The sequence below is a fragment of the Phaseolus vulgaris genome, chromosome 4 (assembly GCF_051622355.1).
Source record: "Phaseolus vulgaris cultivar YP4 chromosome 4, ASM5162235v1, whole genome shotgun sequence".
NCBI lineage: Eukaryota > Viridiplantae > Streptophyta > Magnoliopsida > Fabales > Fabaceae > Phaseolus > Phaseolus vulgaris.
The window spans coordinates 44473316-44545404 of NC_143501.1; the positions used below are offsets into that span (position 1 = coordinate 44473316).

Sequence of the window (72089 nt, forward strand, 5' to 3'; positions counted from 1 at the left end):
TTTGATTATATTGTATAGATGAACAAATATAGATAAAAGTGCAAGAAAAAAAATAGAGATTTATTTTTAACTTTCCTTTGTAAATATATGTACTTTGTGTATGTTTAATGTATTTTGGTACATCTTATACCTTCCAGATGCCCTCTAAAGTACAATGGATAGTTTTTTTTTAATAGTTTTTTTACCATGCTAGAACTCTCTCTCTTCATACACACATAATTAACAAAATTGGAATTATAGATTTAATAAAGAGTAATTTTAGTTAATTTTTAGTTTTATTATTATTTTATACATTATCGTATTAAAATACAAAAATGAATTAAGGGGTGACGACTGACGTTTTAGTTTGTTGTTTTTGCAGGTTGAAGGAGGAATCTACTAGTCATTATTGCCTGCCTCGTTTGGGGTCAATGTTTCGCGTGATTAGGAGTGTCGTCGGCCGCTTCCATTTATCCTTTTGCTCACTTCTTGCAATTTTGTAATGTTATAAAGCCGTTTAATGCTAGGAAGTGTGTGGATCTCGATGGTTAGAGAGATTTGGTGTCATAAGAACAAGTTATTTTTAAAGGAGGTGTGGTGGATCATTCTGAAATCTTCACTTTGGCTCGATTGAAGGTTTGGTCATGGGTAACTTCTAAAATATCCTTTGCTTGCTTTTCCTTTTCTGACTAGTATCTTGCTATTTTATCGTGTTTGAAATCGATTTAATTGGCATGATCCAGTTTAAGGTGATAGGTATCTCTATTTTGATGGTTGTTGGTTTTTGTGGACTGTTGGGTTGGTAGTTGAGTTGGTGGTTAAGGTCTGTTGTTCTATTTTGCCTCTTATTATGGTTGCAGATTGTAATGGGTTTGTTTTAAGATTGTACGAGATTTATAGTGGTAGATTATTTTTTAGTCTCTCGTAAATTGGTTTTTATTATATAAGTATGTATAAGGATTGAACCACCTTAAATGATTCCTGTTATTCAATCTTTATTGCTATAAAAAAATTGTGTAATTTATTTAAAGTATAAAAAAAATACTCATGAATTTCTTACCAGTTTCTCAAAACCTATAAAATTCATCATAAATAATATCGAGTTATAAAATTTTATATTAGACTTACTATATATAGACTCGAACACTGGAAGTCAAAACTCGTCATTCTACCGTGATGTTTGGTAAATTTTTAAGGACACAAAGCAAAATATTTATAATTACATTCAAAATGGAAATAAAGACTTTTATTATATAACGAACAAAAAACAACCGTATCATATAGTCATTAGAACCAATCATATTATACTGTTTTTTAAATCAGGAGATTATTTAAATAAATTAAAGCAGAAAATGATATTTTAATTCAAAAATCTGTTTTTTTATTAAACTAGATAATTTTTGTTCACTAAAATATTCATATTTATTTATTTATTTTCCTTTATCGAACACATCTGTAGAAAAAAAAAAGAATAGTTATTGCGTCTGGCATATTTATTTATTATTAACCTCGTGCCTCTGGTAACATATTCACGTGATGTAATCAGCCATAATAATTCCCCAAAAAGTGTTGGAAAAACTTGCTACTACTTCAATGAAATCACACTTTCTACTTCCCTTCAAATCAACAAAACACAAAATAAAAAATTCACTTTTTTCAAATATAAAATTTGAATTCCACGAAATATAATTTAAAATAATAACGTTGATTCGGATTCACCCACCAGAAAAAATTGTCCCATTTTTTTGTTATAAAAGTGGTTTCATGGAATTTTCTTCTCAAAAAACATGTTTTTTCATGATGAACTTTGAAGTCAAATATTTTCTTAAAAGAGTAAGTTTTGTGACTGGTGTGATCCACTTTCTGGTAGCATATGTTATCTTTGACTAGAGACAAACCAAAATTGGGTTTCTTTTTGTGTTGATGGAATTTGATCTGATGATTATTAGGGTTACCCTTTGGTTCTTGAATTCAGCAGAGGGAAAGTGTGATTAGGTTGTAAGAAAACAAAAGGGGAAGAACAATGGAGTGGTCCAAGAAAGAGAAAGAAGTGAATATATTTGGATAGAATATAGAAAGAAGTACATAAAAGAAAACAAAAAAGTGCCAATTCTGGAGCATTCACTTTATAATTGAACATGGAAAAGGACTGCACATTATATAGCCTCAGCTTTATACATTGCAAACCCTATTTATTGCTCAACTTCTTTTAAAGCTGCATTAGCTGAACCTCTTGTTGCTATTTTTCAAACATTTTTTTAAATTGTATTGATCTATACTATTCATTTTGAATCTTAAATGGAATAGGTACAGGTGGAAAAATAAAATATCTCAATGTAATGATAGAAACTGATCAAACCGAAACACGATATCAAGGAGTCACTATGCATGTTCGTTATTAACTGACTATCCAGCCCCCACGCAGCTAAAAATCCATAAGTCAACATTATAAATAGAACTCTGTAGAAAGAATAAGGTATGTTTTTCACCTCCTACAAGAAAACACTGAAATCATAACATTGACTTGAACGTCGGAGTGTAATCGCAGGCCAGACACCGACCGACAGAATACCTACAACAAAGGAAGGAAGCTTAAAGAAACTCAACGACAACTCACACATCAACAATTGGGTATCCAATGGACAGGTATTACTTGGACTCCTCCACCCCGTCCAGGTACATAATAAAAGTAAAAAAATTAAATAATATATAAAATAATATTGTTTAAATACTTTTATTAAAGCTTGTACTAGTGAGTAATAAGTAGCTCCAACAAAAGACTTAACAATGTGCTTAAGGAATATCATATAATAAATATTCATAAACTCTGATTAATAGATAATTGAACTTTATTAAATTTAAATTAATCATCATATAACTAAATGTTTAAAACAATCATTATAAATCTTAATGATAAAAATACTCGAAATCTAATCACAAATTTATAATCGTAATTCAAATTTAAATTATTTTGATATATAGAAAATCTATGAGAGAAGCATGTTCTATTATAATTACTAAGTTCTTTTTAGTTAATTTACTTCTAAATTTTCTTGAGCAATAGCTTGTTGTGTCTGTGAATGTGTGAAGACTCTATAATTGTGTCAGAATCGTAGCACGTGCCACCAACTTTCTCAATCCTTTTATAATGTAATGAAACTTTTTAATTATTAAACATCTTTATGACTCATAATAAAATCATTAACTTTTACACAATAGTACCTAGAACTTGTTCAAATTGTGTGGAAAAATAACTAATATTTCTCTTGAAACTACGATTGATAAAAGAAATAAAAAAATCTTAAAGAGAAAAAGGAGAAAACCTTTTTAACATTCTCATCATTGAAGTATAATTAAACCTTTTTACTGTGTTAATTATAACGAAATCATTTTGGATTTGTTTTTGCCTATTTTGCTATTCTCACCCATCACATGATGATATTTTTTTTTTATATACCTATTTGTAGTAACAGAAAAATGCTAATTTTCCTCTCCTTCCATTTTTTTAAATGTTTATGTATTTTTGCCCTTTTCCTTTATTTTTTAAGGGTACCCTTCCAGAAAAAAAAAAAAAACATATTGAGCTCAATGATGTATTGCTATTAGACTGCTTAAAGAGGAAAAAGAACTAAATGGAAGAAATAACAAAAAGTACGAATATGTCTCTATACTCGTTTACTTTTGTTGAAGAAATGACGTTGACTAAAAATATCATAATATATAATTAGAATACAATCATCATCTTCTTATAAAATTAAATTATATATAACTTTATTTGCTAATATGATATAAAAAATAAAGATTATTATGAAAAGATTTATTATAATTGTTGTGCTATTTGCTATTATTTTTTCTATTTTAAAAAAAGTGTATTCACATAACTAATAATATAACAAAATTAAAATATATAAACAGATTCAAATCTAACGTTCTAATATTTTTTTTTAAGATTTAATTAAACATAAACTCATTTAATAACAACTTTTATTTTCATTTATTATTATTTTTAGGAACAATTAATATGATAACAACAATTTTTTTTAAACGAATGTTTGCATCTCTCCTAATACTTTTTCAGTTAATTTTAAAGTTGACAAGAATTTGACATTTAAATGTCTTCTAATCTCAATTAACTAAATGAAACAAGCATCAAGAACAATCTAATATTTCTAGCATTTTCTATAATTTTTTTTATTAGTATTGTTTTTTTGTTGAGTTTTGTACTTACAATATAGTCAATCAAAAAGATTTAAGCTAATCTTAATGTAAATTAAGACTATTTTGGACCCTTAAAAATGTTATAGTAATGGAGGTATATTAGAAAAATTCAAACTCATCTTAACATAATTATGTGCATGACATTTCTATAACTAATTAAACAATGATAGTTACTTAAAACTAATTACTTTACTTAAACAATAATTAAATCAAGATTAAGAATAAATAAACAACTATCCCAACATATTTATTATTACTACATTAAATATTATCACATATACACTAGTGGTGTAATTTCTTTGCATGCACATCCCCTCAACATATTTGAGTTTATAAATTTTTCTTCACCCATAATAATAATAAAAACTTATATCCATTTATTGATTAATATATTGTTATTTTATTTATAAGGTATAAAACAATTCTTTAACACTAATTTAAATTTTTATATAAATTATTTTCACAAAGTTTTAATTTAATTGCATACTAATCTATTATAAAAAATGTTGTATAATATTAGACACGAGTAAGTAACTTATTATTCAGCATTATAGTTAAATTCACAAACCCCAACTCAATACTTTGGTTTATCAACCACATTATCAGTCATATTTTCTATTTTTTTTTCATACAAAATTGTAGAAGATAAGTTTCTTATAAATTCTTATATAAATCTTGTAAACTCTCTTGAATTATGAAAATACATAGTATAGTATGTGAATGGTAAATTTTATTAATTTGAAAAGAGAATCCATTGAACAAATTAGAACTCATATATTTAATGAGATAAAAAAAGTACTAAATAAAAATATTAATTATAGATTTTTCTTTCAAAAATAAGACAAATTATCATTTTTATTTTTAAAAATATAAACTAGTGAGAAATTAGTCTACAAACAAAAAATTATTTTTATAAATTTTATAATTCAATATCAAATTGACCATGACTAAATAATATAAAACTTATCACCAATAGTATATCTTATTAATAAAATATCTGTAAAATTTAAAGGACAAAGAGTAGTTTTGCTGATTCATTGAAAAACAAAAATGGAGATGCAATGCAACAGATGAATAGTGAAGTTTGAGAAGGTGAAAGAGAAGGTGAAAGAGAAGCGCGTGGAACACTCTTGTCTTATGATTTAGCAGAAGTACTACATTGGCATTGGCATTGCTATTGTTTTGTGTGTAGAGTCCCATAGACTAGAATGACGGCTACCATTTATGTTTCTTCCTTCTCTCTCTCTTCATAAAACCCATTTATGTCTTTCCCTTAGCTTCACGCCAAACGCCTGCACTCTACTCTACTACTCTCTCCTCTTCTGTGACTTCTTCACTCAAAACCCAAACATGCCCTTATCCCATTCTTCACCATAGTTGCTCACTTCTATCTCTTCCATCTTCATCCTTGTCTCCCTTCGTTTCCAATGAAAGGTGTGTTGCCTTTTCTTGGCAAGCTCAGAAAGCACTTTCTGTTGCTTCTTGTGGCAATGGAGCTCCTGCTGCTTCCTCTCTCTCCTTTTGCTTCTCCTCTCAGTGATGAAGGTGTGTGTGCACTCTCACTTGAGACACCCCTTTTGTTCATTTGTTTCCTTTGCATGGCCCAGAGAGAAAACAAAGAGTTTCTCTTCCTTTGGTGCATGTGGGTGTGTACGAGGATCATGTTTGGTTTATGTTGGAGGGTTAAAAATGTAAGCTTGGTCGTTTTCATGGGGTTTCCTTGAGGGATGAAATGATTCTAGAGTGACAAATGAGTTCACCTGTTTTGGGTGGAGTTTGGTAGAAATTTTTATTTTTATTAATGATAGTTTCATTTGTCTTTTTAATGTAGACATTGTAGAAGAAGTATACGACAAAAATGATAACGAAATAAATAAAGGAGCAACAGTTTTAAACTCTGAAGTTTTTTTTTCTTTCAAATAGTGTCATTTCTTGTGATTTGGTGCTGAACTATTCATGTTTACTGTGTGCTTGGCGGCTTCTGTTTTATTGGTGTCTGGTGATTTTTTTGGCGACTTAGCAGAACTTTGTTTTTGAGGCTTATATTTTGGTGTAATGTGTGGATTTTGTTTCGTTTGAGAAGAACTAAACTCAGTGCTTTGTGAGTTGATCTACTAAGCTCCAAGTGTTCTTTGAATTGAATGTAACAAATGCATGCCTTTTGAGTAAAAGGCAAGTTTTTTTATCCCATTAGTTTGGGGTAAAAAATATAAAAAATTAATATAGGATAAAGTAATAGCTAAACAAGAATGATCAAGTGTTCAATTATGCATTTAATTTTTCATTGTTGTATTTTAGGTCTTGTTCTGATACTTTTATGTTTGTATTAATATTAAATATTAATGTCTACCCTTGCATATATCTTCTTATGTAGCTTCAACGGTAACTTAAACTAAAAAAAAAAACTCGAGTCCTCTTAGTTAATAACCCAAACCTGAATCTGTAAAGGATAATCTTTTAATTTACTAGTCCCTTTTATCTCTTTCACTCTCTTTTTTTCATTTGCTAGATAAAGGTAAACTACTTGTATTCGTTAACATTTTTACTGTAGTGTTTATATCTTAATTTGTCTTATTTTCATTTGTTTAAATTTTCATTTGTTCAAAAGCAGGTTTTGAACCTATTTTCTTAATTTATCCTTATGTTTAATTAATATTTCTAAGCTATATTATAATTACAATCTATAAATGAGAAGATTTGACAAGATATTATGTTGGAAATTACATAAGAATGGATGGTAAGATGGTTTGTATTGATTGTGGAAAATAACTTTTGAAGATCAACATGGGGCAACAAAAAGGTGTACCTTTTGATTTTGATGTGTGTTTTTGAGATACATGTATATGAAGATAGTTGCATGTAGAGTCATATAGTGTGTCAATTCTTTTAGTGTTCAAATAATATAACTAATTCATTTTATTCATCCATGAGGTTTTGATTTGCTTGACTTTTCATGCACGTGAAAATGTATATAGGACAAGCATTGATGAAGATTAAGGCTTCATTCAGCAATGTAGCAGATGTTCTGCATGATTGGGATGATTTGCATAATGACGACTTCTGTTCCTGGAGAGGAGTCTTGTGTGACAATGTCAGCCTTACTGTTCTTTCTCTGTTAGTCTTCTATCTCTGAACTTTTCAATTGCATTAATCTCTCTGATTAGCCACATTTTCGAAGATTGAACAACTTACAATGCTTCTTCTTGTTTCTATAGAAACTTGTCAAACTTGAACCTTGGTGGGGAGATACCACCGGCCATTGGTGACTTAGGAAACTTGCAATCCATGTAAATATTATATATTTTGGTTAATTTGATGACACTTTTTTTTCTCTTAGTTTTTTTTTTACATTTAACCTGAATCATGCACTTCTGGCATTGACAGAGACCTGCAGGGGAATAAACTAACTGGTCAAATTCCGGATGAAATTGGGAACTGTGCTGCACTTATTCATCTGTATGAACCATGTTATGGTCTTGATTCTGTTTACTTATTTGTATGTTGTTTTTTCACATTGTTGAAATTTCCCATGATGCAAATGCTGATCACATTATTTTCTTCATTTTATTTGGAAGGGATTTGTCTGATAATCAGCTATATGGTGATATACCTTTCTCCATATCAAAACTAAAGCAGCTTGTGTTCCTGTAAGATTGAAATTAGAATTTGTATTCAATGTTTTACTTTGGTTTTCATTCTACTACAAGTCCTGAGTTGAGCTGGTGAAAGCAGGAACTTAAAGAGTAATCAGTTGACTGGTCCTATCCCTTCAATTTTAACCCAAATTCCTAACTTGAAGACTCTGTAAGTTCTCACTTTGTCATCTTTGCCATATAGAAAATAAATATATGATCCAATGTGAGGCATGTGATAGTTAACAAGTCTTTATGTTACGAAGTTATAACTGTGACTGGAGCTTTTCCCAAAGTTCTAAGAATTGTATGGTTATGTTTTCAGCGATCTTGCACGAAATAGACTCACTGGTGAGATTCCAAGGCTACTCTACTGGAATGAAGTCTTGCAGTACCTGTGAGTTCTTCTTTAATCTCTTTTTATTGTATCGTTATTTACATTTTCAGCTATTACATGTTTCTTTTTACATCTTAATATACTCTGCAACTGTATTTTATAAAAAATGGTTGAAAGCTTACATGGTTTTGTATCCTTCGTATTATATAATCATGTGATAGCGGGTTGCGAGGGAACATGTTGAGTGGAACTCTGTCGCCTGATATCTGTCAATTAACTGGTTTGTGGTATTTGTGAGTATTTGATTTGATCCCTTTCAATGAGGTTTCTCTTTTTTTTTTCTTTTCTTAACATTCTTTTAATCTCTGGTTTATTAAGTTTGTTATTTTGTTCTGTTTTACCTGACTTCTCAGTGATGTGAGAGGCAATAATTTGACTGGCACCATCCCTGACAGCATTGGAAACTGTACAAATTTTGAAATATTGTATGTTACTTCACTGGTGCTTTTAAGTGAGGCATTATAGTTGGTTTTGTCCAAATTGTAACTTATCCTTTTGAATGAATTTCAGGGATCTGTCATATAACCAGATTTCTGGGGAGATTCCCTATAATATTGGATTTCTTCAAGTAGCTACTTTGTGAGTATATGGCGGTGAACCTGTTACTAATGTTTTGTTGGGATAGCAGATTATCTTCTTAATATCTTATATCACTTCCTGGTAGATTTGTTTTTGTCATTTTGTATCCTTGAATTGTATAGAATGCATGAATCGTGACTTTTCTTTCCAGGTCACTTCAAGGAAATAAATTAACTGGTAAGATTCCGGAAGTCATTGGTTTAATGCAAGCCCTTGCCATTTTGTAAGTATACTAGAACACTGTTTCTGAAAATAATTTTGGTTCACTGAATCGTGTATAATCTGTACTTTCTCATTGCGGCAGGGATTTGAGTGAGAATGAGCTGATAGGACCCATCCCTCCCATACTAGGCAATCTGTCTTTTACTGGCAAGCTGTAAGTATAATCCCACACAAAGTAATAACTTCTATTAGTAATGACTTGTCTAAGTTTCTGTCTTCAATCACTTAGGTACCTTCATGGAAACATGATTACTGGACCAATACCTCCAGAACTTGGCAATATGTCAAGACTAAGCTACCTGTGAGTTGATCTCCAATTGATTGACTTCATTATGTCCTGCTTTGTTCATGAAGTTAAAAGAACATTTTTTTTTACAGGCAATTGAATGACAATCAACTAGTTGGCCAAATTCCCGATGAACTTGGGAAGCTTGAACACTTGTTTGAATTGTGAGTTTGGATCGTTCTGTCCCATTACCATTGCATTTCTCAGTTTGATGGTGTGTTAATTTGCATCAATTAATGTCATCTAGGAATCTTGCCAATAATCATCTTGAAGGATCTATTCCACTTAACATTAGCTCCTGTACGGCCTTGAATAAGTTGTAAGAATTCTGAACTCTAGTTTGAAATTTTGTGGATTGAACATTCTTTATTTTTCATTACCTTAGCTTGGAATATGTCCAATCATTTGTTTACTTTTGCAGTAATGTGCATGGAAATCATTTAAATGGTTCAATTCCTTTGAGCTTTAGCAGCCTTGAAAGCTTGACTTACTTGTATGTTTCATCTTACTGTGTTTAGACTTCTTTCATTCTTTTGTAGTAGATCCCTTCCCAATTTATTAATATAATGAGAGTTTTTTTGAATTGCCAGAAATCTTTCTGCGAACAACTTCAAAGGGATTATACCTGTTGAGTTAGGTCATATAATAAATCTTGATACGTTGTAAGTTCCATGAAACTATATCCAACCTAACAAAATTGCTATATATGCTGAACTTTTTGTTTTGTTTTAGGGATCTATCTAGCAATAATTTTTCAGGGCATGTTCCAGGGTCTGTTGGTTATCTTGAGCATCTTCTAACCTTGTAAGACAAATGCTGCTACTAAACAATTTGATCTACCTCATGCTTTGTGTTTCACTTGTGACATTTTCACATTGTATTTAGGAACTTAAGCCATAACAGTCTTCAGGGTCCCTTGCCTGCTGAATTTGGAAATCTTAGAAGCATACAAATTATGTGAGTTTTGTTGCACTTTTTAAAGGTTAAAATTCACTTGAGTCCTATTATATTATTTGTTGCTATGGTTTTAAGGATCCATAATAATTTGTTTTTGTCCTCCAGTGACATCTCATTCAACCATCTCTTGGGTAGTATCCCTCCAGAAATTGGCCAGCTGCAGAATCTTGTGTCTCTGTATGTTAAGCAATGATGTATTACCTAGTTGATTTTTTTAAACTACTCATTCAGAATAATATTTTATTCATTTCTCTGGAATTCTGATAGGATTTTAAACAACAATGATTTGCGTGGGAAGATTCCAGATCAGCTTACAAATTGCTTAAGTCTGAACTTCCTGTGTGTATTCCTAGCAGCTAGCCATTGCCTCCTTTTTTATTATTTTCTTCAGATTTGTGTGAGTGGTTGCTCTAAATGTTTTATTTTATTTGTTAGGAATGTCTCATATAATAACTTATCCGGGGTCATTCCTCTAATGAAGAACTTCTCACGGTTTTCAGATGACAGGTATTGAGGGAAACTGTCGGATTTTCTTGGTTTCTTAATCCATTTATCAATGACTTTTAATGTGATATGTTGCAGCTTCATTGGAAATCCATTATTATGCGGAAATTGGTTAGGATCCATATGTGATCCTTACATACCAAAATCCAGAGGTGTGTGGCATCCATCTGAGATGACTTGATAGTTACAATTATATCTATGATGATTATATTTATACATAAGCATTGGTTTGTGAGGGGTAAAATGTTATTGAATACAATTTTAATAATGGACTTTATTTTGTACTTCTTTGTTCAGTGGTTTTCTCAAGGGCTGCAGTTGTTTGTCTCATAGTTGGTACCATCATATTATTGGCGATGGTAACTGTTGCTCTCTACAGATCAAGCCAATCCATGCAATTGATTAAAGGATCCAGCGGAACTGAGCAAGGTATGTTCAACATAAGAACTTCTTAGGTATTCTGTTTAGTATTGTTATGTGAGCCAAATTCTCATTTGTTTTTCTCTTCTTCCTTCTCTTCAGGACCACCCAAGCTTGTAATTCTTCATATGGGCCTGGCCATCCACACTTTTGATGATATTATGAGAGTTACCGAGAATCTCAATGAGAAGTATATTGTAGGATATGGTGCCTCAGGTACCGTGTACAAGTGTGTTTTGAAGAATTCCCGGCCAATTGCAATTAAACGACTATACAACCAGCATCAACACAACTCAAGGGAGTTTGAGACAGAACTTGAAACTATTGGCAGCATCAGACACAGGAATCTTGTCACTTTGCATGGTTATGCTCTAACTCCTAATGGAAATCTTCTTTTCTATGACTACATGGAGAATGGCTCTCTGTGGGATCTTCTTCATGGTATATTTACTTACACTCGAATCTTATTTTTAAGGTAAATCGGTATGAAGGTAGCTTAAGATTGTTTTTATGGCTTAACTTTCTTTTCTAACAGGTCCCTTGAAAAAGGTTAAACTTGATTGGGAAGCACGCTTGAGGATTGCTGTGGGAGCTTCTGAAGGACTTGCTTACCTCCATCATGACTGCAATCCTAGAATTATTCACAGGGATATTAAGTCCTCAAATATCCTGATAGATGAGAACTTTGAAGCTCGCCTGTCTGATTTTGGCATTGCCAAATGTTTATCAACTACAAGAACTCATGCATCAACGTCTGTGCTTGGGACAATAGGCTATATTGACCCTGAGTATGCCCGGAGTTCTAGGTTGAATGAAAAATCCGACGTGTATAGCTTTGGTATTGTTCTACTTGAGCTACTAACTGGGAAGAAAGCAGTGGACGATGATTCCAACTTGCATCACTTGGTAAGTATTTTCTGCATTTTTTTTCTGACGATTAAGTCTTTAATCAAGCAGAATAGTGTCTGTAATCTATGTAGCCGACCTCTTCTACTTAGACAAGGCTTTGTTGCATTCAAATTTTAGTTAACCAGATGTCATAATTGTCATGTGTATACACCTAGAATCTGACTAATGACTAATACGTGGTTTGTTAGGTATGTTTAGTGCATTTAGTATGATTACAAATGAACAATAAATGTCAAGTGTAGATTAGTGTAACTCTTGTTTCAGCAACTTAGTGTTGCTTAAATATAAAGTAATGATGGCTTAATTTTCAGAAGCTCAACGCGAAGCAGGTAAAAAAAAATGATTATTTCTTCCAAAGCTAAACCAAACACTTTTGTGTATGCCAAAAGTCCTCATACATGATTTGAGATATGAAAATCTTTTTCTGTTGAAGCTAGCAATAATGTGTGGAACATGGCTTGCAGATATTATCTAAGGCAGATAACAACACTATAATGGAGACTGTGGATCCTGAGGTGTCTATTACCTGCATGGATCTGACCCATGTTAAGAAGACCTTTCAGCTTGCTCTTCTTTGCACAAAAGGAAACCCTTCGGAGAGGCCAACTATGCATCAGGTTGCCAGGGTTTTGGCATCACTACTCCCTGCACCTCCCAGCAACATCTTTGTCCCTCCTTCAAAGACCATTGATTATGCACAAATTGTGATTCAAAAGGGAAACAACCTTCATCCCCCGCAAATGGAAAGGTTACAATCTCAGAAGTACTCTAATGATCAATGGTTTGTTCGCTTTGAGAATGTTGTATCAAATAACAGCCTATAGGCACTTTATACTACGTGTCCACAATTCATGTCAAAGCCAAAGGTTGGGGTGAAGAGGGTGATGAAAGAATTCCAATCATTTTGGGAATTATTTGATAATTTTCCCTGAAACCATTGGATTGTTATACTTTTTGAGACTAACATTAACAGTAAAGAGAATAGGGCTTATAGTAGATAGTTTCCACTGTATTTTGTACGAGTATTACTCTTTAGGGGTAGTAATCACCGGATGGTTCCTTTCCTACAGTTTATGTGAATTGGAATCACATCAACCGAAGCATGCCAAGGAGTAGTATAAATATATTCCTATGTATGTGCAAGATAACTTCAGACTGATAAGGTAAATGCAGATCTTTTCTGAGTGTTTCAAGATTAAACTTTTCTTGTCTTAGATTGGGGTAATTGACTCTTTCAAAAACTGGAAACCAAATATTATACTAAACATATCCACCCTCAACATGATTCCATGCATCAAGTTTCGTGAAAGTAAAAGAAATGAGGTAAACAACAAAGTAGGAAACACTTTTTGTAAGTTTAAATTACTGTGTATGAATTAAAAAGTGTTTACTAAAAGAATATGAAAAAAATCTATAAATTAATTAATGACAAATAAATGTTATTTTACAGGAAAAAGTAGTTTTTAAAGGTGTTTAAGAAGAAGTTTATTGAATCAGACTTATATAGACTTATATCATGCACGTCAACTTTTACGTTATTTACCACTGGGCAACTTTGAACCCTCCAAGTAGAGGTACATTTTAGATGTGTTAACTTTAAACTGTTAATTGAAAAAAATTAAAATTCATGTGTAACCAAACAAGTTCAATGTTTTGATATTATTCCAAATTTTATTTTAATTTTGGACAAATGTTAAACATAACAGTTTGGAGTGGCATAATATTAGAATTTCTGTATAAGTAACAAATGATTATTGAGAGTTAGTAGGTAATTAAAAAGAGTGAGCCAAAGGGCCTATTGGTGGAAGCTTGTTGTCAAAGAAAATGGATCTGAAAAAATCTCAAATGCTTTGAACTTACAACCAGTGGAAACAAGCAACAATTTACAAGTGTTATTTTACTATTTTTATGCCTCAACAGTACCACATTTCATTTGTTTCTTTGAAGATTCTTCAAAGTCCAATGGTATGTTGTACAATACATACATACATACGTGCATTAGGTTTTATCTTGTAACTTCCTCCCTAAGCAATCTGTTTTAGCCAGAATCCTTTGTTTCCACAGATTAGCAAAGAAGGACCCTTTGGGTTGGCTTCCAGTGTATCTTACAGCTGAACTTCTAGTAATCATTCAGAGTAGCATTTGTGGAATTTTAAGCAAATGTTCTAGACTAACCAGCACCAATCTGAAACACCACTCTATTTCTATTAGAATCATATTTCCTGAGTCAAAAAGAAGAGTGGTGTAACTTTAGGACTTCGAACTTTCCAGAATGAGGCCATCATTATAAACACAAACCACCTCAAAAAAGTAAATTATATTTAGAATTGATTCTACTTGCCAGCATACAGGTCTGCTTTGAGATGAGGGACCCCATTTCATTCACACGTTGATACTGCTTCCCACATGATCTCTGCATTCCTTCTTTCACCACTTTCATTTTCTAGATGTTAAATTTTGAGTCAAACAATAGGTCAAATCTTATTACATCATGCATATTACTAACTATTCTAACCAAAATCAATTTTTAGTCTGGATAAGTCTGTGAAAAAGTGAGCTTAAAATAATTAATTTCGTTTGGATGTAACAAAATATGAAGTTGAAAGAAAATCTGTTCAAACTGCATTTTCTCAAATTCATAAAAACAGCTTACTCTTTTTCAGGGGGAAAAAAGAGCTTTTTACAAATTTTTTGAGCTCTTAATCGTCTAACTTATTTTATAAACATTGTTTTTTCACCAAATCAGGTGAAAATGTTCTGAAAAAGTGTTTTTCCAAACATGTTCTCAGTGTATAGATTTTTATCTTGTCAAGAGTGAAACATGAAGCTTTGAAAGAATCTACATTAACAACATACCTCATTCTCTTGAAAGGATCCAGGTCTATTCTCCTTCGAGCCCTTCAATAGAATAATAGGAATATCCATGCTTTAGTAGGGATGCTATACTCAAACAATCTTAGTTTGTCTCATAAGAATGCTAAGAGAGATAAACCTTAGACATTGACTGCTTCTTTGATGATGATTTTGTAGTTTGTTTCACTTCAGAGGCCAAGGTGAGCTGCAAATCGATTAGGCCCCAAGATTAAAACTAATAATTGTGTATATTTGCAAACATGAAGCATTATAAGCATTAAATTATGCAGAAAATGTGAACCTTAGAACAGATTAGTTGATAAATTAGGACACATAATAAGAAAATGAACCACTTTTAGTACCTTGCTAAATAATTCCGTGGGTGGTTTATTTATAGATTCCTTGTCATTTGCCTCCTGTGGATGAAAAATGGAATTACAATACAAAAACATGGTAAACTAAGAAAAGAAACACATGAGCAAAATTTATTACCAATGGATGTACTTTGATATTTCGGAAGACACCTCTTTCACTTTTACTTGAGAGCTGCTTGAGCAAGCACAACAAACATCAGTTAATACTCTTCCATGTTTCAAATATAAAGAAAATTTAAAATATATAAATAAATCTTAATTCAAATATATATTTAAAATAATACTCTTTATTTAATCAAAAATATATTTTCAATTCCATGGATGGAGAATTACATACCTTATTATCATGGCTACCTCGAAGTTTTTTACTGGTTCTACATTTGTCCTTCCCTGAGCCCACAGTATTAGAGTTTGACCTGTTGGGGAAGAGAACATTCCAACAAAATTGCTTATTGTAAGCACTTAAAACATACATGAATAGAATCATTCTTAATGATTCTACTTATATAATTAAAAAAGAAAAACATGTACATATCACTAAAAGATCAAAAATTAGAAATGCTTATTAAGACCTTCTAAATATTTATCAGTATATTTCTCTGTGGTTTTTAAAGAAAATATTTATTAATTTCTTATAATTACCTTTAAAATAATGATTAATAAAGTAACATATAGTGTTAGAGTATCTTCAATACATATTAATATTTTATATGAAACTTTTATTAAAGAAAATTGATATAAAATAATGAAAATCTTAAAATTAAAAATTTGGGTTTTATATAAAACCATGAATCTTAATAATAAAATAATGCATTTTTTAAGTTACTATTGAGTCTTAACAACAACACAACCAAACACAAATTAATTTTTTAAGTTATAAACAAACTGAAGGGCAAATAAAAAATAATAAAAGTTTAAATTTTTACAAGACTTGATTGTGAAGCAAAGTTTATAAATATAACAAATGTTTAAATGTAATATAAATACAATGTAGTCTATTTGAAGTAAAATAAAAACCCTCGTGAATTTATTATAAGAATCAGTAAAAAATATTAATTAAAAAAACTAAAAATCATACTGATTATGTTAGTATTATTGAAAAATAAAGCAAATCACACAAAAAATTAGTTAAAAAATATTTTTCTTAAAGTATTATACGTTCATACCTTCTGAGATCCCTTGTTTCGGTATTTGAGATAGAATTGCTTTTCAGACTACTTCGCACCTAAAATGAAAATCATATAAAACTTCTGTAATGAATTAACATAGTACTGATAACATATTTTCTCATACTTTTTTAATAAATAAAATTTATTTAAAATTATAAGAGGTTCATTGAATAAAATGTAAAGTTCACAACTTTTTTGAATCACGTTTAATTTCAACGAAGAGGATAAAATGTGTTAAAAAATATCTTCTCAGGGAGGAGAGTATGACTGCTTGAAAATACAAAACTAAGTTATTTTACTTCAATTAAACAGAAGCAGAAGCAAACAATTCTTAATACACAACAACAACATCAACAACTGAAGCAAATTTAAGTAACTAACATTATTAGATGTGTTCTGCATTGCCCTCTGTAAAAGTCAAAAAACATAATATGTACTAACTCACTAATTCCACTTTTGATGCACAAGAAAAGATACAAAGAGACAAAAAGTTAATTACTTGACATTGAGTTGGTCGTGATGTTTTGGTCTTAGACAAGATTTGTGCAGGACCCTCCAATATCTGCCATATCCAAAAAGTTAATTATACTATGAAAAGTATGCATTTACATGCTGTATGATTGAGTGGTAATTAATTTCTTCCCAAAGTACAAAGTGATAAAAAGCACTTACTTTTTTATGAAAGGGTTTTGCTTTAAGCTCCTGAGAACTTGATTGTGTAGGTCCACCTGATTCAGCACTGGTTTTAGACCTATTAAAATGCACAACATAACAATTTATCATGTTGGGTATATGGTTTATTACTAAAATTTAACAAAACCATGATGTTCACTATAACTTGAGAAGTAGTTGATATATATACTTGTGTCTATGTGCCCTGAGGGCTGTCACCAAGTTAGGTTCTTTAGCAGTGGTAGCATTTGATTTAGATGCTGAATTGGCAGCAGGGTGATCAACCTGCATCATAATTTAAAAACAGTTATTATTATTCATGTAATAATTTTTATTTCTCTCCACTGGTACATTATTTCTCTTTGTTGTATAAATTTTATAAGAAGAAATTATATGAATACCATTTCTAATTCAAAATTAGGCAAAGACATGACCAACTATTTTCTTGTATGAAAAAAGAGAAATTCTCAAACAACAAAATTGAAGTTCCATAGAAAACAACTGATGGATCATATTCCATAAAAAGATGGTTGATTACCTTCTTAGTCTTATGAGTAAAGAGAATGTGATGCTTCAAACGAGCAGCCTGTCATGAATAACACAAAATCAAAGAACTGAATCAATATTAACTGTCATCTCAAAAAAATGCAAAAGCATATATTTGCTAAATATCAGTTTTTCATGGAAATTAATCTAATCCAGATTAAGGTATTGTGAGAATCGAGAGACAAAGAGATGCATTAATTGTAAGGAGTGCAAAATTTTATTAAGCTAAAGTTAAGATTCAAAAACTAAAGAAAGCAAGTTAACAAAATATAGCATACCTTGCGCAAGTAACCAGCTTCGAGCTTTTGCCTTTTGGTTAATTGGCAATCTGTTGAAGAAGAATTCTGTCTCTGAAACCTGTTGAGATTAGATGACAGAAGACATGAGCAACAGAGGAAAGTAATAAGAAATGGATAAAACAATTTTTCACAAGGGAAAAGACATAGGAAAAAAAATGTCTTGTTATATTATCATATTGATATGATAAAAATGCAGAAGGAAAACATCAATATAGCTTGTAAGATCTTACGCAGCGACAGAGTGAACGATCAATCTTCAATTTTTTTATGAAAAGAAAAAATCGATGAGAGAATCCATCACAATGTGAATGTTCAATCCATTTTTTTATTGTGTCATTCAGTCATAAATTGTCATATATAATAAGATTATCAATTAGAAGAAGTTAAACTCAACAGAAATTGTGAAATACTTAATTGGACACAAAATATGACATTGTTCATCATCAGCATGAAAATCAGGAGGTGAGAAATAACTGATACCTGAAGGACTCAGGGCTCCGAACTTCTGAAAGGTTCTTCTGCTGCTTTGCCAAATGACTTGCTGTTGGTTTCATGAAAGAGAAATCTTTACCTCTAGATGAACTTGACTTGCTGAGAGGCTTTGTCTTACCATTTGAGGAATCTAGTAAAAAAAATAAACATAATCTCAGCTTTCAAAGGTAAACAAGTAAATCATTAAAAGTTAAAAAGAATAGCCAAAAGAGCTCGATTTACATAGAAAACAACAGCCCATATTCAAAAATATAGAGAGCCATCTGGCAATTTCTTCTCAAATTTCATACATGCACTAAATTTGGAAAATTGAACAATCGCATGCTACCACGAAAAGGTAGCAACAAGTTCTAATACCTGAAAAGATGTTAAAGACCGTAAAACAAATTCATACATTTGAAATGCAAAATCTTAAAATAATCATTTTGAGCAACATTGGATCCCTGAATCACAAGGCACAAAGCAGCAAGCATCAAAACATTGTGCCATCAATTTAACAGCAGTGTAGACCGTACGAAAACCTTACCTGTGCAATTATCCTCATCAACATCTGAATCTTGTTCTTTCTCCGTGCTAGGACTACAGTTTCCCCACCTCGTCTTCAAGAGAAACGCTACACACAACACATCCAAAGCAAAAAAAAAAAACACAATCAAACCCCTTTTTTCATTCTGAGAAACATTCAATGTTAATGCAACGATCAATCACATGTCGCCATGCATAATAAGTTACAACATGAATGATTAAGATGACAATTAAACTTATCCAATGATTCAGCAACATCATACAGAAGAAAAAACCAAACTCAACCCATTTCTCCAAACACGACAAAACATAACAGCGTCGTTTGATTTTCATGAAAGCCTTACGTGAAGGTGGGTAACTCGGGGCGAATTCAAACCATTGCTCTGCTTCGGAAGCGTCCCAATCCGTCTCTTGGCGCGTGAAAAAAAAGAACTGTGGCGCGTCGAACTCGTAATCAATGTCAATCTCGTGACCCTCGCAAAGAGGCGCGTATTCAACCTCGATCTTCTCGAACTCTTCATCCATGGCACCTTTCTCTCACTCTTTCTCTCTCGGTTTTCTCTCTCCAGTGCCTAATGACCCGTGATCAATGCACGAACTTTATGCTCATACCCAATTCAGATTCTGAAGCAAGTTTTGAAATTTCAAGGATTCCCTGACATGGGTCTCCGTCGTCTGACTCAGAACACGCGAGGGCCAACGGAAGTTACGAAACAGTGATCTCCAAATGAAGGAGAAATGAAACTGAAAAATGAGATTTTCGGCCTGGAATCCCGTCACCTCCTCTCTCTCTCGTCTCTGGGAAAATTCGTGGGTTGGTCGATTTTCCCGGAAACGAGAGAGAAAGTTAGGAATTGAGTGAGTTAATTATAGTTTAGAAGTTTTGTTCGGTTGTTAGTGTTGTTCCATTGATTGAGTGCGGTGTGAGAGCGCAATGATTGAAGGGGAAATGAGGAAGAAGAGAATGGCGAAGATTTGGTTGGTGAGAGAAAGAAAGAGAAGAACAGAAGAAAGAAAGAAAAATAGTTGAAGAAATGGTGTTGGCTTCGTTGGTTTTGTTTTGCTTTTATATATGGCGCCTAAGGTACGTAGAACAAATGTTGCCAATTTTTGAATTTTACACATCATCGTGAAGAAGATGATCAATTATATTCTTTTTTATACATATTTCAATATTAAAAATATATAATATTTGACTTTATAAAAAAAGTATAATTAATGTGAAATCTTGCAGCTTCAATCTTTTATTTATTGTTTTGATTCTTGGAAATTCATTCCCATTAACTGGTTTTAATTCATGTTATTCGTTATGAGAAAAGTTCGACAGCCTAAATTGTAATTCAGTTTCTGTCATCATATTCTGAAAATAACAAGTTGTTTATGAAAGTATAAAAATACAAAAAAAGTTCATAAATATAAGTTTTTGTAATTGATCATAAATGTAAAACTATTCTATAATTCAATGCATAATCATCAAATTATTTCTGATATTAATTTAATTTTTTTTTAACTTACGCGGAATAAATCCTAAGATTCCTTTTTCATGAATTTACCTTTTAAAATAGAATATTTTTATTGATTTAGATTTTCTGAAAAATAGTAAATTAAGGAAATACATTCAGATATAAATAAAATAAAATATTATGTTTAAATAAGTGAACAGACTGAATTCCCTGTATATTTTGCAGGACATGCTGTTATTATATATATATATATATATATATATATATATATATATATGTGGATCAGGCTTATCTAAATATTCATTGATTTAGTTGTACATTGTACTATTGTTAGGTCACAGAACAAATTGTACCTACATGTTGACTTTTGTTACATTTCTTGGTATGGTCAAAATTCAATATCTTTTAACTTCCTATCAATTTTTTTCAACAGATATCATTATAAATTATCTGCTACATTTGATTTCTTTTGAAAACTTTAAACATGGTAATTATCAAACTCAAATTATATAAATTTCTTCAAGCATCACAGTGAAAATGGTGGATTGCATTTTTGACAAATTATCAATTTATATTAAAAAAATTATTAAATAGAAAAAAAATTTAGAAAAAAAATAATTAATTGTTATATTAACTAAATTAGAAATATTTTAAAAACTAAAAAAAATTATTTCTAAATTAGTTTATATTATTGTTGAATAGTTTGGTATCTAATTAGCTACAATGTTTTAACTACCAAAAACTAATTAAATATCAATTTATAAATTATTTAACAATAATATAAACTAATTTAAAAAAAATAGTATTTAAAATGACCTTTAATTTAGTTAATATAACAATTAATTATTTTTTGTTTTTAAAATTGATTTGTTTTAGTGTTAGTCTGAAAATGAAAAGCCAAATAAAGAGCTTAATAAAAAAAATGACTTATGATGTAATCTTAAATTGATTATTAAAATTATAATTTAATGATAAAATATTATGTGATCTTAATTAACGACAAGTGATTAATATTTGAATGAATTGAGAGAATGTGATGATACTAGTGGATTTGATGATGAACTTTTAAAGAAGACAGCATATGTGGACAATAATGGAAACATGAAAAGGTTGTTTGTGTTTAAAGAGAAAAGAAACATGGATTTTCAATCTGAAAACTTGAAAAACATTGTGCATTAAAAAATGTATTATGTTTTTCACAGACACAAGTTTGGTTTCTCTTTCATGATGAAGTGAAATTGAAGTAAATGTCCCAGTGCATGTTTTGGCTGATAGCAAAAGGGAAGTTGCATTTGTTTGAGTGAATTATGAATTGGGTTTTTGAAATTTAAAAAAGACATGCAGAGAAGAAGGAGGAAGAAAATAGGGTTCATAATGCAGAATTCTAAACCACTTGTTTGTCTCTTACCATGTCACACTGTGGGAGCTTTCTTCTTAATGTCTACAAATGGATTCACGTTCCCATTTTGTCCCAAGTGTTATATTTTGTTTGTTCCTTGGTAAAGGACAAATCTGTCATTTTCTCCACAACTGAAACGCTCCTTCCAATTCAAATTGGAGGAATCATGGAAGTCTTCTAGGGTTGTCAATTCATGCCCCTCCATTTATTAGGGTTTAATTTAAACCCTAAACCAAAACATGATCAAAATATAGGTTGGGTGGTTGGTCTGTTTCATTTAAGAAATGAAGATTAATTTTATTGGTTCCTTTATATAAGGCTGATATGAGGATATTGGGATCAGTTAATAAGAATTTAAAAAAAAATTATAAATATAAATGTATTTTTATGAAATTTTATTAATTATAAAAAGAATTTCTTGTTGAATAATTGAATTATTTTGGCTAACCTTTTCAAAAATCCATGCATATATTAAATCCTTCAAAATTATAAGAAACAAAACTCCAACAACACATTAACATACTTGCATATAATTTAATCAAAATCACATGAATAGTTATTACATTGCAATTTGCACTTGTTATATTATAGTTTGGAGAATCCCACAACTGTATCACTACTGATAAAGTTTTGTTTGGGCCTCTTCCTCTTTGCACCCTTTTTCTCTTTTTCAGTCCATATGTTTAGCCTCCACATTTATTGCTTTTTCTTTTTATATATATATATATATAATTGTAATTACCAAAAGACACGTAATAATATTTTATTCAATTTCTTTTTCACGTCTACAATCTCTTTGTTTTTTTCCTTTCTCTTAGGGTTCTTCTCCACTTTCTTGTTTTCTCTGTTTTCCCAAATCACAATCATAGTGTTTAAAGCGCTCGCCTCTCTTTGTTGTTAAAGGTGTCCTCATCATTCACTTGGAGTTGTTCTTCATCACCACTACAATCGTATTATGGTATCAGAGCTCTTTGTTTGAATAAGTCAGTTGCGCAACTCTGATATTCTTGTTTGTCTCTTTTAATCTTTTTGTTAGTTTTTGTTTTGTTGAATCCTCATTGTTGTTTTCTTTTTCACAATTATGGTAGACGAAAGAAACACATCCTCTTCCACTTCCACTCAAACATATCAACCGAATCAATTGGCTAGCTATCTATACATACATCCTGGTGAAAATCCAGCCACTCCATTGGTTTCGCTGCTTCTTGAACCATCAAATTATCATTCATGGAGTTTATCAATTCCGACAGCGTTGAGCACGAATAACAAAATTGAATTCGTTCTTGGTACACATCCCTGTCCAGCTAAATATCACTCTAGTTAGCCTGCCTAGTACAAATTATTTTACTAAACTTAGGATCATTTGGGATGAATTAGACAATTTTAAGCCTAATCCTATTTGTGTTCACCAAGATACTTGCTTTGATGCCCCTGTTATTTTCCAAAGAAAATGTGAGGACCAAGTTATGCAGTTCCTTAAAGGTTTGAATGATCAATATAAAAGTATTTGATCCCATGTTCTGCTTATGGACCCTATGCCTTCTAGGTCAAAAAATTTCTCCCTTTTGGTTCAACAAGAAATGCAATTAGCTAGCAGTTATTCTGTCATGAATGTCAATAGTGTTAACTCTAGTCATGTGAGTTCTTCTCTTTGTACCTTATGTGGTAAATATGGTCACTCTGAAAGTGCTTGTTTTAAGAAAAATGGTTTTCCTAATCAAGAGAGTAGATCTTTAAAAAATAATGGCAATAGAAAATTGTGCACCTATTATAACAGAAACGACCATACCATTGATTCTTGCTACGAGAAACACGGTTATCCACCTGGTTATAAGTTTTATAACAGTGGTCAAAACAACCAAGCCAATAATGTAATTACTTCTGATGAATTTTTTTTCAAGTCTTGTTCAAAAGAGCAGGAAAACAAGGATGACCATTTTACAGCACAACAATATCATATTTTATTTGATATGTTTAAACAAAACAACAACAATGGTATTGTTGCTAATCTTGCCCAAATAAACCAAGTGGAATCCTTTTCAGCAGATTTAGCTCACAAATCCATTGATCAATCTTCAAAAGGTAATATCTTCTTTAATTCTTCACATAAAATTGCAAATTTTTTGGATTCTTGATTTTGGAGCAACTGATCATGTATGCATTGTTTTATCTGCTTTCACTACATATAAAAATATTAAAGCTATTCTCATTAGTCTCTCCAATGGTAATCATGTCTATGTTGAATGTTCTAGAACTATTATTTTTAACAATAAATTTTATCTCAAAGATGTCTTATATGTTTCTCACTTTTCTTTCACTGTAATCTCTGTTTCCAAATTTTCATTACACCTTAACTGCAATTTGATTTTCTCCTCTACCTACAGGACAATCTAACTCAAAAGAAGATTGTCAAAGCTGGCTTGTACATTTTTAATTCTACAATTTTTCGTACTTCTGCCACACATAATATTGTTTCTTTTGTGAATTACACTGTTAAGGACTTTAATTTGTGGCATTATAAACTGGGACATATTTTTTTATGAAAGATTACATGTGTTGAGAACTCAATATTCATATATTTCTGTTGGAAAACTGCATTTATGTGATATTTGTAATTGTGCCATACAAAAGAAACTTCCTTTTTCTTTAAGCACTTTAAAAGTTGTGTTTGATCTTGTGCATATGAACATTTGGGTTCCTTATTCTATTACTTCAATGCAAGGTTTTAGATATTGTTTAACCATTGTTGATGATTTCTCTCGTTATACTTTGACTTATCTCTTACATGCAAAATCTGAAGTTAGACAACACATTGTTAATTTTATTGCTTATATTGAAAACCAATTTCATACTACTGCTAAAATAATACGTACGAATAATGGACTAAAATTTGCTATGAAATATATTTTCTCTTCAAAAGGCATTATACATCAAACAACATGTGTTGAAACACCTGAACAAAATGACATAGTTGAACGAAACATCAACATCTACTAAATGTAACTTGTGCTTTAATTTTTTAAGCTCAGTGGCCTCTTCTTTGTTGGGATTTTGTTGTTCAACATGTCACTTTTCTTATTAATTGTACTCCTACTCCACTGCTGCAAAATATTGCTCCATATGAAAAATTGTATGGTATACCTTGTGATTTATCCATTTTACGTGTTTTTGGATGCCTTTGCTATTCTAGTACCCTTACTACACATAGAAAAAAATGAGATGATAGATCTATTCAAGGCATTTTTTCTTGGTTTTCCTCCTCATACAAAAGGATATACTTTCCTAAATCTAAAGTATCTTCGTATTGAGATGTCAAGACATGTAACTTTTTATGAAAGTCATTTTCCATACATATTGAAAAATGATACATGTGAAGCTCCCAACAATTTGTCTTTAATCGTGCCTACAAATTATGATATAAACTGTGATATTTCTTTTGACAATGCTCCCACTACACATGAGGATTCCACCCCTGTTCATGATGTTCCAACTACACCACCTAGACAGTCCAGTAGGCAACTTCGACCACCAACATATTTGGAGGATGTTCATACTCAGTTCCTCAATGCAAGCACTATAAGTACTAAATATCCTATACAATTTTTTCTTTCCTGTAGTGCATTATCACCTGTTTTTAAAAGAAAATTATGTCTTTAAACACAGGGAGCCTCAAACTTATAATGAGACATACAAACATGCTTGTTAGACACAAGCAATGAAAGAAGAGCTTGATGCCTTTAATGCCAATCACACATGGCAACTTACTCCTCTTCCACCAAGAAAGACATCCATCAGTTGTAAATGGCTCTATAAAATTAAACATAAATCTGATGGCACTCTTGACCGTTACAAGACACGTCTAGTGGCCAAGGAGTACACTCAACTCGAGGGCCTTGACTTCCTTGACACTTTTGCTCCTGTAGCAAAACTTACAATCGTAAGGCTTCTACTCGCAGTGGCTACTGTCAATAACTGAAGTTTAAAACAATTAGATGTTAGTAACACCTTTTTACATGGCGATCCCATGAAGAAGTTTACATGCAACCACCACTTGGTCTATCTCTTCCTACACCCCAACATCTCTGCAAACTTCAAAGGTCTCTTTATGGACTTCGCCAAATTGGCAGACAATGGTATGCTAAATTATCTTTTTTTCTTCTTTCTCATCATTATATATTATCTTCTGTTGATCACTCCTTTTTTTTCTTAAACGTGTTAACAATAAACTAATTGTTATCCTTATTTATGTTGATGATCTTGTACTCACTGGCAACACGTCGAGGAGATTAACAACATCACTGCTTTACTGGATCAACACTTCAAGATAAAGAATCTTGGTGATAGAGATTAACAACATCACTGCTTTACTGGATCAACACTTCAAGATAAAGAATCTTGGTGATCTTACAAACTTTCGAGGCCTTGAAGTTGTCCACAACAGTAGTGGTCTACATATTAGTCAACGCAAATATGTCTTGGATCTTCTCTATGAAATAGGGATGTTAGATTTTGCTTCAATGCCAACCCCCATGACACATTCCTCTCGACTAATATCTTTTGAAGGCATTCCTCTAACCAAGACAAAATCTTCCACCTATCGCAAATTGATCAGCAGATTTATCTATCTCACAAAGACAATACCTGATATAGCTTTTAGTGTCAACAACCTCAGTCAATTCCTTTCTTCTCCCACTAAAGCTCATCAACAGGATGTCTTTCACATCTTAAGGTATCTCAAAAGCAATTCTAGCATTTTCTTCAACCACAACAGCTCCATAAAACTCTGGGTATAATGACTCTGATTGGGCAACCTACCCAGAAACTAGAAAATCAATAACTGGCTTTTCAATCTTCTTGGGAGAGTCTTTGTGTTTCATGAACGCACCAAGCACATTGAGATCGAATGCCACATTGTCAGAGAAAAGATCATTGTTGGACTTCTTAAGTTACTTCCTGTACCATCTTCACTACAAATTGTCGACATCTTCACAAAGCCTCTTGCTCCAGTTACTTTTCACTCAACTTAAGTCCAAGCTGGTAATGAAAAACATGTACTCCCAGCTTGAGGAGGGGTGATAAACTTTTGTTTGGGCCTGTTGCTCTTTGCACATTCTTTCTCTTTTTCGACCCTTATGTTTGGCCCACACATTTACTGCTTTTCCTTTATATTTGATCCCCATAATTACCAAAAGACACACATAATAATATTCTATTTAGTTCTTCTTTTTCACGTCTACAATCTCTATTTTTCTCTTTCTCTTAGGGTTCTTCTACACTTTCTTGTTTTCTCTGTTTTCCCAAATCACAATCATAATGTTGAAAGTGCTCGCCTCTCTTTGTTGTTATAGGTGCCCTCATCATTCACTCAAAGTTGTTCTGCATCACCACTACAATCGTATTAACTACATCAAACATAGTAAATTCAACTTCATCTCTCGTTTGTATTTATGGGTAAGCGGTACTGAAATAAATGTGTTATTTTGAGGGATTAACGTTGGAGATCTCATATGGACTAGAGATAATGAGTTTTCATAGTATATAAGCGGGTGCAAACTTCATCTTATAAGCCGGTTTTATAAGATTAAGTTAAACTTAAAGTCCACTTCTTAATATGATATCAGATATTAGAGTAATTTAGAGTATATCCTAGCAAGAGTTTGTTGGACTAATCAGATTACCTATTATTTGACCATCCATAATATATAGTATCACGCACGAGTTGATACGTGTCGACAATATTGAAAATTTCATATCAACTACCGATAAAAGATTTTTATAATATATAAGTGGGTGTAAATATAAGAATTATAGGATGAATAGGTAGTTTATGAATAAAGTGTTATATTTGTTGAAAACAAAATGTAATAGACACGTGCAATACAGCGAAACACGTGTTTGTTCTTAAAAAGTTTTACATTTTTAGATTCTTCGGTAAAAATAAAAAAATTTATTGATTTGATGAGTTTTTAGTCACAAATTCTAAATAAAAATTAATCAATATAGAGTATTCTTAAGTCAATAAATGATGAATAATCAATATAAGTATTCTTAATTAAATAAATAATGATTAATCAATATAAAGTATTCTTAAGTCAATAAATAATGATTAATGTTACAGCATTTATTTAGGAGATTGAATTCTTGAAAGAATTTTTTTTCCATTCACTCAAACTAAAAATCGAATCACTAAATACATTTCTTGAGAACAAGTAGGAGGTGTGTTATCCAAGGTTGTGAGTGTGAGAGTTTGTAATAATAATAAATTTAAATATATTTTTAATCCGTACATATATGCAGTCTATGTTTAATTATACAAATATGACTTCATTTGCTTTTAGTTCTTATAAAATAGTTGTTACATCTATAATATTTGTTACTTATAAATGTGATGCTTTATATCTGTTTTTAACCCTTATTATTAACTACAGTTACTTTAACACTAAAAAAATCAATATAATTAAGATAATTACATAACTTAAATTAAATTATATATTTATTAATGAATATAAATAAGCTAATTGTGTGTGTATATATATCCTTTTTATTTTTCATTTAATAACTTATTTTAATATATTTTTGTTAAAAATAATTTAAAATTAGAGATTATCATTTATTTCCTATATGGTTTATATTACTAATTATAATATATTAAAATTGTATGTAATAAAAAAATATTTTTTTATCTGTTTGTAGTTTAACATTAATATCAAATAACTAACTAAATATATTTTAAACTCGTGCCATTATTTTTTTTGTTTTATTTTAGTTATTATAAAATTTTGTTCTTATATTTTAAAAATTAACATTTTTAACTGGATTTTAAAATCTTTAATGTTAATCATAATTAATTTATCATCCAAAAATGTAAAATATTACGTAAAACAAATAGATTATTTTTAAGTGCATAAATTATTAAAAAAGATATTATAAACTAAGTAAATATATTTAATATTTTTATTAAAAGATAATCGCGTATAATTTTAATTTTAATATATTAAGAAAAATAATTTTTATATTTTGTTTTTTTAAAAACAATATTTTTTTAAAAATATTTTTTTTTTGTTTTAAAAAATTATTGAAATAAAACTATCACATATAATTATACATTTGTAATTTTTAGGTAAATAATTATTAGCGACAAAATATAAAAAATGTATTATGAAGAAAATTATTTTATATTTATTTTAACCTGTGTAAAGCTAGAAAATTCTTAAGCTTGTTTGGAACTTTGTTTAGTTATAGTCTTTTCTCTTGAAAGTCAGGGTTCTTAAATAAAAATACAAGTTTAGAATGATTTATAGATATGATAAATGTCTAATTTCAGTAATATTTCATATTAAAATATAGACACTTATGAGGAATAATCCCTAATTTATATAATTTATACCTTTTTACATTTTTTATGAGCTTTATTTGAATAAGAGCATTTTATTCTCCAAATTTGGTGTTAATTGAAGATTTTTAGGGATGATTGAAGATTTGGAGTAAAGGAGAATAATTTGAGCTAAAAAGAGAAAGCTGGAAGGTTCCATAATGAAAAAAAAATGCAAAGAAAGATTGGATCTTTTCTATGTTTTATCACTTAGCCTAATAGCGCGACACAGAAAGCAACCTAACCCTAGAAAATTAGGTTAAATAGGGGGCTAGAGGTTCAACCCTAGTGTGTCAGATTGAGAGTAAAACACCATAGAGTGAATTGTAACCCAATTGGGAGAATGGAAGAAGTGCTAGAAGTATGCGTGGTTAATTCTACCATTTGGGATTGAGAGTAATCTGCTTGAACTCTTATGTATTGAGGTGATATCTTATATATTAATATCCAGTTTTTGATTAATTATTGGTATTTGATAAGTGTCTAATTTCAGTAATATTTCATATTAAAATATAGGCACTTATGAGGATTTATTGTTAATTTACATATAAAATAATCCCTAATTTATGAATTTATACCTTTTTACATCACATTTTTTATGATCTTTATTTGAATAAGAGTATTTTATTCCAAATTTGGTGTTAATTGCAGATTTATAAGGAAGATTGGAGATTTGGATTAAAGATGAATGATTTGAGCCAAAAAGATAAAGATAGAAGGTCCCAGAATGAATGGAAAAAGATGCAAAGAAATATTGGGCCTTTTTATGTTTTATCATTTAGCCCATTAGCGCGACACAATAAACAACCTAACCCTAGAAAACTAGGATAAATAGAGGGCTAGAGGCTCAACCTTAGTGTGCCAGATTGAGAGGAAAACACCATAGAGTGAATTGTAACCCAATTGGGAGAATGGAAGGTGATAGAAGTATGCGTGACTAATTCTACCCTTTGGGATTGGGAGTAATCTGCTCAAACTCTTATGTATTGAGGTGATATTTTATATATTAATATTCAGTTCTTGATTGATTATTGGTATTGTTGTTTTACTTTTAATTCTCCGTGACAAATTGAGAATCTTAAATCTGACCGGGAGGTATTTTTAGGGTTCGGACCTAAACAACAATACTTAAGATATTTGAGTGCTAGGAATAGACTTGAAATGTTAATTGCTATTAAACGTCTGAGCTTCGTTCTAAGTTGTTCTTATAAGTAAGTATGCGAGGGATCGATAGTTAGGGAACATTCTTAAGGATTTTATATGCGAGGAATTGATATAAACGATTTTTATACGGGCATCAATTTCAATTAAAGAACTTAATATTAACATGCTAATCAAAATACATGAGAGTGAGAGAGATGAAACTTAATTCCAATTTTTCCAATTGAAGCAACTAATTCTTTGTTTGTTTTCTTATTGATCAGTGCCAACATAATCACTTCACACTCTTTTTTATTGTTCTGTTGTTATATTTAGCGAATATTGTACTCGATGATTCACTGTTCTTTGTGGGATCGATATCCGTCCTTAGGGACAATTATTACTTCTGACAAACGCGGTGCACTTGCCGTAAAAAGTCATCAGTATTGTTGTTTTACTTTTAACTTTTTGTGACAAATTGAGAATCCTAAATCTGACCGGGAGGTATTTTTAGGGTTTGGACCTAAACAACAATAATGAACATATTTGAGTGCTAAGAATAGACTTGAAATTATGCGAGGGATCGATAGTTAGGAGACATTCTTAAGGATTTATATGCGAGTAATCAATATAAATTATTTTTATATGTGAGTAATCAATATAAATGATTTTTATACGACATCAATTTCAATCAAAGAACTTAATATTGACATGCTAATCAAAATACATGAGAGTAAGAAAGATGAAACATAATCCTTATTTTTCCAATTGAAGCAACTAATTCTTCTAATTCTTTGTTTGTGTTTCTTATTGATCATCATTGCCAACAAGGACGGATATCGATCCCACAAGCAACAGTGAACTATCGAGTACAATATTCGCTAAATATAACACTAAAACAATAAAAAGAGTTTTGAGTTGATTATGTTGGCACTGATCAATAAGAAAACAAACAAAGAATTAGTTGCTTCAATTGGAAAAATATTGATTAGCATGTTAATATTAAGTTCTTTGATTGAAATTGATGCCAGTAGAAAATTCATTTATATCGATCCCTCGTATATAGAATCCTTAAGAATGTTTCCTAAACATCGATCCCTCGCATATTTATAAAAACAAATTAGAGTTACACTCAGACGTTAATGGCAATTAACATTTCAAATCTATCCCTAACACTCAACTCAAATATGTGTAATATGTATGTTAAGTATTGTTGTTTAGGTCCGAACTCTACAAATACCTCTAGGTCAGATTTAAGATTCTCAATTTGTCACGGAAAGTTAAAAGTAAAACAACAATACCAATAATCAATCAAGAACTACTGAATATTAATATATAAGATATCACCTCAATACATAAGAGTTCGAGCAGATTACTCTCAATTCCAAAGGGTAGAATTAGCCACGCATACTTCTAGCACCTTCCATTCTCCCAATTGGGTTACAATTCACTCTATGGTGTTTTTCTCTCAATTTGGCACACTAGGGTTGAACCTCTAGCCCCCTATTTATCCTACTTTTCTTTTCTAGGGTTAGGTGACTTGTTGTGTCGCGCTAATGGGCTAAGTGATAAAACATAAAAAATGCCCAATCTTTCTTTGCATCTTTTTCCATTTTGGGACCTTCCAACTTTCTCTTTTTACTTCAATTATTCTCCTTTACTCCAAATCTTCAATCGTCCCTAAAAATTTGCAATTAACACCAAATTTGGGAATAAAATGCTCTTATTCAAATAAAGCTCATAAAAATATAAAAATGTATAAATTCATAAATTAGGAATTATTTTATATGTAAATTAGCAATAAATCCTCATAAGTGCCTATATTTTAATATGAAATATTACTGAAATTAGACACTTATCAAGACCTCATCCCTTTGGTATGAAAGTAAGCAGTTTTATACTACTATACTTGATTATACTACTTAGATTGTTGGTACAGGTACTTTTATTAATTTCTAGAATGATAAATGGTGTTCTACTACTTCTTTAACAAATATTGCAGGGTTATCTGATGGTGTTAAGATTTTTGATACAGTCTCAGTTTTGGATAGATTGTGATTGGAATATTCCCTTGTCTTTACAACACATGCCTAATTTTTTTAATCATATCATGGTTAAGGAGGAACAAGATATTCCTAATTGAATTCTATATGAGTATGGATGTTTCACTCTTAATCAACTAGGACTTTTTTCTTGGATTCAGGAGTTCCCTTTGGTTAGGGTAAAAACATTTGGTCTTCATATATTCCTCATTCCAAAACTCTAGTACTCTGGAAAGCTTTTCGTGGACGACTTCCTATAAATCAACATATTTAGAATAGAGGTTTGCATATATGTTCTATGTGTTTGCTTTGAGGAAAACATGAAGAATCTATTCAACATTTCTTTTTCGAATGTTCTACTACTTTACATATTTGGAGCTGGGTTCAACATATTTTTATTAATTCTCATTTCTCTAATAAGGATGATCTTCTTTCTTTAATTAAGATTGATGGTAGTCTTTTGGTTAAATTGATTAAGCTTGTTGTAATCACTTTTTCTATTTGGATGATATGGCATATGAGGAATTATGCTAGATTTCAAGATAAGATTGATGTTTCTCGGGCTCTTTCGGTCATTAAAGATCTCACGTGTCTAATGGGAAATTTGTCTAAAGTTTCAATGAAAAATGATATGTTGGATTTCAACGTGATTAAGTTTTTTGGTATTAATACTCATAATGGTAAATTTGTTCGTCCTCTTCCTGTTAGATGGGAGTTTCCTTCACCAGACTGGATTAAAATTAACACTGATGGTGCAACTAAGGGTTATCCTAGTCTTGCTACTTGTGGAGGTATTTTTCATGGGAGTGGGAGTATGTGGGACTTTATTGGTGATTTTTCTGCGTTTATTAAAGTTCAGATTGCTTTGGTTGCTGAGTATTATATGTTATGGAGTTATATATGCTATGGAGGAAGCTCAAAAGATGTGTCTTACTAATCTATGACTTGAATGTGATTCTGCTTTGGTTAGTGGCGCATTTACTGCTAGGACTAAAGTTCAATGGATGCTTAGTAATCGGTGGAACACTTGTCTTAATTACTATGGAAAAATAAGATTTTGGGTTACTTATATTTTTCGTGAAGGGAATGCGTGTGCGGATAAGTTGGCTAACTTAGAATTCATTCTTACCGATTCATTTCATTGGTATAATAGGCTTCCATGTAGTCTATTCTTAGAGTTCTTTATAAATAAGTATAGTTTACCTATATATCATTTTTGTTAACATATGAGTTTTGGTGTAATCCCCCATATTTTTTTTGTATTTTATAATTTTTTTTTATGTGATGGAAGATGATTGTTGTTACTTGGGGGTGTCAGCCTAGCTGAGATGTCAAATTGCATAGTGATGTCTAACATGAAAGCTTTAAAACAAAATATTTTGTAAAGAAATTATTAGATTCTACATATATTATAATATAATCTTATTTTAATTAATTAAAATTTTCAATATATGTTTAGTGAGACAAATAAATATTTTGTTTGTGAAGTTAGATATTTATGAGAGTGATTCATAAGAATCCAATAATATAATTACCCCAAAATTTTGTTTAAAATATATTCTGAATGACTGATACTATAAAAAAAAATAAAAAATCACACTTCATAATCATGAAATATCTCTTCTAGAGTTTTTTTTTTCTCACTTTATTCATGTTTAAAAGAGTGAGAAAGTTGACGTTGTTATTCCTATTTTCATGTTTTTATTTTCTATGAGAGCCAATTTGTTATTTTTTTCAATTTAATCTTTTGGAGATCATTGTTTTTCAACTTATTCCTTCCTCTCTCTTCTTTTTCTCTATTTATATATTTATTTTTTAAAATTGTTTATATAGAATTAAACATTTATTGTTATTTGATTAAGTGAATTTATATCTAAATCAATTTTATAAAGCAGTTGGTAAAAGAATTATTCACTTTTATATTATAATATAATCTTAATCATAATTATTCTTACAACTATTTCGAGACCGAATATTTTCTATCGAGTTGTTCCTCTCTTCTCTAGTCCGACCATCTTTCTTGTAAGTCTGAAAGGGTTTTATACCTGCAATGATACTTTGTTACTCAAGTTAGACGAGGTAAACTCAATTGGTTTAGTTTAGAGTTCAAACAACCATTACCTTTCACTATAAGGGTCCCCTCTTATTTATACTGTGAGTCTCATTCTGTTAGAAGGATTAAGGTAGGCCCAATGAACATTTAACTATGCTTTGTAACTCATAATTAGGATTAACATTCTTAACCTGTGATCTAACGTGACTATTGCTTTTCATCGAAAGACCGTTAAGCCGTTTGTGGTAACCGACCACTCAAACTTCCGATTTATGGTAGAACAATAATTAATTGAGATCTCCAATATACTTTTAAGTTGATAAATAAATATATCGTTTATGACATTAGATATTTATAATGATTTATATGAATCCATTAATATAATTACTCAAAAAATTCAATTAAGATATATTTTGAATGATTCACGTACCATAACAAAACAAATATTTATTTTCATTTTATTTCTATACTTTAAATTATTTTTCATGACCAATTTAATCTGACAAAATTATTTTATAAGATAAAAATTATACTTCAATTATATAGTGTGGTATTTTATAATGTGATTTTATTCCTAATAACATAACATCACATAAATTAGGGTTATCATTCATCCATTAGAAAAATATTGGAGATTAAGGTTAATTGCATTTGAATAATTGCTTATTGAAAATCAATTTCAAGGATTTGAAACTAACTTTTGTTTTCAATAACAAAGAGACCAATACTTGAAAATAAGCTACAAATAAATAATGACAATGACCAAATAAATGAACTTCAGCTGTTCAGGGATGAAGTGTGTTTGAGCTGCCAGCCATTAATGATAATAAACTATCATTATATACACACAAAACATGTTCCTATAACTAATTATAATTTAAATTTAAAACACATAATTTTAGAATACAAATACAAATAAAAATAAATACTTTATATACATGAAATATTTGCAATCATATATTTCTTAATAATAATAATAAGAAAAAAAATTTAAATAATCAAAATGATAGGGCAAATGATTACATATAGTATTTATTAAATAGTCACACATAAAATGGTATAACGAAAACATGTGCTTATTAACTTATAAGAAAAGAAAAATCACCTTCTTCTAAGTGACTAACATTTTTTTATTATTTAATCATTATTATTTCTCTTTTTTATTCTTTTAAAAACATTAGTGTATGTGTACTCATATTTTTCACTATTGTAATTACGATAATAAAAAATACTATTAATGTTAAAAAAGTAATTATAAATAAATAATTTATAAAAAAAATTCTCATTTTTAAGAGTGATAGATGATAGATATAGACTTACAATTTATTTATTTAGTTACTAATTAAATAAAAAAATTTAATATTTTAAAATTTATAAAATATTTTAAAAAATTACTATTTAGTAGTCTTCAGTTTCGTCTTCCTCCTTCATACAAAACCACTCTTTGTTTCTTTCCATCGTGTGCCCTAGCCGCGCCGTTCGACCCTTACCGTTCGGCGACGACGTGCTCTAACCGTCCGTGACGAGCTTTTGAAGCAAAGCTCTCATTGGAATCCCAAACATGTCTTCTTCTGTGTCACAAACCGAAGGACAAGCTACAATTCAAAAACCCTCGAAAGGACCAACATTGTGTGAAGAGTGCAAATCGAACCCATGGAAATACACGTGCCCCGGTTGCTCCTTACACTCGTGCAGTCTTCCTTGCGTGAAATCTCACAAAGAGCGAACTGGGTGCAGCGGGAAGAGGAACCAGACTCTGTTTGTTCCTCTTTCGAAGTTCGATGATGATATCCTTTTATCAGGTACTTTGTTTCTGAAACCTCGTAGTCTGTCTTGAATGTTGATAACCTTTTTTTTTTTCTCAACTTGATTGCATAAGCACAATAATATTGTTTTACTCCTTAATGTTCTTCGAGTCACCTAAGCGTTGTTTGTGCCATGCCATGTTAGTTTGAGTGAGAAAACACATTGTTTGCTTAATAGAAAATTAGTTGAAGTACCCTTTAATTACATTTGGTAAAAATTACGTCTTTTGTATTATTTTAATAGTAGACTGTACGAGTCCTTTTTCAGTTATTCATGAATTTTACTGTTGTTATTATTGATTTCTTTTGGGTATTTGTATGTGCAATTTTTTTTTTTACACTTTTGGATTTGACATTTTGTGTCTGGTATGGATTTTGATTAATGGGTACACTATACTTTGTTGGTGGATTCTTCTAAAAATCCGTATGGCTAATGTGTTTGTGTACTTTGTGATGTCCTTTGGTTAGATTATAATTTGCTGGAGGAGGTGAAGAGGGTGGCTGAATCTGCTCAGAGAATGAGATCTAAATTAGGCATTCATTCATATTTCAAGTTACCCCATCAACTTAAAAGCCTAAAGGGTGCTGCTGTGAGCAGGAAAACCAAACTGATGTTTCTACCTCGTGGAATGTCGAAAAGAGAGAAAAATCAGTCTAGATATGATCAAAGGTATTTTTCATCGTTTTATTATAACTAGCTTTAGTTTCATTAATGTTTCCTTGTTTAATTTTTTATCTTTTGGTGTATACCGGATGTGATCTGTAGCATACCAAGTGGATGTGATCTGATTATTAGGTTTTTTTTATTCTAACACAATGTCAGAGGGATATCTAGATTATTTAATGTTTCATTTTAGATTGTGAAGGTGGTAACTTTTGTTTCATACAATGCTTTCAGGAAGAAGTTTATATCATGGACAATTGAATGGCGTTTTCACTCAACAGATATTGTTTTACATGACCATGGGTGAGTAACATTGATGGTACCTTTGATTTATAATACAAATACTGTACTTTTCCTTCCTGCTGCATGCTTGAAGTCCATAGAATATTGAAAGGATACTGTGCTAATGTTTTCTAGAGTTGATGAAAATACAAGCTTCTACTCCGTTCTAGAGAAGCACCTTAAACCTGGTCCTTGGAATAATCAGCTAAGGCCATTTTGTGAAGTTCAGCTGGATTGTCTAAGGCTTTTCATTCGTAAATACCCGAAGGTGGTTTTCTTTGCCTTTTTCTACTGTTGAAATTCAGTATACTACGGATCTTGCAGGCTTGTATGAGTGCATTGACCGAACAATCAAGAAATGGTTTTGTTTTACTCATTAATTCTATCTTGTTCATGCAAATACAGGGTCCCAAATCACCTTTCAAGGAGATAGATATTAAACTGCCAATCAGAAAGCAATTAGCAGATATATTCCTTTTGGAGTTTCCCGTTGTTTTTGTTTTCTTGCCGACTCACACAATCAATTTTGAAGTTATTACGGATGTCAATACAAGAAAGAATAAATCACCACAGAAAGACAGTGAAGAAAACCAAATCCCGCAAGGGTTATCATTTAGGGAGGAGGTGATAAAAGATGACAGCAACTCTGTAGATCCTCAGGTTTTTGATATCATGAAGCAAGTGGAATCAAATTTATTACATGAAGTGATGACCCAAAATAGGAGTTCTGAGATAGCACCAAATGATTCCACTGATAAGTCTCTGTTTGAAGGAGACACTGGGGGTGATCTTCCACATTCTTTGACAGAAACCAATAATATAAACTTATCTGATGACATGGTATTTGACTTCGATCAAGATTTGATGGATTTCTATACCGACATTCTGGATCAAACAAATCCTAATGATCTTTTTGATTTTGATAGTGAATTTGCGAATAAAACAGAAAATAAAATAGATATAATTGGTGCTAGTGAATTATTCCCTCCTCCAAATGAATTGGAGGAAGGGGAAATCCCAGAATAATTGGTAACTATAATTCACTTCTGCTGAATAATTGGAGAGAAAAAGAGAAAACATTCACTGCACCAGTTTTGTTGAGGATGAGGTCCATTTCTTCCAATAATGGGTTTGAAGCCGAGTTTCCAGTTGTGTGGACATAATTGAGAAGCTCAAACATTCCTTCATATTGGGCATGGCAGAGATTTAAGATTGCTACTTTTTGTGATAATTGTTCAGCATAAGGAGTGACAGTAATTTTCAGTTTGGATTCAGCAATGACTCCGTAAATTCTTTCTGTGAAGATCAAGGTGCTCTTCTGCAACGAGGATTCAGACACACCACAAAAGCCGTGGGTATTGGTTGTTTTTCTGATCACTTGAGGGCAAATTTTGGTATTGGCTATCATTTTTGTTTGTTGACATACTTTTGTGGAGGAATTGATTTCAAATGAATAGATATTTTTTCCAGTCTGTGTTTCCTCTTTCAAATGACAAAATGATACTCGTTTATCCTGATTATCCATATGATTTCTGCCAACCAGAATTTGTACATGCATCTCAGAAACCTAGTAAAGGACAGCAATCCATATGATTACTGTGCATTGTACTTTGCACACACTTTGTAATATATTTTGTTGTGTTATTTCAAATTTAACAGAAACCACAATTTTGTTGTGTTATTTCTTAATTAATGAATCTTATGTATAATTTTGTAGTTTTCAATCAAATTTAACGAATAGTAGAGTGTGTAATAATGAGTGTAAGGCTTTTGCTTCTTGAACCTGATAATAATGAGTTTATTAAAGCTTCTTTATTGAAGATGTTCTTAGGTTGTAATTGAAATAGCTTCTGAATTAAATTATTTTATCAATTGGTTATATATAAGGGATTATTATGTAATTGATTATAATTAAAATCAATTTTTGTCTGGATTAGTTTATAGAAAAATGGTTTAAAGATGCATTAAAAAATAGCCTTCACACAAGAAAGATTATAAGTTTTAAATTTATGGTGATCACTTTCATCCTTCATTGATGTCAACCATTTTAACATTTTGAATTAACAACTAACAAGCCTACCAATTTTTATTTACATGAATTCCCAAACTCAAAAACAAGCACACTCACATGACTTGGCAAAAGAACTACCTCACCCTCAAAATCCAAAGGCATTAATAGAATGAGTAACACCACCATTTTGCTTCATAATGACAATAAAACTTTATTTGATAATTAATAGGAAAAAACCCTTGGAGTTGTACTAAAAGGTTCATGTTCTTCAATGTGTAAATGGATAAAAGATTTGTAAAAGAAAAAGGACAAAAACTTTTGCACCAGCCGGGAATCGAACCCGGGTCTGTACCGTGGCAGGGTACTATTCTACCACTAGACCACTGGTGCTTGTTGATATTTCGATATGTATTTGTTAATTAATCTATACCTGCAACGTCTATTTCATGCAATCATAATATAAAATGAAGGTTAGGATATAAAAAAGAATAAATATTTCATGCAATCATAATATAAAATATTTTCATATGTTTATTTAATTACAGTTTTCATTACAATTATAACGTTTGAATTATAGAGGATGGAGTGTTGGTTTTGTACTTTTTTTTTCTTCATTTTGACAAAGATTAAGATACGTGATTCTAGTTATATTAAAATATAAATTTTTCTTTGCCATCTTATTTGAGTTTAGTAGTCATAATTATGATTTATATTTTTTTTTATTAGCATAAAAAATGTCATCATGTGTTTGCCCAAAACAATTATATTTTCATTTTCATTCAAATATTTCAACTTGTAAAATACTTTTTTTTAAACATTCAAGTTTACTTTCTCATCTAAAAAAATATATTTTCAATACATGAAAAAAATATTTGAACATATAAGAATAGGTATGATGAGAAAAGTACAAATTTATCACATATATATAATAATAATAATAATAATAATAATAATAATAATAATAATAATAATAATAATTTGTGATTTATTAATAATATCTAAAATATATGGTTATAGCATAATTATATTATTAATTAAAAGATAAGAATAAAGGTTACCTTAGAATTTTTCTATAATATAAAAACTTTTTTTTTATAATAAAAGGATAGATAAGTTAATAAAAAATACAAAAAGATCTTGAATAACTATGCTAATTATACACTGATTTAACAATATCTTGTTCTCATAAAATACATTATCAACGTAGACATGTCTTATTAGAGGATAAAATTACATGAAAACTTAATAAACATAAGTTAAAGTAACGAAGTGAAAGTCAAAGATCATATGTGCATGATACAAATAAATGCTAGATGAATAAAACAATACTAGACACATGTATCATTAGACACTAAATTAAAGCAGATAAGTTTAGTAAAAGCATGGACAACATATTATTACCTATACTTAGTGAAATAGATGCAATTCATATGTTTTCAACACAATATGCATCATTGTCATATTACATCATCTATTTTTTTTATAGAACCATCATTTATCAATGCATAAAAGCTCATTTTAGTTTATTCATCTCATCGTACTACAAAATAAAAGATATTAGTAGAAAGTCACAAACCTCTATAAAAGTTTTGACCTAAGATACTCATAAGCACGCAACCTTCAACCGTTCTTTTTGTACTCTATATAGAAAAACACTTCCATACAATAAAGGATAAGGATATTATATATATTATATAAACAAGTCTCATTTGAAAAAGATTAATGTGTAAAAACCTTCAAGTATTGTAATTATAATAATCCTAAATAACTTAGATAGAGAAAAATTTTCATTGTAATTTTTTTTATTATGAAGTAGAATATGTAAAAGTAATATATAAATTTTGTACTTAAGCAACAACTCTTTTGTAGAATTGTTGTATAACTTGAAGAGACTATGTGACCTTTGTTTAAAAAGATCTTATTACTTGTGCTTGTGAGAGATTTAAGTGAATATTCTAAAGAGATTCTGAGTACTAAACTTTGAGAGAAATTGTGTATTTAAGCAATTTAGAAAAACTTTATGTACTCTTTTTAAGTTAAAAACGATAATAATAATACTTTTATATGTTTGTCTTAATAAAACTTTTTACATTAACATTTAACATTAGATAATTATAAATAATCCAATTTAAAATAAACGAGTATAATAATTTTGTTATTATTGAAACTTGTATTACAGGTTGGCTAACCCTTTAAAAAAAATGTGTTTATCAAACCATTAGATAACCCCCTAACTAATGTGTAAAGTTTTGTGAAAAGAACTTTCTAAAAGTGTTTCATTAGCTCCATTCAAACTCCATTTCTAAAATTATTATTTTTTCTTTCACAACACCTTTAAAGGATACCAAACAAAGAGACAAACCTCAACACTCCAAACTAATCAAGATTAGAGCTTCAAGTTCAAGTGGTCACTCAAAGATCCAAGTAAAACTTGACCACTTAATGTGCTCATAATATTAACTTAAAGATAAAACTATTAAGAGTATACATAAAAACACATCTACAAAAATAAAACTTATGTTAACTTATTCTCTTACTTACATTTTCACTCATTAGTCTTTTGTTCAATTACTAACTTAGTATCATAATACTATTTATAAGTAAATTTCATATGTATATGTTATTTTTTTTATTGAAGTTTAATTTATTTCTCATTACTTGTAAAAATTAAAAATTTCACCTCATTGCATCAAAGAATTTATCATTTTCAATAAAAATAAATAAAAACATGGTTTACATTATGACTCCATAGGTATTTATTCAATTAAAAATATTAGAAAACTTTGCTTTGGTAGTTATTTTATTATTATAAAACACATTCATCATAATCTATTTCATAAACAAAAATAAAAAAGACTGAGAGTTTTATCAACGTTATATATTCATTCATAAACAATTTTGCAAATAATGAAAAAAACCTTTTGAAACCCTAAATTGGTATTCACCCAAACGGTGGTCTCTGTACTGCATGGGGCAACGTGACCCATCAAGCTCTCTAACCTCTTAAATCTGCTTTTTTAGGTAATTATTTGGCACTACTCTTGACTTTTCATCAATGTCCAAATCTATTTGTCGTCTTTTATTTTATTATATTATTCATTAGCTTCATTCCAATATTTGTTTGCCTTTTCTATCGTTTCATATTTGGGTAGGAAAGTCAATATCTCCTAATATGATTTATTTTTTATTTAAAATAAAATTTATTAGAATTAAAAAAAAATTATCTATTGAGATAAAAATTATTATTACTTATGTTAAGAAAATATAAATGATTTTTTAATTACTGTTTAGGTTATTATTGTGGGATATTCAATATTAGGAGGATATCAATGTTTTGATAAAAGTATTACATGTATATACTAAATGTGGTAAATAAAAGTTAAAGTTATGAATAAGATTGATTTGTTGAGGAGTGAATGATTACTAATCATTATTTTAATCTTTTAGAGGATTAAACAAGGAAGATACAAAGTTTAAATTAAAGTAACACTTATGTCATTTAACAATTAAAAATAAAAATTCTAATTAATAAAAATTATGTACTTTCTATTCTTTGTATGACGTAAAACTTACAAGTACATGAGTTTATTATTATTGATTTACTCAAAAGTGGTATCTTATTTATTAATATTGAAAAAGTCAATAGAATTTATATATATTATCTAATTATATACATGGTATTGGTATTAGCTAGAGAGTGAAAAAAGAGAGAAAAAAGCTCGTATACGTGAACAGTGGATATTCATATGTTAAATCTGTAAAAGTTATTAAATGAATATTTTTAATAGTTGTCTCCTACTAATAAAAGATATTAAATGAATATTTTTAATCAAAACAAAACTTAAAAAAAGAGAATTTATTAAGACTTTAATCAAACAAAATACTAATAAAAAATACATTTATTGACAATTTATTATGATGGTTATATTTTATCTGTCATAATAAGTGAAGTAGTGACACAATGGTAATTATAAAAGAACTTATTATATTATTTATCAAAAAATCATCATAATAAATATATTTTATATGTGAAAGGAATCATCATAATAAATATATTTTATATCTTTTACTATGACACCTCTCATAGTAAATTTTTTAGAGTTTTACCTTTTTACTAGCTCATCTCTCCATTTCTCCACTAACATTATCTCCGTATTCAACAAATATTCATGCTTATGCTTTTTTGCTCACATCTTCCTACTCTCTTTGCCTCTCTACGTAAGTTCAGGTTCTATAATCTCTCTCTTTTCCTAATTTCAATTTCACCCTAATTTCTCATAATTTCTCATGTGTGCTTTGTTTGTGGATGTCTCAAATAGATTTCTAAAGTGTTAGAGACATTGAAGGTCTACACATCTCTCTGAAATTTGCGAGTTTGTGTCGTCAAAATTTTTCTGCTTGTGCTTCCATTGCGTTCAACATGTATCTTTTCATTTCTTCACTGCAAATCTCGTTCCATTTCTTCTTTTTGTGTCTTCCATTGTGCTCAATAGGTATTTTTAGTTGAAAAATATTATTCTAGTAGAAACTTTTAGTATGTAATAAATTTGAAGTTGGGGAAAAGGAGGATGGAATGGAAGATATAGGAGAAGGAGTGAATGGAAGCAGTGCCGAGAGGAGTGTGCAATAGCATGAGTGCGCAAAGATGAGAATAGGGGAGCGCGAAGGTGCAATAGGCATGGTCCGCAGAGATGATTTTTTTTTTCAAAGATGTATGGATTCACGAATTTACTTTTCTACTTTTACACTTTTTTCACTTTTTGCTTTTGTCTATTCCAAACAACTTTGAGATAAAATAATTTTTCACAATTTTTTTTAATGTATCAATAGTAATAACTTAAAAACCTAAATGATGAGATTTTGAGCATTTGAAAATTTTCTAGAATTTAAAATGATTTTATATAAATAAGAAATACATTTTTTTTTATTTAATTATTTCATTGCCCACCCACAATTTTTTTTTTATTAATAATATTACTATCTTTTATTTAGTCAATTACAATATAATCTTTAAATATATATATATATATATATATATATATATAACTTGAAAGTCTAATATCTAAATATTATATTATATTTAATTTGGGTATATTCTGTATTGGTTTTAATTTTTTAACAAACAAAGTTTAAAGGCAATTAGAATTTGTCCTGTAAAGTGGTTTGTGATCATAATATTATCATTGTTATTTGGCATTAAGAAAAGGGTGGAGGAGAGATCACAAAAACGAAGGAAAGTGATAAAAAGAAACAAAAACGAAGGAGTTAGAACAATAAAATATGATATGCATTTGATATAGGTTACAAATTTTGATATAGGTACACAAAGTGGATATGGCATGGTGAATTAGTAGACATACCAAGTGTACACATATCTGAAGTTGAAGCACAAGAAGTTGATTTAGAGATGAATGATCAACTAGAGGAAATGATCCGTGATGTAGGACATGATGCCTTCCAACATGCACATGTGTATGAAAATTTGTGTATTGATGCTGAAAAACCTTTATATCCAGGATGCACTAAGTTCACTCGATTGTCGGCGGTATTAAAATTATTTACTGTGAAGGCAAGAAATGGGTGGATAGATAAAAGTTTCACAAAATTGCTTGAGTTGTTAAGTGAGATGTTTCCTGAAGATAATATGTTGCCAACACGTAATTATGATGCGAAGAAGATATTGTGTCAAATGGGTATGAAATTTGAAAAAATCCATGCATGTCCCAATGAATGTGTGTTGTACAGGAAGGAATTTGATAAGTTACATCAATGTCCACATTGTGGGATATCACGATACAAGAAGAAATATGATGATTTTGAACATAATGTTAAGAAGGGTCCTCTTGCGAAAGTGTTGTGGTATCTTCCTATAGTTCCAAGGTTGAAAATATTATTCAGTAATGCGAATGATGCAAAACTTGTTAGATGGCATGCAGATGAACGTAAAAAGGATGGTAATTTGAGGCATTTGGCAGATGGTTTGCAATGGAAGAAAATTGATTCCATGTTCCCAAATTTTGCCAATGATCCAAGAAACATTAGGCTTGGACTTGCAACAGATAGAATGAATCCATATGGTAACTTGAGCAGTAAACATAGTTCATGGTCTGTGTTGTTAGTGATTTATAACTTACCACCATGGTTGTGCATGAAGCGCAAATATGTGATGTTATCTTTGATGATCTCTGGTCCAAGACAACCGAGAAATGACATTGATGTTTATTTGAGCCCGTTGGTTGAAGATTTGGAGAGCTATGGAAGCTCATTTAAGGTTGCAAGGACTTCCACATATTGCTAAAAAGAAGCTACAATTCATTGCACAAAATGTAAGTCATTCATCTTACTAGTATGAAATTGCAATGTATAAATTATTATATTATTTTATTTGTATTTAACTTGTAGTGCTCATATCAACCGGGAAACTATGAGTGCGACATAAAATTATATCTGCTAACATTAAAGACTCGTGGAAGGAGTTAATATACAATTAACTCAAATATGTTAAATGTGTTAAATGTTAATTTCATCTTCAATATTTGATTATGTAGATATTCAATGATCCATTTCCATTGAGTTGGAAGTGCTACAAGAGGTTTGAGAGCAGTGGGCATCATTTCTTTTAAGTACTGTAAATTCTCATGTTAGAACTAGTTAAATATTTTGTATGAATTTCAACATATTCACTTTTAAGTATTTACTCTAAAAGATAATTTTAGAACTAGTTAACAATTTTGTATGAATTTCAACATATTAACTTTTAGTTAAGTATATCATTATTTATATGCTAGATCGTTGAGATTTTATTTTAAAAATATTTTCTTGAGAATTGTGGTTATTATGCAGGGTACATTATGCATGTATGAAAATGAATATATCACAAAATAATTAAAAAAAAACAATTCATTCTATGACGGGTAAAATATTATCAATCATAAAAAATAACATATTTTATGATGGTTAAAACAATATGTGTCATAATCGTCATAAAATGTGTTATTTTCTATGATGGTTAAAAATAAATTAGTCATAGAAAATGAATTTTCTATGATGACTTTTAAATATGACATACAAAATAAAGACTTTCTATGTTGCCTGCATTTATAACGGGTCTAAAATCATCATAAAAATATATGTTTTAACCGTCATAAAATGTTCTATTAGTGAAAGTAAGATGAAAATTTATTAAATATCTCAATTATAAACTATTGGATGTGAGTAGAGTATAATAATATTAGTTCTAGGTTTAAACAATTGAATCAGTTTAAATGACAAATTTTGTTTTGTATCAATCATAGTTAGTGTAAACTTTAAATAAAATTTGCAGAAGGGATATTACGTTGCTACTAAATTTTTTATTATGATTATCTGTGAATGACTTTATACATGCATACGTATAAAGATATTTGAAAATAAATATTTTCATTTTTATTTTATTTCATTCAACGAATTAGTGTTTAAGGTACTTAGGTTGAATTTGACCATGTTTTTGTAAGACTTTGACCAATGTATCACAGATCTTCAAAGTTTGAACAATGACTTGCTTCACTCGTGTATTTGAGAAGAGACCTTAAGTTTATTTTAAGTACAAAATTAAAATTGTTGATGTCAATTTAATGGGTAGTTTTAGTATTAAAAATAGTGTTATTTTAATTTACGCTTAAATATGTTCTTCTATACTTAAGTACATTGTAGCACTTTATTTCTATTGGGATGACTCTATTTAAGTTGAGATGTATTTTAAAAAATAAACAATTAAATATTTTTTTATTTAACTAAATAATTTAAAAAAATAATGACTATATATTTTTTAAAATATTATTTTTATAATATATACATTTTAATTAATTATTCATAAAAATAACAATAAATAATAACATTATAAATTATATATGTTTTAAATTTAATAAAAATATAAACACAACAGTTAGAGTAATGAAGATTAAAAATATCTTTCGTGATATTCCTTATCAAGAAATCATAAAATAAAAATTAATTGTTAGTTTTTAGAGATAAAAAATAATTAGTTGTTAAAATGATCTCTAATTTAGTCACTATAACAACTAATTATTTTTTTTTCTAAAATTGGTAAATTGATTTTTATTTTATGTTTTTCTTCTGATTGGTTAAGAAAATTTTATCAAACATCAATTAAAAAGTCATTTTAATTTATATAAATAGATAAATAATTTTAACTAAACATAAAAAATTATGATTTATCTAAACTAAAAATTTATTTTACTAATATTAATAAATAATTGTAGTAAACATCTTTAAAGAATAATTTTAACAATATTCATAAAAAAAACTGAACTAATGTTGGTGGAGAAGTAACCTAATCTAAATTCTAATTTGACCTTGTATAAAAAAAAATATAATTGACATTAAAAGAAAAATATCATATTTAATATTAGTTAAAAACATTATTAATTTTAATAAGAATAATTTTTAACTAATATTAGTAAAGAGATAATATTAACTTATATCAGTCAAAAACAACTTTGGTGATTATAATAAAAAATAATAATAATCAGTTTTAGCTTTAAAAGAACTTACAATGATATAAGTCGAAAATTTTATGTTTCAATAAGTTGACATGTTACCAAAATAAAAATCGAATAAAAAATATAAAAAAAATTGAAAAAAAAATCAAATTCATAACTTTTTAAATATTTAAAACGTTTTATAAAAAATATTTTATCTTGAAACATTTCAAATCTGATTATAAAAGAACAATTAGCATATAAAATTTTGAACCTATAATTATTGTTAAGCTAAATTTGTTAGCTTAGGAGGTGATTAGGCTAAGTAATTAAGGCTAAGAAAATGATTAAATGTTATGTTGGTTTACAAAGGGACAGCCATAATGTTTTATTTTAAATTCCAAAAAAGAAGACAAAATTGAAAGGTGAAGAAGAGATTGTAGTCCTCGTTTGCTCCTCCTTAAACAAATAATAAAGAACATTAAATAAAACAAAATGATGTCGTTTAAATCTAGGAGGAATAGGAATAGGATCCCAAGGGCAGAATGGGAAACGAGGAAGGAAACAAAAAAAGAGAAGAGAGAATCAGAGAGACAGTGGTTGGTTGGTTTTGGTTCTCTTCTTCTTCCTTCTCCTTTCTGCTTCTTCACTCTTCATTTTTTCCTTTTCTTTCTCCTCCCACCACACAAACCAAACCCCTCTCCACACTCCACCCTCACACCCCCTCCGGGTCAATGACCCACACCCGAAAGCCCACCAAGCCCAACCCCCAACCCCACCAGGCCCATAACCCTTCATTCTCCACCACCGGCATGAAACTCATCGTCCCTCTCCAGGGCGTCGTCCAGGGCCGCGGAGGCCTTCTCCTCGGGACCCTCGTCCCATGCGCCCTCTTCTACTTCCTCCAGCTCTACCTCAAACGACGCCGTTCCAACTTCTCCCCTCCCTCCCCCTCCTCCGAGCCCACCCTCCACCGAACCTCCTCCCGCTCCAATTTGTCCACACGTGGCTCCATTTCCCGGGTTCGCCTCTCCAAGCTCGCCACGCAGATTTCCAGGCCCGAGGACTCCCTCTATTACCTCGGCTTGGAGAGGGTGTCGCGAGATCCCTACCACGCCCTGCACAATCCCAATGGGATTATTCAGTTGGGCTTGTCGGATAACAAGGTTGGTTACTCACAAATTACCGCAGAGTCGATACACGCTTTCAGATATGTTTTCTCTTGTTCGTTGGAATTTAAAACATTGTGGGTGTTGCATTACATCTTATTTAACTGATTGGATAGTGTGTGTTGTTGAAATTTCTCTTCTTGGTATTGTGGGTGTGTTGCTAATGTTGTTGTTGTTATTTGTTGAGGTGGGTGTAGCTGTGCTTTGATCTGATAGGGGAATGGGTGGCGCGGAACTTGGAGGGGACGATGAGTGGCGGTGTTGGTTTGGGTATCAATGGGATTGCGCCGTATCAGACGTTTGATGGCTTGATGGAATTGAAAATGGTAAGAGGTTTTGTGCTTCGCAGTGTCAGTGGTAATGCTACTAATGCTGCCTGTGGTGGTTGTTTGTTTGTTTCGTTCTTGTCCGTTGGTTCGTGATCACTATGGTCTGGGCTAATCTCCATGTCACATGTCACAGATTTTATTAACTGTTTTTCTTAAAATTGAAAAGTGTCGAGTGGTGATTGACTGGGGCCATAGACACATTGTAGTCCTGGACCATGCAGGCCATACACTCATTGTAGTCCTGGACCATGCAATAATTTCTCATTATTGGGGGCATAGAGGAGAGTGTTTGAATTCACTTGTTTCAAGGACAATTTGCATGTGTATATGATCATTTCCGTTCCTGAAAATGAAAATGTCAATCAATTTTGTTTCAGTGGAACTAAATTTTATGTGGCTTATCCTAAGCCTTTCAAGGATCAAATTGGTGTTTTACACATTTTGTTATTTTATCAGTAATGTAGGCCTGTAGGAGGTGAGACAGGTGGCATAGTGTCTTGTGAACCAATTATTGGAAAAGTTAAAACTCTTAGGCACTGATAATTGGCGGGTTTTATAGCATTTTTAACACAATCCCTTGCCCAAGAGCTTTTTACCATGGATTGTGAATCGGGCATACTTATGCTTGATTTCAATTTTGAACTCTTTATTTAAGAAATACGGGAGCAGTTAGGATCCAACTCTAGACCACTTGTTTATAGAGGTTTTGTAATGACCAATCATTCCAAAAGTTTAATTTGTAGGCGAAGGAATACAAATGATCATAAAGCATTTCTAACATAATGCAGGATTGGAAATGTTCTAATGATAAACTTAATCATTACACCCATGGCTTGAAGCTGGTGCCAGCTAAGTTACAAGCTTGTAAGCTGATAGGTTTTGATTTAAGTATTATTAGTTATAGCTTATCTCGCTACTCAATAATTTTAAATGAAGAACTTGAGCTTTTAAGAATCCATTAAACTCGAGTTTGAACACACAAACTGGAAGATTCAGTGCATGTTTGGGAAAAAGTTGCCCTCAACATGAAAGGTCGTTTAAACAATGACAGGCCAGTGTTAACCCCACGTTTACTTCATGGGAAAGTGGGATTGTCTGCTTGAAGCACCTCGAATGGAAATCTAAACACACCCTTAAGTGAAAGAATTTTGGAATTGATCTGGAATTTGTAGTACAGAATTCAGAATACTAACACGAGTGTAAAATCTAACAACGAGTCTCCTTCTTCAAACAAATTTTAGTAATTTAACTCGAAGAATCAGAAATCTGTCACACATCCTATTTAATAAGTACAAACCTCTAACTGCAGTAAAACATGTCTTATGGCTGTCCTACAGTTACTAAACACACATAAATGCCACACAAAACATAACATAACTGGCCTAATCATTACATTTCGAAATTCTCTTTTTAAGATACGTAGTTGTATGCTTTTGAAACTAGTTACCTTTTATATAGTGCTGTAAACAAGTATTTTGGTCTTAATCAAAGTTATCTGTTGTTTTAAAGGTTAAAATTAAAATGTTCCCTTTGTTGGCTATTTGACAATATTTGGTATTGGACTTGTCTATAAATTCGATACTGTTCGCTTATAATCTTTGGTGTGTTCAAATTTGGTTCGTTGAAGGTCATGCTGTTCTTTTATTTATCCATTAAACTTTTGTTTTGCTTTTATTTTTCAGGCCTTGTCAGATTTTATGCATCAGGTTATGGGGGGATCAGTGAAATTTGACCCATCTAATATGGTTCTAACAGCTGGAGCAACTCCTGCAATTGAGATATTGTCCTTCTGTTTGGCAGACCATGGGAATGCATTCCTTGTCCCTACACCATATTATCCAGGGTACTTGCTGACACTTTCTTGAGCTCCTCTTTCTAACTTCTCGGGCTAAATTTAAAAGGAATTGTGCAGATTTGACAGGGATGTAAAATGGCGTCCAGGGGTAGACCTAATACCTGTTCACTGTCGCAGTACTGACAATTTCAATCTAAATATCACTGCTCTTGAACAAGCATATAGTCAAGCAAGAAAACGAGGAGTCAAAGTTCGTGGAATTCTAATTTCTAACCCTTCAAATCCCGTTGGCAATATTATGACACAAGACATGCTATACAGTCTTCTGGACTTTGCTGAAGAAAAAAACATACATATCATTGTTGATGAAGTATTTGCAGGCTCCACGTACGGAAGTGAAAAGTTTGTGAGTCTAGCTGAAGTTCTTGATTCAGATATAGACAAGAGTCGGTTTCACATAATATATGGCCTGTCAAAAGACCTCTCTCTTGCCGGCTTTAGAGTTGGGGTTATATGTTCATTCAACGACAATGTCTTGGTTGCTGCCAAGAAGTTGACTAGATTTTCCTCTATATCTGCTCCGACCCAGAGGTTAGTTACTTCAATGCTTTCAGACAAAAGATTTATTCGGGAGTACTTAGAAACCAACCGGAAAAGAATACGACAAGTGCATGATGAATTTGTGGATTGTTTAAGTAAACTAGGAATCAAGTGTGCCAAGAGCAGTGCTGGTATGTTCTGTTGGGCTGATATGAGTGGATTAATCCGACCTTACAGTGAAAAAGGGGAAATTGAGTTGTGGGAGAAGTTTCTAAGTATTGCTAAGATCAATATAACTCCTGGATCAGCCTGCCATTGCATAGAACCAGGATGGTTTCGAATTTGTTTTACTACTATAACATTAGAGGAGATCCCTCTAGTTATTGAACGAATTAGGAGAGTTGTTGAGAGTTGTAATTCTTCTAGTTGAAGTTTCATTATTTTCATTGACATTTAAGGTTAGTGCCTGATGTTGCAGTTTAAAATTTTTGGAAAGGAATATACATCTCTAGTCATCAAGTTCAGCTGTCTTGCGCAAGCCAAAATTTGTTAAGCTGCCGGAGAAATAGTCTATCATAATGCAAAGTCTCAACACAGTAAAATCAAAGTTTGCGAATAGAGTTTGGTTTAGAATAAGTTTTAGTGTAATATTGGTTTTGGCCTGGGAAAGTACACTTTGGGCTTTCTTTCAATCAACATACCTAGGGCAGTTTTAGTCTTGGAAAGAACTAATTCTATAGTCCTTCAATGTAGTACTGGTTTTCAAGGTACAACCTCCAAGAGATAGTTTTCTCATGATTTTGTGCACATTTCTTAAAGGCTGGAAGTGTAAAAATTGGTTTTAAGTGTACTTTTGTACAATCAATGGTTTATCCATGTGCCAGTGTGCCTTGGAAAAGAATTAATTTTGATATAAATTTCAGAAACTTATGTTCAATATTGTCTTCAAAAAATGTAATTTTCAACTTTCCTATCAAAAGGGGGGTTGAAAGGAGTATAGCGTGCTTTTTGAGGTGATACTACAAGAATGGAACTTTAGCATAAACTAGGAAAGAGATGGGAAATTGTCCTTTGGGGATCTGTTTTCTCATTTTAATTCGAGTAAGTTCCTAGTGATAACCTCCCATACTATGCAGGTAAGCTAGTACATTAGTGGATACAAAGGAAAGATGAACCAGATATTCTTTGCCTACCTTCTACATAAATGGGGAGGGAATTTGAGACTCTACTGGACTTTTTGCCTCTTAGCTAGTTGTTTGTTTTCGTATAGATGGAAAAAAGGTATAATGTTTTTAGTCATTTTATGAAAGCAAAGGATGACTCAATCACTTAAGGTGTTTGTTGGACCCGTTTTAGTATGAGTTTTGGAGAAGTTATATAATGGTAACTTATGTTGAGATCCTGGAAAGTCTATTGAGACACTAGAGGGTCTATGATTCATTAGACATGACTAAAAAAAATCATGTGAAGTTTATGTTTTGATGATAATAAAAACTAATTTAATGGATTACTTGTTGTATCTTGATTGTTTTAACAATGTTTTGTACGACTACAATTTTTAGTGGATGATCTAAGAGCGGTTAGTGAAAGTTGGAGTATACAATAGACCCCAATAGACCCTTTCAGCATTTACAAATTTGTTCATGCAAGATGAACATGTTAAACGCATATCAGGTTTGTTTAAAACAATTTATTGTGAAAAATGCTAAATACATTTATTGTCAAAGAGAGATTATATTTGAAAATAAAAACATTTTACTTGTGAGTTTTGTGGAACAAAAAGATATTAACGTGTTTTTAGGAAAAATAAGATATCTTGATTATCTCTTTTAGATTTATCCTGCTTAAACATATTTTATTAGTTATGATACATTGCAAATATCTCTTAATACAGAAACGAATTGAATAATTGAAAATCTCAAGCAAAAATAAAATGAAATATTGCAAATCCAAGCATTCTGCTTTGATCGTCTATCACACAAAAGATGAAGATATGAAGATATTGCAAAATTTAAACTTAACCAATTCAAATATCAAAGGACAAATTTAAAAAGTTGTGTAAAGGGATTGAATGTGAAAAACTAAAGGAAGGCAAGTCAAATTATTAAAGTGATCTTGCTGAAATTACAAAAGTTATAATGGACATCTAATTAAGTTGTCAGAGCATCTAATCTTTTAGTTTGAGTACTAAACCATTGTAATTCTTCACATTTTGAAGTTATACCCTTGTGAGCTTTCTTTGTGCTATCCTTCAGAGTGTTCTTTGTTTTCTTAAGAGTTTTTAATCTTAGGAGGAGGCTAAGAAGGTGCAACTTGGAAATGTGTGAATACTCATTGTAAACTTGAGAGGTGAGAATACTCATTGTAACCAAGTGTGTTTGTTAGTGGAAGCCCATAAGCAGTTGCTTAAGGGGATTGGATGTAGCTAGGATTTCGATGAACCAAGATAAATTCTTGTGTATTTATCTCTTGTTACACTTGATGTTATTCTTTTTTATAAACAACATGTTAGACGGTTCTACAAAAATAATTCTATTAGACGATATGTTAGACGATCAACTAAACAATTTACTAGACAATTATTTTTATCCATTTAAAAAATAGTCAGAGGCTCCATTCAACCCTCCTTATGGAAGCAATTCTACCTACAATTGGTATTAGAGCTAACATCTGGAGTTAGTTCTTAACACAACAAGAGGAAACGATCTCAATATGCTTCTAGTGATTTTTTGTTCACGAACAGAGATTAGGGGATATATCACTCATCTGGATCCAGGGAATTGCGCAAAAGAGAAGGAGAGGATATACCCTGAATAGTAAATATCATCTCCCCCTGAAATGAAGAGAAGATCAGGAAAAGTCAGGTCACCATTGTGGTTTTTCCAATTTGCCCTTTTTACATATATTAATTATTACATAAATTTAACTAACACAAATAAAATTAATGATAAAATAAAATTTTAATACAAAAATATTTAGTTATTTATAATAAACAAATTATACAACAATAATAATAATTATAAAATAATAATACTATTTACATTTAATATAAAATTATTTTCTAATTATAAATTATAATAATTTATAATTTACATATATTCATAATTTTACATGTAAATTATTTTTTGTAAAGTAAATCGTATTTTTTAAAAAAAAAATAATTATTCAATGATATTGAAAATAACTTACATAATTTTAATTCACCCAAATCTACACAAAAATACATAATACTTTATTATTCTATTTTTTTTAAAGATAAAGGAGAGTTTTTTTTATCTTATAATTTACATTTTAAAAAAATCAAAATACCCTCACAACCATCACATCACTCACAAACTTCAATAAACTTTTCTCACAAATTCACTCTAACATACCCGAATCTAAACACACTCACTTTCTTCATACTTTTGTCTCAAATCCTCACACATCCACTCCCTCAAATTCTTACACTCCCCTTCTCAATCCAAACACAACCTAAGTCTTATTACATGAAGATCTAAGGAGGTCAAAAGAAACAAAAACTAACTATTTTTAAACAACAATACTAGATGTTTTCTACGGAAAACAATGAAAGCGTCTAATCGATGATTGAAAGGATGCATAGTATTTCCAATAGTCTAAGATCTCTTGGAGCTATTATCAATCATTATGAGATAAATGATAAGGTGTAAGACTCTTCCCCCACTATGGAGAGTCCAATAAACTTCTTTAAGAGTATCTAAGGACCTGAAAACCATGCCTTTGGTAGGTACTCTTCCTATACCGAACAAGTCTTTTTTTTTTTCATTCTCAAAATCCCAGCAACCACACCAAACCCAATTATTTTAATTATAGAAATTTGAATTGCACCTATGCTCTCATTTTGTTAGCATACCACAAGGTAGGACAATATATGTATATCAAAAGCTAGGGTGCAATAAAACAAATTTAAGCCAAAAAATGGTTATTTTTCTGCACATTTCATCATATATTGCAAAAGTTAGTTGTTTGGCTTTGAGTTTTCTCACCTCCAACTCTATTAAACATGCCTCAATCATCTCCATGTTTGGTTTTGTGATGCAATTGACTAGAAAATTAGGCAACCTCAATTAACTCTTCACTAGTGAAAGTCTCTCAAAATGTTTAAAGGTTTCACACTCTCACTTGGTTGGCTAATTTCAATTCCTCATTTGTTCTCAGTCATTGCTTTCAACCATTTACCTTGTTCCAACTTTTACACATTACTACCCTTTCTCAATTTGAGTGATGGTTTCAGCCACAAATTCTTTTTCAAATTAAGTCCCCGATCAATCCATTTGGTTGTTCTAATTTAGAACTATGGTTTGATTTTTTTTTTTCCAAAAAATTATACCATCATCTATCTATATATAAGTTTTCACTTCACAAAATATGCAAACATCAACCATTATACTAACTTAAGCTTGCCATCAATAAAAGCTAAAGTAAGAAATATTAAAGTAAACTGCTAAAGTCAACTTACTAAACTAAACTACTTAAACTAAATTAATACTGAAATTAAAGTTAAACAAAAAAGATAAAACTAGTTTTCTGATCATTGTGCATGAGAAGTATCAATCTCCTCTTATGACTTTGTTCCGCTCTGTGCCAATATCATCATTCTAAACTTGGTTTGGATCTTCATCTTTTGTTGCTCCAGATGGTCCAGCTCTCATTTCTTGTGCATCCTTTGCATAGAAACCAGTAACATCTCCCTCTCCAGCTCTCATTTCAGATTCACCTCCAACTTTATTCCCAACTCCAGACGCTCCTGCTTCCCCTGAAAAATTGTGCCTGTCCCCAGGCCAAGATAAATAATTATTAAATTCAGTGGGTGTCATCCATGGATTATTTTGACCTTGAGATGAACCATGGTAAAGGCCTTGTTGAATGTGCAAAATGCCCTTATGGTTGGAGGCATTCTGCAGTTGGATGTGCTCTGATGAGACTCTGATATATTCCATGATATGCTCCATTGTGATTGGAGTTGCAGAATGTTGTGCTGAGGGAACCATAGAAGGTTGATCTTCAACATGAGTTGGATGCGAAGGATGTGGTTGTTGATGAGCTTCTTCAAGATTGATAGACCGTGTTGGGTTAATAGCCGGTGTAGTTTTGGTACGACCCATCTTTCTGGACATATAAAAATAAACATTTCTCAAAATCAAAGTGTTTTATTTGATTGGCATTTCAACAAACACTTGATATGCAATGTATAAAATGAAATTGAATGAGTACTTTTTGTTTTGGTATTTAATCCATGGAAACCGTACTTAACTTTGATTATCCTATTCTACAATCCTATTCAACATCAAGACATTGAAATTTCAAAAAGATTGAATCTTTCAATTTAAAAACGAAACTATGAAATGGAAGTAGAAACACGCATGACTGGACTTGGTTGAATGGAAATGACAATGAAAATGATTATGAAGATGAGTAATTATTTACCTTGATAATGACAATGTAGATGAAATGTTTGAGAATGGTTATGTAGATGAAAGCTTTGGGATTTTTTTTAGAACACAGGACGCTTCTGAGACTGAGTTAGGGTGCAGGGTTTTCAAATGTGATTTTTTAAAATGCTGCAGTTTTTTTTTTTTTTAAAAATTAATTTTTTTATCCCACTAGCTTAGGCTAGATCTTTTTAGCTCAAGCTAAAGTTTGGCAGAGAGCAACATATTTGTTTAGCTCAGGCTAGCCCATTTTAGCTCAGGCTAAAGTTTGGCAGAGAGCAACATATTTGTTTAGCTCAGGCTAAAGTTTGGCAGAGAGCAACATATTTGTTTAGCTCAGGCTAGCCCATTTTAGCTCAGGCTAAAGTTTGGCAGAGAGCAACATATTTGTTTAGCTCAGGCTAGACCGTTTTAGCTCAAGCTAAAGTTTGGCAGAGAGCAACAGATTTATTTAGCTCAGGCTAGCCCAGTTTAGCTCAGGCTAAAGTTTGGCAGAGAGTAACATATTTGTTTAGCTCATGCTAGCCCATTTTAGCTCAGGCTAAAGTTTGACAGAGAGCAACAGAGTTTTCTAGCTCAAGCTAGATCAATTTAGCTCAAGCGAAAGTTGCAGAACAAAATTTCTTTATTTTTCTGCATATCTAGCTTAAGCTAAAGGTTCTAGCTTAAGCTAAAATTACCCTGCAATAAAATTTTCTGAAAATTTTCATTTTGTCTTTGCCAAAAGTTTCAAACCTTTTTAAGCTTTCTTCCATCCATTCATTTCACCAAACATTTCAAACCTACATGACCATTTCACATATCAAACTGGTTTCAAAAACATCAAATATTAAAACATACTACTAAATTAAAACAAAAATTAAAGACACATTTCAAAACAAAACACTGGGTTTCATATAGCTTGACGCCTGATTTACTTAAGAATCATTGAAGTGGACCATAGTGGTGTGCCTTTCAACTTCACCACCAAAATAATGCTTCAATCTTTGTCCATTGACCACCCAACTTCTTTTTGAGACAGGATCTTCCAATTCCACTACTCCATATGGTTTTACTTGTTTGACTTGGAATGGTCCTGACCATTTTGATTTGAGTTTTCTAGGGAAAAGCCTCAACCTGGAATTAAATAACAACACCAATTGACCTGGTTCAAAAGTTCTTTTCAAAAATTTGTTGTCATGATAAAATTTGACTCGATCTTTATAAAGTTTTGAAGATTGGTAAGCATTGAATCTCATTTCTTCAAGTTCATGAAGTTGCACTTTTCTCTTCTCTCCAGCAACTTTAGGATCAAAGTCTAAAAACTTGATTGCCCAGTATGCTTTGTGTTCCAGTTCTACCGGAAGATGACATGCTTTACCATATATCAATTGGAATGGAGACAAAGATGTAGGTGTCTTAAATGTTGTTCTATAAGCCCAGAGAGCTTCCTCAAGCTTGTTAGACTAATCCTTTCTGGAAGAAGATACTGTTTTTTCCAAAATCTTCTTAATTTCCCTGTTAGAAACCTCTGCGTGACCATTAGTTTGAGGATGGTAGGTTGTTGCTACTTTATGTCTAACTCCATAGTGTTCTAAAACCTTTTGAAGTTGAGCATTACAAAAATGTGAACCTCCATCACTTATCAAAACTCTAGGAGTACCAAACCTGGTGAAAATATTTTTCTTGAGAAATTTGATTACAATTTTGGCATCAACTTTCTGAGTTGCAGCTGCTTCCACCCATCTAGAGACATACTCAACTGCCAGTAAGATATATTCATTTGAGAATGATGATGGCAGTGGTCCTATAAAATCAATTCCCCAACAATCAAATATTTCAATTTCTTGAATGTTCTGCGACGACATTTCATGCCTTCTTGTAATAGCTCCAGTTCTTTGACAACTATCACACTTCTGAACATGTTCATGTGCATCTTTGAACAGAGTTGGCCAATAAAATCCAGATTGTAACACTTTAGCTGTTGTCCTTTGTCCATTGAAATGACCTCCATATGGTGCATTGTGACAATGCCATAAAATATTTTTAGCTTCATTTCTTGTAACACATCGTCTTATCAAGTTATCTGCACCAATTTTGAATAGATAAGGATCATCCCATACATAGTGATTAACATCTTTGAAAAACTTTTTCTTTTGATGCCATCCAAAATCTTCAGGAACTAATCCTGCAACTTTAAAATTTGCCAAATCTGCAAACCATGACCTTTCTTGAATTGCAAGGATTTTTTCATCAGGAAACTCATCTATCACTTCTGATTCAAGTACAATTACTTCCTCATTTGCAAGTCTTGATAGGTGATCTGCCACATTGTTTTCACTGCCCTTTTTATCCTTTATTTATAAATCAAATTCCTGCAGCAGAAGAATCCATCTTATTAGTCTTGGCTTGGAATCTGATTTTGTCAACAAGTACCTAATTGCAGCATGGTCAGTAAAAACAATCACTTTAGAACCAATAAGGTAAGATCTATTTTTTTCAAGTTCATATACTATAGCAAGCAATTCTTTTTCAGTAGTTGTATAATTACTTTGAGCATCATTTAAGACTTTCCTTGCATAGTGTATCACATGAAAAATTTTCTCTTTTCTTTGTCCCAATACTGCTCCTACTGCATAATCACTAGCATCACACATCAGTTCAAAAATGATAAAGCCAATTAGGTGCAATGATTATGGGTGCAAAAATGAGTTTTTCTTTTTAAATTCTTAAAAGCAATTAAACAGTTTTCATCAAAATTAAATGGAGTATCCTTATTCAGTAAATTACAGAGAAGTTTTGCAATCTTTGAAAAATCCTTGATGAATCTCCTGTAAAAACCAGCATGACCCAAAAAACTTCTGATTCCTTTGATGTTTACTGGTGGAGGTAGCTTTTCAATAACTTCAACTTTGACTCTATCTACCTCAATCCCTTTGCTAGAGATTTTGTGTCCTAAAACTATACATTCTCTCACCATAAAGTGACATTTTTCCCAATTGAGAACAAGATTGGTCTCCACACACCGTTTTAGTACGATATTTAAATTCTTCAAACAATAATTAAAAGTAGCTCCATAAACAGAAAAATCATCCATGAAAACTTCAATGCCCCTTTCTAACAAATCTGCAAAAATAGCAAACATGCACCTTTGAAAAGTTGATGGAGCATTACACAGTCCAAATGACATATTTCTATATGCAAAATTACCAAAAAGACAAGTGAAAGCAGTCTTTTCTTGATCTTTTGAATTTACAACAATCTGATTATAACCTAAATAACCATCCAAAAAGCAGTAATAAGCTTTTTTTGCCAATCTCTCCAGCATTTGATCCATGAAGGGTAGTGGAAAATGATCTTTTCTTGTGGCTTGATTGAGTTTTCTATAATCAATACACATCCTCCAACCTGTGACTGTTCTTTTTGGAATTAACTCATTTTTGTCATTATGAATTACTGTCATGCCACCTTTCTTTGGAACTACTTGCACAGGACTAACCCAGGCACTGTGTGATATAAGATAAATCATCCCTGCTTCCAACAACTTCTGAAATTCTTTCTGTACTACTTCCTTTATAGTAGGATTTAGGCGTCTTTGAGGTGGAGCTACATGTTTGAAGTCTTGTTCCATGTGAATTTTGTGCATACAATAAGAAGGACTTATGCCTTTCAAATCAGATAGAGTCCATCATATTGCTCCTTTATTTGACTTTAACACTTTCACTACTTCCTCTTCCTCTTCTGCTGTTAGAGAGTTGCTGATAATGACTGGTTTCTCCCCATTTTCTGCCAAAAAAACATATTTTAAATGAGTTGGTAGTTGTTTCAATTCTATCTTCTGAGGTTGAGAAATTTCTTCTTTGATTAGATCTTGCTTTTGACTAGCATCATAAAGAATCTCTTTAGCCTTATCTAACTCTTCAACACAATCCTGTATTTCTTTTCTTTCCCCTTCATCTATGTCTTCAATACTACCCATGATAACTTTCATTAAAGGTTCAACTGTTAAACATTTTTTTTTATAGTTTCAAAACAAATATCATCAATCACATCCACTCTGAAAAACTCTTTTTGATCATTTGAATACTTCATTGCTTCAAAAACATTGAAGCTTACTTCTTCATCTTGAATACAAACCTTTAATTTTCCTTTGTCTACATCAATTATAACTTTTGCAGTTTTCATAAATGGTCTTCCCAATATCAAAGGTACTTCAACATCTTCTTCAATATCCATAACAACAAAATCTATTTGGAAGAGAAATTTATCCACCTTTACCAACAAATCTTCAATTATTCCATGTGGAATTTGATTGATCTATCAGCCAACTGCAAAGTCATTCTTGTTGGTCTTACTTCTACATCTCCAATTTTCTTCAGCATTGATAAATGCATCAAATTAATACTAGCTCCGAGATTCAATAATGCCTTTCCAACAGTGAGATTTCCTATGGTAACTGGCAAAGTGAAACTCCCAGGATCTCTGGATTTCTGTAGTAATGATTTTTGAATAATAGCACTGCATCCAGCTTCCAATTCAACTATTTCCTGGTCATTGAAACTTCTTTTCTGTCAATAATTCCTTTATGAATTTAGCATATGTAGGCATCTGCTCTAAAACTTCAGTAAAAGGAATGTTAATTTGCAGTCTTTTGAGAATATCCATAAATTTTGCAAATTGTCTTTCTTTGTATTTCTTTGTAGGAGCATGTGGATAAGATACATATTTTATAGGAACACTCCTCTCTTGTTTCTCACTTTTATGATTTTTTTTCTATTTTCTCCCCAATATCTATAATATCTTCCTTATTCATTCCTTCTCCTCCCTCACTCTCAATCTGTTCTTTTTCATTCTCTCTTTCACTAAAAACCTCCTCCTCCTCAACAACTAAATTATCTCCAATTCCTTTTCCTATAACTTTTCCACTTCTGGTGGTGATAGACTTGCAATGCTCCTTGGGATTGGTTTGTGTATTGGCTGAAAATTGACTACCTTGATTATCATCCAACTGTTTAGCCAGCTGCCCCACCTGTGTCTCTAAATTTCTTATTGATGCTTCAGTATTTTTTTGATTGGATAGAGAGGCTTGCATGAACTTCTCAAAAGTATCCTCCAATTTGGATGTTCTCTCATGAACGAAAGGATAATGTGGTTGCTGCTGATAAGGAGCTTGTCTGTTAGATGATCCAACCTCTTGCTTCCACCCAAATCCTTGATTTGGATTATTCCTCCATCCTTGAGTCATGTTATTTGGATAATTGTATGCAAAGCCACCTTGCCTTCCTTGATTATTCATATATTGAACCTCTTCATCTGATGGATTTTGGTAAGAGCATTGGCCATTAAGATGATCTCCCCCACAAAAATCACACTTCAAAGCTTGATTCTGAATTGAAGGAGAATTTACTGCATGTAATTGTTGAGGCATTTTTGACATTTGCTTGGTTAATGCCTCAATTTGCTGAGTCAAAATCTTGTTTTGTGCTAAAATTGCATATGAAGTACTAAGATCCAACACCCCTTTCTTTTACACTGTATATCTAACATGTTGAGCTTGGTAATCTGTTGAGGCTAAGGCATCAATGATTCTTGTAGCTTGTTCAACATCAACACTCATCATTGTACCTCCTGTTGCAGCATCCAAGATCATTTTAGTATCAGGCCTCAAACCATTGTGGAATATGTTCAACTAAGCAATATCCTCAAAGCCATGATTAGGACATATTTTTAACATCACTTTAAAACGTTCCCAAGCTTCACAAAAAGGTTCATCTGACTCTTGCCTGAATGTGGAGATATCAGACTTAGCCTTGATATATCGAGAGAGTGGGAAGAATCTATGTAGGAATTTCTCTTCTACATCATTCCAGCTACTTAGACTCTGGTTTGGATGCGACTTTAACCATTCTTTTGCTTTTCATGCAAGTGAAAAAGGAAATAGACGCAAATAAACAAATTCAATATCATTTTCCTCGAAGCCCATGGTCCCAACCAACTCATAGAATGTGGATAAATGAGTATAAGGGTCTTCATGATCCATTCCAAGGAATTGATGAGTGTTGATTAAGCTAAGAAAAGTTGGATTCATTTCTAATGATTTGGTGGCAGGAGGTATGGCTATGCTGGAGAAATGCCTCGGTCCTTGTTGCATAGCATAGTCTCCTAATGTCCTTCTAGGTGGATTTTGTCTATTATCAGCCATTTGGAACTCTGTTTGATTGTGTGAGTTGAGAGTGTTGGAAAATTCTCCTTTTGTTTGTCCTTGCTTTTTCTTTTCTTCCCTCTTCTTGCTCTGATTTTTTCTATCTGTCTTCTCAATTTCTGGATCAAATTCCAATTGATCTTCAGGAACCTATCCTCTTAATAACATGTATCTAAGACAACTCAAGCAAGGATTAACATAGGATAAAAGAATAAGATCTAAACAAGTTTATATTCACAAAGAAAACAAAATATTCACAATACTCAATGAGTTATACTTCATAAATTCTTAAAAGAAATTGTTCCCCGGCAACGACGCCAAAAACTTGTTGATATTTTTATCGGCAAGTGTACCAAATCAATTGTAATATAGTACTCTTTAAAGTACGAATGTCGAACCAACAAGGAACAATTATAATTAAGATGTTCTGTTATAAAACTCATTAAGTATAGAAAATAATTTTTAGAACATTTTCATAACCAAATTAAAGATTTCACAAGTAACTCAAAGATTTAGGGTTTGATTCAACCAAAAACAAAACTAACTTATCAAATATAGAGAAAGATACTTGGGATTGAATTGCGTTTATCTCAATCATCGGTATTTTGGAATAATACAATATATAAGACTCAAAACTACTTATTCTTGATGCTTAATTTAAAGTCATTCACCTTGATTCCTCACAGATGAAATTCATAAGATAATTTCTCAAACACTGATTCCTCATATATTTAACAAATCATCCAGCTTTAGGAGCATAATTATGATGCAATCAATAACCTGGAATCTCTTCCTAGCATTACAAGTTATCAAGTATTTTTGTCTATTTTAGATCCTTAAAGGTACTTTCCAGTTAAATTTACGGATCAAAATCAAGACTCTATTGATCAGACAGAATCAAAATAAGCATAAAACGAAAATACCAAGAACAAATAGAAAAGAGAATTATATATATATATATATATATATATATATATATATATATATATATCACCAAGAATACATTTGATCAAGGTAAATTACATTCAATCCCAAGTTAGAAAGAACTTAGCCATTCATGACAACTCCACCAATCTTCATTCTTGATCTGGATTGCATAAGAAGAGCTGATCTGAGCAAGTTCTTCTCCTAAGAACAAAGGTTTCTTCTTCTTCTCTCACTAATCTCTCTCTATAAAAATACAATCTTTTTCCACCGCCTCCTTTTGAGTTGTGTTTCAAAATTTATATAATCAACTTTAGCTCAAGCTAGCCAATTTAGCTTAAGTTAGATCTTTCGGTGCATTTTTAGCTTGAGCTAGCGATTCTAGCCTGGGCTAGATCAGTACTGCACCTTTAATCAACTTTGGACAATTTTAGCTTGAGCTAACAATTCTAGCCTGGGCTAGAATAGTACTGCACCTTTAATCAACTCTGGACAGTTTTAGCTTGAGATAAATCCTCTAGCTTGAGCTAAATCTTCTTGTGATCCAATTAAGTTTTCGCTTTCTTTCTTTCAATGCTAGCTTGAATACATTCTTTCAATGCTTCATATTCATCTGCAATTTACACAAAAATTGAGATTAAATTTCTTCATTTGTTTCTTGGTTCAAAATATATAATCAGATTCAATAATTCTCAGATTAGGGTAATTTTCTTACATTAAGCAACAATTAAGTTCCAAAGTGTTCAATTTTCTCAATCATAAAAATTAAACATTGGCATTTATCACCATATCACCAATTTCAAACTGCACTAGTTTTCTTCTTTTATCCACCACTTTCTTCATGTGTTGTTGTGCCTTTTGTAAATTTGTCTTGAGTTTGTTGAGTGTGACATCCCTTTGAACAAGTAGTTCCTGCACATTAGTGGGATCTTGGTTGTTGATGGTATATTTAATTAGTTATGGAGGTTCTCTACTGTATACTGCTTTGAAGGGTGTTATGCCCGTGCTGTGATGGAAGGAGGAATTGAACCAAAATTCTGCCCATGGTAATAGTTTAGACCATTCCTTCGGATTTTCAAAGGTAAAGCACCGTAGATACTTCTCAATGCATTTGTTCAATGCCTCTGATTGACAATCTGTTTGTGGGTGGTATGCAGTGCTTAATTTCAAGGTTGTATGTCCTTTAGGTAAAACCAATCTGCCTTTCCAATACAGTAACTGATCCCGAACTGAATAATGAGGATTGGGAGGCCTGTTTTGTAGACACAATTGTATAATTGCACTTAACTATGTATCTTGGGCAATAACTTCCTGTAATTCTGGAATTAGTTGGAGTTTGAGCTGAGATATTGCCATCATAAAGGAGCGAGAAAGCGAATCAACAACCACATTATCTTTTCCAGGTTTATACTCAATGGTGAAATCGTAACCTATCAACTTAGGTAACCATTTTTGTTGTTCTGGTGTGTGGACAACTTGATCAGTGAGTGATTTTAAACTCTTCTGATATGTCTGTATAATGAACATGTGGCCAAGAACATAATGTCTAAAATTTGCAATAGCCTCCGTGATAGCAAAGAACTCCCTTGTATAAGCTGACTGTCTTTGCATCCTATACGTTAGCTTTTTAGAAAAATAAGCAATGGGATGGTGATCTTAGACTCAAAACAATACTGATACCAACTCCTGAAGCATCAATTTCTAGAGTGAAAGGTTTTGAAAACTCTGGCAAGGCTAAAACTGGTGCTTGTGTAATTGCAGATTTGAGCTTGGAGAAGGTTGTCTCAGCATCTGGACCCCAAAAAAATATGTCCTTCTTCAGAAGATTTGTTAAAGCAGCAACAATTACTGCATAGGACTTGATAAATTTTCTATAATACCCAATCAAGCCTAGGAATCCTTTAAGTTGTTTAAGATTTTGTGGAACTGGCCACTGTAAAACTGCTTGTACCTTGGCGTTATCCATTGCTACTCCCTGTCCTGAAACTGTGTGACCAAGATAATCCACTTGTTGGAGACCAAAAGAGCATTTTGACAGCTTTGCACATAACTGGTGCTTTTGCAGCAATTGAAGAACCAATTCAAGATGTAACAAATGGTTCTTCCAAGAAGGACTATATACTAATATGTCATCAAAGAAAAGCAATACAAATTTTCTAAGAAATTCCTTAAAAATATCATTCATGAGACTTTGAAAAGTGGTTGGGGGCATTAGTAAGTGCATCACCTCACATGTAAAAGGTGGTCATACTTAAACGAGAATCCCAAGGAATATTATACAATATAAAAAATTGGTTAGCTTGGAATAATCAGTCTAAGGGGTCAGTGCCATCAAAGAAAGATAGTTGTATTTTTTTGTGGTTGTATAGAAGAAGAAGAAGAAGAAGAAGAAGAAGAAGAAGAAAAGGGTGGAATGGTTGTAGTTGTTGTAGTAGTATAAACAGTGGGATTGTTGTTCCCAACCGGGGATGGGATAGAGGAAGTGACATCCATAGAAAATTGATTAAAAGGAGAAGTGGACACATCATATAGGGAAGAAGTGTGGTGGTTTGTGAGGACAAGGTGGGAAAAAGGCCAATGAGGATATGTGTGAGTGTATCGTGTTTGGATTCCAAAGCAAGTTGTTAGAATGTCATATCTTTTTGAAGAGCAAAGTAACAGTCCTCCTGGTTTTCTTGTGTGGTGTGTAGTTGAGCTTGAAGGTTGGCTAAATTGTCAAGGATGGCTTGGAGGGTATCCTCCATATCCTTGGTTGGTTTGGGAGGCATGTAGAGGGCTCAATGAAAGCACCAAAATGTTTCGTTGAGTGATAGGAGAGGGAAGAAACGCAAAGGGAAAAGAAAAACTATGAGAAGAACTTAACCAAGATAAGGAAAAATTACTATAATATCATTCTCTACCTCTTCACTATCCAAAACCCATTATATTGTTTTAGCTAGTTGGTGTATTAGAGACAGTTATACTCTTTGTAACATAAAACATAACAAAAATATATCCTTCCTACTCAAAAGTGACAACTCATTGTCTCTAGATAAAATCTCTAAACCTTAAGGGTTTTTCTCTATTTCTAATGGACCTTGTTATTTTAGACCTTCTATCATATTTATTTGGATCTTAAACTCATAACTCAAAATTTATCGTTAGATAAAAAACTTTTATATTATTTACTGATTTTAGTGATGTGTTTTGTGCTAAGATTTAAAATTTTCAACAAAACTCATGTAATATATAATTTTTTAATAACAATGATCAAACTGTTTTTAAGAATTTTTAAATATTTCTTTCAACAAATAGTTGTGGTAAATTTTTTTTCTTAAATTATATTTGTTATTAAGTGACATTATATTGAGATACTTATTTTTTTTTATGAGTTTTTTTAAAATCATGCAATCAATATCTTAATTCAATAAATTAACTTAGTTAATAATTAGCTATTCCCAACAAATTTATCAGCCATTATTTACAAACATAACCCCATTCTATTCAACCATCGAACACGTTGAACACAGAGTCTCTTTTATAGTTTAATGTAGAATATAGTTAGATAATAATGCAGAATATTGAAGATTATACGTTTTATATTTGATACTAATTCTGTATTAATATCCTTCCCTATCTTTTATAATTTTAAAGAAAGTCATATTTTATTATAGGTTTTAATTAATATCATCTAGAAGTTTTACCATCTTTAGGCTATAAAAATACCCTTTGTGTATCTGATCTGGGATTCATCTTGTTTCTTTTTCTTCAAATAAAAGCAAAACCATATGAAGAAAAATTTCACCCTTATGCAAACCAAGTAAAACATGTTTGTAGTTAAAAAAAAACACAGTGAAACATGTTTCCCACAGTTTGTGCAAATGGTTGTGACTTCTATGGTTGTGCTACAAACAAGGAGTGCATAGTGTTTACAAAGATGCAGGGTGAAACAAATTGGTTGCAAAATGTGAGTTGATATGAAGTTTTAGGTTAAACATAGTCAAGTTGTGGGTTGATGGTATCGAGATGAAAAGGGCCTGCAACTTGGATTCTGCAATTATTTGGACTTGCTTGGGAGTGGAGAGTTGAAGTTAATTGCAATTTCATATGCATGTAAACCCAATCAAGTTTTGGCCCACTTGAATCACCCTGTCACTACCAAATGGGGGCAACAATGGTCAAAATGCCTTGAGAAGCTCTTCACATAGATCTCAAGACACCTAATTGCCCTTCCAAAGAAAATGAGAATGGTGAAACTTTGAATAGAGTCATGTGCCTATCTTTATTTTGATTAACTACTCAAGAGTGACTAAAGAGAAAGAACATGGTTTATTTTAAATGATGATAGGGTTCATAAGGTGGGGGTTTGATCTTTTCTTTCTTTTTCTTGGTGAGTTTCACAATAAAGAAATACAAATAGTTGCTTGGTTAATGATGTTCAGTGTAGGGTCTAAGAGTTATAAATTTTGAAAAGGGGGTAACATTCATTGGAAACTTGAACTAATTGGACCACTTGTTATTTGCAAACCTGTGAGCTGTGTCTGCTACTCAAAGGAAGATCCACAAAAGAAGAAAAAGATCAAAAGAGTGAAAAGCAAATTAAAAAAAATAACAATGGTTACCAAGAAGTTGAGGGAAAAAAATGGATTTTGTACTCTTTTGATGTTTTTCTTAATTCAATCAAATAATTTACTAGAACCCAGATGCATTAAGAAGATTATTGCACCCTTTGGTCATTTATAACCTTTTCATTTTAATTAACTTGTGATAAATAAATAATGGATTAAATATATATGTTTTTTTATCTTTGTACTTTATGCGAAATTTATATTGATTTTTATTGTTAGTGTAAACTTTATACTTATTTTTTGAGTAGTTGTAGTAAGAAAATTATTAGATGAGTTTTTGTCAATTTTTATAATATGATAAGTCGATTTCAAATTTTAATTAAGTTGCTACAATATTTAATGTTGATTTATCTTTAGAGACAAACAATAATTAGTTGTTATAATGATTAAATTAGAGATTAGGGACTAAAAAAATTATTGATTTCTAAATTAGTTTTTATTATTGATAAATCTAATTAGATACCAAGTTTTTTCCTACCAAATTTAGAATCTAAATAATTGGTTGTTAAAACATTAGTAACTAATTAGATACCAATTTAAAAACTATTTATCAATGATAAAAACTAATTTAGAAATCAATAATTTTTTTAATCTCTAAAATAGTTTTTAATTTAGTCAATATAGAAACTAATTATATTTTGTCTTTACAATTGGTTTCTATTTCATTATTTTCGTAATATTGTATAATCCACACTGAAAATTTACTTGTTACGTAAAAAAAAAATATTAATATAGATTTATTTTAATATTTTTTTTACTACAAGTATTAATAGCTCTAAAATTTGAACTATGAGGTAAAATTAATTTCATTAATATTTTTTTTACTACAAGTATTAATAGCTCTAAAATTTGAACTATGAGGTAAAATTAATTTCATTATATAAAATATATTTAAGCCATAAGTAATTAGAAGTATTAGATCCAACATATATAGCAGAAGAAAAAGTATGTATTCATCAACTTGGTAATAATAGAACAAAAGCAATGAATGCTCCAAGAATTCAGAACAAGAACACTCATGACAAAAAGAAGGGAAAACACTATATAAATTCTAACAAAAAGGAAAATTCTGAGACGAATGCTACAAAAATATTTTCTTTCTATTGCCTTAGTTCTATCTTTGATCATAAAGAAGGTCTTGTAAAATCACTATCATTGTTTGAGTGGTTTGATTTGGCTCTGAACAAAATGTCTTTTCTAGCCAATAAATTTATGTTCTGATATTCACAATTTCCTATCGGATATCCCAATGTCCACTTCAAGAGTGTTATAAGGTAGGTATGGGAAAATTAAACTCAATCTTATTATTACATTTATTTGAAAGTTACATATGTTTTGTATTTTTGCTAGTTAATTTTAAAATTAAAAAAAATGAGAGCCTCAAAAAATGGAGGCCTAAGTATCATAAATACAGTTTTTTTTATTTGCTATTAAAAATTAAAAATAAAAAGATTGGGTTCAGTTTTCTCCAACCTACCTTGTATAATACTCATCAATTCGGATGTGTGATAGGTAAAGAGAAGAGTTACAACATTGTCTTATTGGCTACAGCAAAGCATAGGAAAGAGAATACTTGAAAAAAATAATCAAATTTTAGATCTAAATAGTATATATAAAAGTATGTTTATTATAGATCTACTTAGAAAAATAATGTAAAACAAATAATAATAAAAATTAAGAATTAAAAAAAATATTAAATAACTGTATAAAGAAAAACAATTAAAAATTAGAAAAGATATATTTATATTAACTTATTCCTAAGTCTTTTATCTATATTCTTCTATATATAAAAAAAAAGCTAGGGAAGAAGTTTTGACTTCTAATTATCAATATCTTGGATCAATGTGAAATTTGAAAAAGTGAAGAAAAAAGTTGTTGAATTGTGCATGGGTTCCAAATGATGATTATTAATTTAATATTTAGATTAATAAAATTTAACATTTATAAAAATACATTTTTTGTTAAATCCGAAATTAGCTGATATTGAAACTGATATCTCTAATTTTTTTTAATGTCTTACCAAGCATATATAGTGATTAACAATTAACACATACTTGTAAAATAAGTGAACATTTTAATTAAAATCGATTAATATTGAAATTGTTATTACAATGTCATCCAATTATAAACTTTAAAGTGATAAAATTGTCACTTTTATAATAATTACATTAAAAGTTGTTCAAAGATTAACTATTTCAAACTAGATATTGTAAAACTATTTAGCATTTATTAAAATTAAACAAGTGAATTACCTATAGTCTAATTTTTATTTTTTTTATCAAAAAAAATAAATAAAATAAAAAAAGACAACTCCTTATACAAAACTCCGACACCAAATTTCCTAGTACTCTGTCAACTAAAAATCCGACAAACATTGCAAGACAGACATTGCACTACAGATCAAGATAAAAATCTTGTAAGACAGACATTGCACTACAGATCAAGATAAAAATCCAGACAAGATACATGAACCCACCCCACCTATTGCCTAATCTTGCCTAATCTTGTAGATTATTATTAATTACATGACTCTTTATGAGTGTAGTATTAAAGTGTAATCTGATTAATGTTTAATGAAATGAACTCCATCAAAGATATCAGTAGTTTATTACTCACCACATGAAGGCCATAGAGATGAGTGTGTGGTAGAGCCACAAAATTGACCATTAATAAATTGATTAAATCCCACTAAGTAGCAGTTGATGATAAAATTAATTATGACACAGACAATAGACAGGAATATATCCACATGATCATGGAAGGCCTTGCATTTCTTGGAGATTTCACTCAAAATTAATATACCATTTACATACATATACAGACCCAGGTTAGAAACAAATTACCAAACCTAAAAGGATCTGAACTTACCTTAATTAACTACCTAAAATCAACCACCATAGAATTCATAGGAGGCAAAACTAGAACCCTGGTTAAGGTACTTGAGAAAGTTCATGATCAAGGTTTTAAATGATAGTTTCATCATGATCTTTGATGCTGTAAGAAATTTTTTAAAACCTTGATCATGATGTTTGAAAAAAGAAGAGTAAAAAGAGAAAGAAGAAAGAAGAAAGAAGGAACTCATTTGTCTCTCCTTAGCTGGGCTTGTGCAAGCTTAAGAAGCCATTATTAAATTTGGTACATTCAAACAATGCCTTAGCTGTCATTTCCCTCTCAAACCTCCAAACATAGTTCAACCCCACAAGCAGCTCAGTGATGGCAGCTTCTGTCTTCTCCTTGTTTGCAAAGAACAAAGTCTGCAACAACAACACATTGGTTTTTGGTACCAAGTTCTGCTGCTCATAGCTCCTTTCACTGTGCCACTTGATCATGTAATGTGCCAATGGAGC

At 31.0% G+C, this 72089-nt stretch overlaps 5 protein-coding genes, 1 non-coding gene and 2 pseudogenes across 7 annotated transcripts in view; 4 read left to right on the forward strand and 4 right to left on the reverse strand.

Annotated features, from left to right (window-relative positions):
• Positions 1-5383: 5383 nt before the first annotated feature.
• LOC137837725 (uncharacterized) lies at positions 5384-13317 on the forward strand. The gene is made up of 27 exons (XM_068646827.2): positions 5384-5742; positions 7173-7311; positions 7413-7484; positions 7582-7653; positions 7773-7844; positions 7930-8001; positions 8155-8226; positions 8388-8459; positions 8580-8651; positions 8737-8805; positions 8957-9028; positions 9110-9181; positions 9257-9328; positions 9406-9477; positions 9561-9632; positions 9735-9806; positions 9904-9975; positions 10046-10117; positions 10199-10270; positions 10376-10447; positions 10538-10609; positions 10706-10777; positions 10853-10926; positions 11072-11203; positions 11297-11635; positions 11730-12100; positions 12568-13317. The coding sequence occupies exons 1-27, from the start codon at positions 5625-5627 to the stop codon at positions 12925-12927; spliced, it is 2970 nt and encodes a 989-aa protein (XP_068502928.2). The 5' UTR covers positions 5384-5624; the 3' UTR covers positions 12928-13317.
• Positions 13318-13915: 598 nt separating this feature from the next.
• Positions 13916-20078, reverse strand: LOC137837726 (uncharacterized). Of its 2 annotated transcripts, none has more exons than XM_068646831.2 (16): positions 19378-20078; positions 19035-19121; positions 18497-18638; positions 17996-18074; positions 17710-17757; positions 17362-17456; positions 17172-17250; positions 16999-17061; positions 16497-16555; positions 15668-15746; positions 15449-15502; positions 15319-15372; positions 15096-15161; positions 14960-15001; positions 14445-14546; positions 13916-14325 (listed from the first exon to the last, which is right to left on the reverse strand). In XM_068646831.2, exons 1-16 carry the CDS (start codon positions 19556-19558, stop codon positions 14317-14319), a joined length of 1239 nt encoding a protein of 412 aa, XP_068502932.1. In that variant the 5' UTR covers positions 19559-20078; the 3' UTR covers positions 13916-14316. The 2 variants fall into 2 exon arrangements, with proteins under 2 accessions (XP_068502932.1, XP_090157984.1); XM_090301858.1 differs by lacking the exon at positions 13916-14325 and adding an exon at positions 16881-16907 and having other exon boundaries at positions 14360-14546; positions 16954-17061.
• Positions 20079-35905: 15827 nt separating this feature from the next.
• Positions 35906-38942, forward strand: LOC137837728 (HIT-type Zinc finger family protein). The gene is made up of 5 exons (XM_068646833.2): positions 35906-36304; positions 36776-36977; positions 37206-37274; positions 37389-37521; positions 37659-38942. Exons 1-5 carry the CDS (start codon positions 36064-36066, stop codon positions 38277-38279), a joined length of 1266 nt encoding a protein of 421 aa, XP_068502934.1. The 5' UTR covers positions 35906-36063; the 3' UTR covers positions 38280-38942.
• Positions 38943-39583: 641 nt separating this feature from the next.
• On the reverse strand, positions 39584-39654 carry TRNAG-GCC (transfer RNA glycine (anticodon GCC)). Its single transcript has one exon. It is a non-coding gene; the product is annotated as a tRNA-Gly (tRNA).
• Positions 39655-48231: 8577 nt separating this feature from the next.
• On the forward strand, positions 48232-52096 carry ACS12 (1-amino-cyclopropane-1-carboxylate synthase 12). The gene is made up of 4 exons (XM_068646834.2): positions 48232-48910; positions 49111-49239; positions 50925-51085; positions 51155-52096. Exons 1-4 carry the CDS (start codon positions 48290-48292, stop codon positions 52005-52007), a joined length of 1764 nt encoding a protein of 587 aa, XP_068502935.2. The 5' UTR covers positions 48232-48289; the 3' UTR covers positions 52008-52096.
• Positions 52097-57947: 5851 nt separating this feature from the next.
• Positions 57948-63379, reverse strand: LOC150028113 (uncharacterized; annotated as a pseudogene).
• On the forward strand, positions 62715-62820 carry LOC137838930 (small nucleolar RNA R71; annotated as a pseudogene).
• Positions 63380-71472: 8093 nt separating the features above from the next.
• Positions 71473-72089, reverse strand: part of LOC137837727 (protein PSK SIMULATOR 1) — a 2474-nt gene continuing 1857 nt past the window's right edge. The window contains exon 1 of the mRNA XM_068646832.2: positions 71473-72089. This exon is cut by the window's right edge and continues 1857 nt beyond it. Coding sequence (XP_068502933.1) covers positions 71835-72089 — 255 coding nt within the window. The 3' untranslated portion in view covers positions 71473-71834.

Coding starts and splice junctions, on each gene's coding strand:
- LOC137837725 (XM_068646827.2), top strand. CDS start 5,625: ATGAAAGGTGTGTTGCCTTTTCTTGGCAAGCTCAGAAAGCACTTTCTG. Junction 9,182..9,256: donor CTGTCTTTTACTGGCAAGCT/GTAAGTATAATC, acceptor TCAATCACTTAG/GTACCTTCATGGAAACATGA. Junction 12,101..12,567: donor ATTCCAACTTGCATCACTTG/GTAAGTATTTTC, acceptor CATGGCTTGCAG/ATATTATCTAAGGCAGATAA.
- LOC137837726 (XM_090301858.1), bottom strand. CDS start 19,558: ATGGATGAAGAGTTCGAGAAGATCGAGGTTGAATACGCGCCTCTTTGC. Junction 18,639..19,034: donor TGATGAGGATAATTGCACAG/GTAAGGTTTTCG, acceptor TTTTTTTACTAG/ATTCCTCAAATGGTAAGACA. Junction 15,747..16,496: donor GAAACAAGGGATCTCAGAAG/GTATGAACGTAT, acceptor CTTCCCCAACAG/GTCAAACTCTAATACTGTGG.
- LOC137837728 (XM_068646833.2), top strand. CDS start 36,064: ATGTCTTCTTCTGTGTCACAAACCGAAGGACAAGCTACAATTCAAAAA. Junction 36,305..36,775: donor TGATGATATCCTTTTATCAG/GTACTTTGTTTC, acceptor TCCTTTGGTTAG/ATTATAATTTGCTGGAGGAG. Junction 36,978..37,205: donor CAGTCTAGATATGATCAAAG/GTATTTTTCATC, acceptor CAATGCTTTCAG/GAAGAAGTTTATATCATGGA.
- ACS12 (XM_068646834.2), top strand. CDS start 48,290: ATGGGAAACGAGGAAGGAAACAAAAAAAGAGAAGAGAGAATCAGAGAG. Junction 48,911..49,110: donor TGGGCTTGTCGGATAACAAG/GTTGGTTACTCA, acceptor AGGTGGGTGTAG/CTGTGCTTTGATCTGATAGG. Junction 49,240..50,924: donor GCTTGATGGAATTGAAAATG/GTAAGAGGTTTT, acceptor TTTATTTTTCAG/GCCTTGTCAGATTTTATGCA.